At 41.6% G+C, this 72,089-nt stretch overlaps 1 pseudogene across 1 annotated transcript; it reads left to right on the forward strand.

Annotated features, from left to right (window-relative positions):
- The first annotated feature begins 8,020 nt into the window (after positions 1-8,020).
- LOC308101464 (lactosylceramide 1,3-N-acetyl-beta-D-glucosaminyltransferase A-like) lies at positions 8,021-46,189 on the forward strand (annotated as a pseudogene). The gene is made up of 2 exons: positions 8,021-9,052; positions 46,152-46,189. The product of its transcript is annotated as a lactosylceramide 1,3-N-acetyl-beta-D-glucosaminyltransferase A-like (transcript).
- The last annotated feature ends 25,900 nt before the right edge of the window (positions 46,190-72,089 follow it).

The raw sequence follows: 72,089 nt of genomic DNA on the forward strand, positions 1-72,089 counted from the left end.
TTTTTTATCAAAAGGGGGTCAAAAGTATGCCCAATAAAAGCCTATTATTGGGCAATGGGGATCCTTGGAGACGCTGCTGTGGTGCTGTGCTGCTGTGCCAGAAGCGCTCCCCTTAAAACGCCATAAAAATAAGGGCAGGAGGATAATAATAATAGTAATATAGTAGTAGGATGGCATTAAAACAATGCCCCCCCTAAAAATAAAATAAAAAAAAAAACACTTTTTTTATTTTATTTTTTACATTTTTTTTTAATGTTTATTTCGACTAGTCGACTAGTCGACTACTAATTGGTCAAAACAGTCGACTCACACAAATCATTAGTTGTGAATGCCCTAGCATACGCTAATTAATATGACATGTGCCATGAATGTCTTAAAATGATGAAGTGATGACCATTTTGTATCCAAAGGTCAAAGGTTAACTTCACCGGGACTTCATGATGTTCTGTAAAACATTTCTGGACATTATTTAATGACATGACTTAAAGGAACAGGAGGGGAGACTGTGAAGATATTTCACACTAGAGGTTCAGGCATGCTGATATGCCCATATATGGAGATCTCCAGTTCTCCACGTGGTGATCTGCAGTGGTGTGAAGTAACTAAGTACATTTACTGAAGTACTGTACTTAAACACAATTTGGAGGTATTGTTTTACTTTACTGGAGTATTTCCAATTTTCAGTACTTTTTCTTCAGCTCCACTAATATCTCAGAAGCAAATATTGTACTTTTACTCCACTACAACTATTTCAAAACTTTAGTTACTTGTTACTTTGCACACATAAATTATGACATTATAAAACATACTGTACACTAACCACTTTAGCCCTATCTTATACCTAGGCTATTTGAAAATAGCCCATCTACAAGCTCACAACGCGTCGCGATGCGACGCGTTGTGAGCTTGTAGATCTGCTATTTTCAAAATGTTGGTACTTTAAAGGGCAAGACCACTTTGGTAGAGGTTTCGGTTGTGTAGTTACCTTGCCATGATGTAACTCCAAAGGTGGACAAGAAATCAAAAATAATTGCTCCATTGATTAGAAATTGATAATTCAAAATTTGCTCCTCATTAACTTACATTGTACGGTAAAACAGCTCTCAAAGTCACTCTTTAAGCACGTAAACGAACACGAACAAAGCTGATTCAGACAATATAGAACATCACCAAACCCAGTACTGTTTGTTTTTTTAATAAAAATGTTAACTTCCTGCTGATTTTACTATTTGAAGATCCGGATCCGGATCCGCGAATCCAGTCCAGGTTTTCTTCTTAATAAAATAGCAAAATCAACAGGAAGTTAACATTTTTATTTAAAAAAAAAACAGTACTGGGTTTGGTGATGTTCTATATTGTCTGAATCAACTTTGTTTGTGTTCATTTGTGCGCTAAAAGAGTGACTTTGAGAGCTGTTTTACCGTACAATGAGTCAATGAGGAGCATATTTTGAATTATCAATTTCTAATCAATGGAGCAATTATTTTTGATTTCTTGTCCATCTTTGAAGTTACATCATGGCAAGGTAACTACACGACCCAAACCTCTACCAAAGTGGTCTTGCCCTTTAAGTACATTTTGTTACCAATACTTTTGAATTCCGGACTACTTCTTCTACATTGCAGTATTGATACTTTTACATTTGGGTACTTTTTCCACCACTGGTGATGACAGTATCTGTCAGTCCTTGTCCCGCACCCGCCCGCCGGCCGGTCCTCCCTTAAGCCAATTTTAATATAGGAAGGATTTGGCTGTATTGATCTGGTGGCACTAATCTCAGGTGCCCACCTTGAAATTGTGGTGATAGATCTTCTGTGCTGCCGGGTTGAAGATGTGTAGCGTCACTATAGAGCCATTTGGAGCGCTGTTGGTGGCCAGTGGAGGTCTTCGTTGCCATGTCTGCTTATTATAAGCGACTTTGGGCTTGTTTTTTCTGTAAAGTTGCTTGTAAATATTGGTGGTTGCGTTTTTTTTTAGGGCTTGTTTGTTTTAGGCCCCCCTACAAGATTTGTGTTATAATATTTGAAAAAAGTGTCACTGTGTGAGCTTGTGAGCAGATCTACAAGCTCACAACGCGTTGTGAGCTCGTAGATCGGCAGGATCGGTAGGATTTTAAGTGCTCATGTGGCCTATATAGTTGCTTCATTTGGCTTGTTTTCTTAGAGCTGGTTGCTTATTTCTCTCACAAAATCTGGCAACACCAGTGCAGATGCAGAGACAACCGCTCTCCAGTTGCCAGTTCACAGCATGAGTTCATTCCTCTGACTGTGTGGGGAATTAAAGGACCTTACTGGCATCAATACATGTCATTGTCTATTCACTGCTTCAACCATATAATGAATCATTGAGTCAGTGTTGGGCTGGCTCAACGTCATCGCAGGGTTAATAAGTCATGGACATTGGAATTTAGAACATTTTCTCCAGGGACTATTTTCGGCTAGACTGTTAGGAATCAATCCATGCTTTAAAATGCATTCATACATAACCATTAAGTTATATTCAACTTGTTGGATGACTTACAGTCTCTCAAGCAAGTTTCACTCCAAAGCTAAGTTGATTTTTCATTTTATAATGAAAATGAATGGAATCCAATGACTCTGAAATCAAACATGAAATGCTTTGGAAAGTGGTCGGCAGCACTGTCAAGTTTACCGTGTGTCATCATGCCAGACCTCCTCCTTTGAGCAAGGATCCAGCAGGCACACTGTAAAACCAGCACACTTCTCCTGAAGGATGGGACATGACAACAGCTATCAACAGGACTATAAGGCAGATCACAAGCAATATACTGTATGCTTGCCCCAGGGGGAACACTTAACACTTAAGGCCTATTTTATTTCGTCTACAAGCAGATCTGCTATTTCAAACAATTTTGACAAATATTGACAAATCCTCTCTGATGGGGGTTCTTGGCACAAAACCTTTTCAAATGGGGGTCCGTGGGCCAAACACATATCAATTTGGGCAACTATAGGCCTGGCTTTACACAGGCTCATCTCACGCTCTCATACACGGACGTACTGTATATGGATGACACAAAACAACAGACGTTCCACAAAACCCCATTCCCAATAACAACGGTAATTCAGTTAAATCATAATACAACGACACACAAAGCCCCCCACCTGAGGGGGTTCCACTCTCCTCATCTCTCTACTGGGTTTCCCACTCCCCCAACAACACAAAGTCCCGGAAGTGCTGATGTAATTGTCTTTTTCCCCCCACTCCTGCCCCCCAGGGGGCTTCCTGGTATCTCCTGGGGGAGAGACAGATCTGGTTTGGAGGGGGCTTTCCTCCTCTCCACCTGGTTTCCCCTTCAGCCTCAGCGAGGAGAGGCTGCTAAGGTGCCAGTCGGTCCCAGTGGAGGAACCCCCCCCTGCGACCCCCCCACCACCAGCTGCACCCAGTAGACCATGATCAACAGTTTGTCCGGTACAGTGCACGACCCACTCCACTGGCTGCAAAGCGTAGAAGGGGGCAACCCCCATTTTCCCGGGAGGGGGGGGGGGGGGGGGGGGGGGGGGCAAATACCCAAAACGTCTGGGCCCCTGGAGCAAAGTCCCTTCCCCACACATATGGGAATTATAAGCCCCGCTTTTCTACCGGCCGGGAGCCCCCATGCCTCCGCAAAGTGCTCACCCGGATCAGCTTGTGTGTCACCATGCAACTTCTCTCGTTAATCCCACTGGGGGGGGGGGGGTACGCTGTGCTCCAGTAGGACTACAAGACCATAGGGACATGGTAGAGGGTCCCAGTCCTTCTGCCAGGCACTCGGTTAGGATGGCGAGCTGTGTGTATAGCACAGGGTCGCGGTTATGGTTCACTCAACCAGCTGGTCAGCTCTGGGGATGCATAGGGCAGTGGTTCTCAAAACTTTTTCATGTCAAAGACCCCCAAATTGATATGTGTTTGGCCACGGAGCCCCATCTGAAAATATTTTGTGCCAGGGACGCGTCGCACCGCGACGCATTGTAGATCTGCTATTTTCAAATAGCAATTTTTTTTATATAGGGCTGAAGTGGTTAACACATTCCATGCCAGAGTTTAATCTCATAATGTACTCACCAGTGCCAGCGTTTTATTGTTGTTTTTTTGTTTTTTTCATGTCGCCACAGACCTCGCTAAATAAGTTAAAAGTGCGCGTTCATTTGGTTCTAAACACACAGCGGATCTGTGAGAAACGGCCAGCGAAAACAGTTTCCAAATGCGAGCCGCCATCTTGAAGATACAGCCGATCAACGCTAAACAGTGATCAGCGAGGAGAAAAACAACAACCGAGAAAATCGAGTTTTAAACAGGATCCCAGACAGGAAGCGGATACGATCGAAAAAAACGGAACCCGAATAATTCTGTTTCCGACCGGAAACCGGAAACGGAAATGGATCAAAAAAATTCGGAAAGTGCACCTGGGGCAATTTCAATGGGAATCGGCGGTTCGCGTAGATCTACGCGACTGGCACGCTGCGGCTTTAAATAGGTTCGCGTAGATCTACGCGACTGGCATGCAATGTGTTAATGTATGTTTTGTAATTATAATCGAAATAGTAATAACTAAAGTTTTCGAATAACTGCAGTGGAGTAAAAAGTACAACATTTAACTCTAAAATGTTGTGGAGTAAAAGTTAAAGTATAACAAATTGGAAACACTCGAGTAAAGTAAAATACCTCAAAACTGTACTTAAAGGAGGAGTTCACCCAAAAAATGATTTATTTTCTATCAATTGCACACCCCATGAAGCCTTGAATACATGGATTTATTTTGGTTTTTGTAGCATTCCTAAGCCAATAATTTGATGCCCGGTTGTATTTCCGGTAGGAGACACAAAGAATCTACTTTGTGTCTTCTACCGGATACTTTAGCCGGTAGGAGACAGGAATCAAATTATTAGCTTAGGAATGCGACAAAAACACAAATAAATCCATGGATTCAAGGCTTCATGGGGTGTGCAATTGATAGAAAATAAGTAATTTTTGGGTGAACTACTCCTTTAACTACAGTACTTAAGCAAATGTACTTAGTTACTCTCCGCACACACACACACACACACACACACACACACACACACACACACACACACACACACACACACACACACACACACACACACACACACACACACACACACACACACACACAGTTTGATACTGTTGCAGCAGATTATGTGAGCATTGGGTATAGGGCCAGAGCCTTGTATTAGAGAGTTCCATCACCTCGGGGGCAGAAAACAGTGACGGTCACGCGGTTCATGTAAACTCAAAATGGTGACAAACGCTCATAAACGCCCCAGTGCATTCCGTAAACCTCCGGTTCAGGGCTTTATCACTATTCGCCAGTAAGAAGGCTCTGTAGAAGACTGGCCCGATGAAGTGAAACGGGAGTTGACGCAACTCTGCTTCCATGGCTCTGGGTAGGGCCTTTCCTGGGGGGTGTTGTGCACAGGTCACATCTGTGAACGTACAACTCCACATTCAGCCCGCACTTTGGCCAGTAGAACGTACTGTAAGATCTCAGAGACTCTGCAGATTGATGGGTTCAGGTGCGGCAGGATTTGTCGCTGCATGCTCTCGTCCGCGGTTCCGCTGGCATCGGCCAGGAATAGCTATTAACGGCGCCGGCGGTGGGTGCTCCGTTCCCTCTAGCTCGCTGACAATTATGACAGGGTTGTCGTGACAAGGCCGTCAGCGTTGCTGTGAAGTCTGCCTTGCTTGATGGCCTCGCCTCAAAGTTGTCTTCACCGCTGGAGTGTCACTATGAGTGTTGAAAGTGGAGGAGCCTACATGGTCGGAGATGCATGGAGGTCTGCTCGCTCGGTTTTCCCACATAGACTGCAAGCCTGGTGACGCGAGGTTACAAATGTGGACGAAAGTGCTTAAGCATTCGCCACCACCCCCAACAGCATGCTGGGATGTCTGCCCTATAGCCATTAAAGGGACACTTCACCTCAAAAAAACTTTGTTTCAATGGATTAGTCGACAGCGGTTCCGGTAGGAGACACAACGAGTCGTTGTGTCTCCTACCGAAACCGCTGCCGGTCATCACATTATTGTCAGGAATGAGACAAAAAACTAAAAAAAAATATCCATGAATTCAAGTCTCCATGGGGTGACTAACCCATTGAAACAAAGTTTTTTTTGGGTGAAGTGTCCCTTTAAGAGCCCAGGAGCCAGTTGCACCACCTCACACTACTACAAACTACAAACTTAGCCTATAGTTATAGCTTAAATGGCTTTCTAAAAGCCATTTAAGACCAAACATTAGCCTTACAAACTAGACCAAACAAACAAGGACACTACCAAACATTAGCCTTACTACATAGGGTGAAATGTTTCCTTTCTTTGGAGTTATTGCTTTCCACCTTCTGCGGTCAATTGCTCTGACGTGGCAAAAAAATAAATAGGAGAACAACTTTAACACAATCGAATAGGCACTGCATGCCATTATGAAGATCGATCAGACAGTCATAAGAGCAACTTCTATGGCCATAGTGGAGCAAAACAAATGCTTGTACTTGTACTTACACTGCTTTACTGCCAATAAGGCTCACATTTAGGGAAGACTCAAGTGGCAGGGGGGGAGGCGGGAGAGGAAATAAAAGGGGTAGTGGTGTAAAGTAACTAAGTACATTTACTCAAGTACTGTACTTACTGTAGAAGTACTCCGTTACAAGTAAAAGTCCAAAAGTATTGGTATCAAAATGTACTTAAAGTACCAAAAGTAAAAGTACTAAAATGTTTGAAAATAGCAGATCTACAAGCTCACAGATCGTCTTTTTTCAAATAGCATAGGTATAAAATAGGGCTTAAGTGGTTAATGTATGTTTTTTATGTAATAATGTATGTCTGCAAAGTAACTAGTAACTAAAGTACTGCAAATTGGAAATACTCCAGTTAAGTAAAAGTACCTCAGAATTGTACTTAAGTACAGTACTTGAGTAAATGTATTTAGTTACTTTACACCAGTGGCACTAAGGCACAATGAAGCAGCAGTGTTAGGAGAGTAGAGTTAGGCAGAAATGTCAATTTGACAAAAACATACTTTAACTCATAGCAATTATGCTGAGACTAACAATATCAAAGATAATGCAAGATGGTCATTGGTCAATGATCAAGCTCTGTCTGCCTTACAAAGCTGAGTCTTTAATTGCCTACATCAGTGGTTCTCAAAGTGGGGTCCAGGGACCCCCAGAGGCCTTGAGGGGGTTCCAGGGGGCCTGAGAGCGTGTGGCGGGTTTGATTCCTGAGCCTGGCGGTGGAATATTATTAGTCAGAATAATGAAAGAAAAATAATGAAACGAAAAGAATGAAAACCTGTGGCACATCGTCTAGCTGTTTTCTATGTTTGTGGGCCACACACACACACACACACACACACACACACACACACACACACACACACACACACACACACACACACACACACACACACACACACACACACACACACCCCAAATTTGGAGTCATATGTTGTCTACTGACATCAAAGATGAGTGACATCACACGCTTGGCCTATAGAGCGTCGCAGTTCCCGCCCACTTTTTTTTTTTTGGTGCCGGAAGAAAAAACTCAATGCATTTTTCCATTGACATTTCCAAAAATATTTATATCTATTAATTTAAGCCTCGAATCAAGCCATCATGAGATGACATGAATCATGACCATAAAACGTTTTTTTCTGTGATTTTTAAAAATTTTATATTTAATTATATGATATACTATATTTAATAAATACCCTTTGTTTTGCCGTTTTCAAAAAAAATATATCACAGAATCAAACGTTTTATGGTCATGATTCATGTCATGTCATGATGGCTTGATTCGAGGCTTAAATTAATAGATATAAATATTTTTGGAAATGTCAATGGAAAAATGCATTGAGTTTTTTCTTCCGGCACCAAAAAAAACAGGAAGTGGGCGGGAACTGCGACGCTCTATAAAAGGTGAGAGAACGGTCCATTTAGCTGCCTAACGCACAGACAGTCAGACACATAGCATCTCCACTGAGAGGACCAGAGGTGAGATTATGTTCAGGATTTCAAGAAAAATCAAGCACCGTGCAATCAGCAGCAGTGCGCTGCTGATCGCCACGGCGATGCTGTTGGGTTTGATTTGGTTGGCTTTGGCTGTTAATCGAGAAGTCCCTGTTTTGGAAGTCCCTGTTTTGGATGTGGCTGATGATCCGGACCCCTTCTCCTTCCTCAAAAAGGCCTTCACCGTCACACGCCAGGAGGCTAAGCGGTTCACTAACTTCACGTACCTGCTGGACCACCCAAGACAAGTGTTCTGGAGAAGACGTCCATCTTCTCCTCTTCATCAAAAGTGCACCAGAAAACGCGGACCGGCGGCAGACCATCAGGTCCACTTGGGGCAACGAAGCGTACATTCGGCGCTCCAAGGGGGTCACGGTCAAGGTTCCGTTCGCCTTGGGAGCGCCAAGCGCCGGCAGCGTGCAGGAGGATCTGGAGCATGAGGACCGCCTCCACGGTGACCTGATCCAGCAGGATTTCACAGACTCCTTCCGCAACCTGACCCTGAAGGTGATCATGCAGTTTCCGCTGGGCACGCCAACGGTGCGCCCATGCGAGCTTCGTCATGACGGCCGACGACGACACTTTCGTTCACACTCCTAACTTGGTCGACCACCTGCAGGACGTGGCCCAGAGGAACGTCACCGACCTGTGGCTCGGCCATGTGTGGCGCGGGGTGAGGCCCTACCGAGACGGCCATGTGTGGCGCGGGGTGAGGCCCTCCCGAGACGGGAACAGCAAGTACTACTTGCCCTGCGAAATGTACCCGTGGTCGACCTTCCCCGACTACACGTCAGGGAATGGGTACGTGGTTTCCAGGGACGTAGTGGAGAAGATCTACCAAGCCACGCTGACACTCGATGGTTCTATCCACATGGATGACGTGGTCATGGGTATCTGTGCCAACATCGTGGGCGTCACGCCACAGCATCACGACTTCTTTACAGGGGGGTTCAAGGCGCCCTACCACCCGTGCATTTACAGGCAGATGATGAACTCGCACGGTCATCACGGCCAGGACATGTACAGTAAGTACACTTTTGAGGAATTCTTACTTAACTGTAGTGTTTCCAATTGTCAATGCTTTAACTACTATTGCTTTTTAGTACCCCACTACATCTCAGAGGCAGATATCGTACTTTTTACTCCACGACAATTATTTGACAACTTTAGTTATACTATTCACCTCAGCCCTATACTTAGGCTATTTGAAAATAGCCAATCAACAAGCTCACATTCTGCACAACGAGTACTTTTACTTTCAGTACTTAAGTATGTTTTAATGTGAATACTTTTGTACTTTTACTCAAGTAAATTTTGAATACCAGACTTTCACTTGTAACAGAGTATTTCTACATCGCGGTATTGGTACGTTTACTTAGTTACAAAATGTGAGTACTTCTTCCACCACTGACAAAGGAAAGCAAGGAAAGAAAGGAGAGAGAGAGAGAGAGAGAGAGAGAGAGAGAGAGAGAGAGAGAGAGAGAGAGAGAGAGAGCGACGGATGGACAGTCATGACTGGCACTTGAAGAGATTGATCACAGTTTCATGTGGATGGGGGGTCGGGGCATCTTGCCATCGCCCCGCTTTGTGAGGAATGTGTCCATTATATCTAATGAGTCGATCACCGAAAGCTCCAGCAAACGCTGTGGACCCGGGTTGACATTTAGAGAGGATGAACATGCCAACGGGCATGGCAGGAATATATGCTTCTCTCTCTCTCAACACCGGCAAGAGAGAGAGACGGAGTGGTCCTGCCTGACACCTCATTACTCCAAACAATTAGTATTGATTGAGAGAAATCTTTTTTTTTTTCCCTCCTTTTTTTTTGCGGTTAGAGATATTTTTCGGGAATTTTCACCGACAGATTAATCATTAGGGAGGGGACATATTGTTGAAGTTATCCCTGATTGGTCGTATAATAAAAAAGTGCGGTTCGGCTGTCATTTCACAACCCTGATAATCATTTCTCTCTCCAACCTGCTGTCACTAATTTGCAGTGGTGGAAAGTAACTAAGTACATTTACTTAAGTAATGTACTTAAGTACAATTTTGAGGTATTTGTACTTTACTTGAGTATTTCCAATTTCCAATAATTTTACTTCTACTCCACATCTCAGAAGGAAATATTGTACTTTTACTCCACTACAATTATTTGGAAACTTTAGTTACTAGTTACTTTTCAGATATAAATTATGATATAATGAAACATACATTAACCACTTTATCCCTATTTTATACATATGGCTATTTGAAAATAGCAGATCTACAAGCTCACATCGCGACGCGTTGTGAGCTTGTAGATCTGCTATTTTCAAAGATTTAGTACTTTTGGTACTTTTGGTACTTTTTGTACTTTTACTCAAGTACATTTTTAATTCTGGACGTTTACTTGTAACAGAGTATTTTCATATTGCAGTATTGGTACTTTTACTTAAGTAAAGAATTTGAGTACTTTTTCCACCACTGCTAATTTGGGATGTAATGATGGTGGGCAGTGAAGACTGGAGGATGGGGGGGGGGGGGGGTGTTTAGTAGCCTGGTATCCAGCCTGCTTCGCTACGTTCGGCGGACTTTATTTTCTCTCTTCGCTTCTCAGTCTGGAAAGCCTCCTATCTCCAAGGGAGGCGGGACATGGCATAAGGTAGGAATCGAGCCGTGGCTTCTGATTGGTCTGTGGTGCGGGGCGGGACAAAAAAAACAGTGTGATCGTTGTGATTCGTCATTCGTTTGAACAACATCTAATCAGCAACGACGTTGCCCAACGTAACATATGTAGTTCCAGTGTAGTTCTGCAAAACGAGTCAATAGGGTGCTCTCCAGACTGAGAAGCGAAGAGAGAAAAAAAAGTCTGCCGAACGTAGCGAAGCAGGCTGGATCCCAGGCTAGGTGTTTAGACCACCGGTCACATTACTGTACTGTCTGAAAACTGACAACCGCGGTACAACAATTGACCAATCCCTACAACCTCATTAACCCATTTAGACCGAGGAAAGCATCCGTGTCATTTTTAAGATTTCTCTGGCTATTAAAAAAAATATAACAGATATACAAGCTCATAGCGCGGCACAGAGTGCCACATTATGAGCTTGTAGATCTTGCTATTTGTTTATTTTTATCGTGGAAAATGTGTGCATATCTTATATACATATGTTTTAAAGCAATTTTTTTTTTACATTTTTGGGAGTCCTTGACATGGAAAAGTTGGAGCACCATTGATATAGCAACGATAGTTTTTCAGAAAAATTAAGACATTTGTTGAGCCATTTGATACAAATGTTTGCTTATTAAAAAAATATATATTTTCAAAGATTTGCACAAATTTTCATGATTTAAAAAAAAATAGCCAAATCAATCTCAAAATGACACACAGACGCGTTCCCGGTCTTAATGGCTTAAAACATCCCCTTGTTTAGTCAGTATAGACCAAGATGAGAACACCGGTTGTGAAGCAATTGTTTCACTGCAGAGAAAAAAAAATGAGAAGAAAAAAATAAAATAATGTGAAGAGTGCTGGCATGGGTGTTTTTTCTTCTTCTTCCTTTTGGGTGGTGGGGGGTGGGTGGGGGTTGGGGGGGGAGGTGGTCTCATCTGGGATATATAGGGAGTTGGGCTCATTAGTGCAGCTTGTGGCTGGTGTGTGTTGCAACGGCCCAGGAGTCCTGGGCTGAGGCTGGGGGGGGGGGGGGGGGGGGAGTGCTGACTTGTAGAAACACCTCTACCCGCACCCCCCCTCCTTACCTTTTTTTCCCTCCCCCCGCCCCGTCTCTCCCTCCTCTCGGCATCCAAGCCCCCGTTTAGTGCCGCCATGGAATCTCCAAGAGAGCGATTGACCCCATCTGTTCACTCGCTTGACCGTTTGAGGTCATTTTCCTCCTCGCAATGGGATAAATAATTGGTTTCTTTTGCTTTCCTGTCTCTGCACAATGGTATTATCATGGCTTTATAAATAAATGTGTTTTAGAGGGATAAGGCACAGGGGACTATTGTTTAGTTTTTTTTGTAGATATTCAGCAAATATTATTGCCTCATGCAATAAACACTCTCGCTTTATTTGCATGGGATAATAAGGGGGTCACATTTTTCATGCCGCCGTGCTGGGAGAGTGGGGGTTGGCAGAGCGCGCGCGTACACACACACACACACACACACACACGCACACACACGCACACACACACACACAGTAGCCTCGCGTGGCCAGACAATATCACACAACGTGGATATTAGTCTGGTCCCTATCAACGATAGATTTTTTTCCAAGGGGCGGTTACAAAAAGATCCAAACGGACTCTATTGGTTAGACCTAAACCAATCAGAGCAGTGCTTCCTTGTTCACGAACTAATCAGAGCAGTGCTTCCTTGTACGTCATTGCTCCAAATAAGGTGATAAGCCCGTCCACATTTGGATACTGGGCCCTGGTTGGCTCCACACCACTGCGGAGGGAGAGAAGTGGAATCTCTATGGAGGGGGGCCAGACCTAATCTGCCGAGGGCTAAAGTGCGATGCGATTTTGCAAAGGCAGATTCGGCTGGAACCAGGCTAGACATGCAGTGCAGTATAGAGCAGTGGTTCTGAAACTTATTTTCATGTCAAGGACCCCCAAAATGATATGTATTTGGCTGTGTGATCTACAAGCTCATAGCGTACGCTATGAGCTTGTAGATCTGCTAATTTTGAGTAGTATAAGATATGGTTAAAGTGGTTAAAATGATTGTGACGCTATATTAACACATTTTGCTGGGGACCCCTTGGTACCCCCCAAGGACCCCTGGCAGTCCCCGGACCCCACTTTGAGAACCAATAGTATAGAGCAGTGGTTCTGAAACTTGTCATATGAAGTATCCCCAAATGAATATGTACAGTATTTGGCCGCAGATTCCATCCGAAAATATTTTGTGCCAGGGACCCCCCATACAAGATTTGTGTGGTTAAAATGTTAAGAACATTCAAGATGTTCTCATTTTTGTTGTTGTTGATGTTTTGAATATAGCAGATTTACAAGCTCACATGTTGCATTGCGACGCTTTGTGAGCTTGTAGATCTGCTATTTTCACATGGTCGATGTATATAGGTTTAAGGTGGTCAAACCGATTTTGGAACCTCCTCAAGGACCTTGAGGAGGTTCTCGGACAGGTTCTCGGACCTGACTTTGAGAACCACTGGTGTAAAAAAGAAGTAACAAAGTAGCCTATACGCAGCTAAATCCTCTCATTTGCTGATTACATTTGTGCACTCTTCAGCGTTAACTTACTTCTAAGGATGCAAGTATAGTGAACGTTCAGTTCCAAACATTTCTAATCGCGTACAGTACTGTATGTGCAACCTGAAAGAATGGTACTGGGACAATGATCCAGTCTTCACTTCACATTTTTTAAATCACATTTAACAGTGTGAAGTGTGACGAGAAACACTTTTTTTTTGTATTATGAAAAGAACTAAGAGCTTTTCTTATGGGTGACTTTGACTGGATTCACTTTCAAGCAAGATATTGTTACTTTTGCTTTAAGCAGGCATTCAACCACTGCTCTCACACACACACACACACACACACACACACACACACACACACACACACACACACACACACACACACACACACACACACACACACACACACACACACACACACACACACACACACACACACACACACACACACACTTAAAGCCATTGTGGCGAGCCTATATTACCATTACACTGTACTTTGGAAGAGAAGGCACACTGTGTACCAATGAACTGTAGCCGGTGTGTGTGTGTGTGTGTGTGTGTGTGTGTGTGTGTGTGTGTGTGTATGTGTAGGTGTGTGTGTGTGTGGTTTGTCCCTCACCTCGATAAAAAAAAAGAACTGAAGGTACCTCTTAAGGGCCTCCCGACAATGCTTGTTTGAGTCATTTAGCGAGAATCCCTTTAGCAATAAAGCTACATTTTCATTTGGCTCACGCTGCGGCATGTGCCTTAAAGGGCTGGGGGTACTGATGATCCATAATTCACTCTCATTAGGACACATTAAATTCAGGACCCAGATCTTGATTTCCGCTGACAGCACAGAACAGGGGAAAGTCTTCATCAGCAGCTTGTTGGGATTATATCCTTTAAATGGAGCTAATTTGCCCAGCCACGCGGCCCAGCAGGGGTGGGCCAATGCACAGACAGGAAGACCTTAACCCGTTAAGGCCTGAGGGTTCCGAATCTAAAAAAAATGTCTTCTAAATCCTAAAAAGTTTTCTGAAAAACCTATGTTGCTATATCAGTGGTTCTCAAACTTTTTCATGTCAAGGACCCCCAAAATTATATGTATTTGGCTGCCGACCCCCATCTCAAAATATATTGTTCCAGGACCTCCCAGAAGCAGAGATTTGAGTTACAAATGTTCGCTTAAAAAATATATGTATTCAAAGATTTGCACAAATTCAAAAATCTACAAGCTTTTTCAAAAATCGACAAGCTCATAGATGGAGCTTGTAGATCTGCTAATTTTGAATAGCCAAAGTATAAAATAATGGTTTAAGTGGTTACACAGATGCGTTCCCGGTCTTAAAGGGTTAAGTGGTAGTCATCGCTTATGAACATAAAGGCTGGTCTCGTCATAGGAGAGTACTCCTATTTGGTTATGCTGTGTGTGTGTGAATAAATGGGTCACTGTTGGATTCATTGAGGCGGCTTTGTGTTAATTACAGTGGTGGAAAAACTACTCGCGTTTCTTAAGTAAAAGTATCAATACTGCAATGTAGAAATACTCTGTTACAAGGAAAAAAGTCCTTTATGCAAAATGTACTTGAGTAAAAGTATTGGCATCAAAATGTATTTAAAGTACCAAAAGTAAAAGTACTCATTATGTGTAAAGTCCCATTTCACAAGTGTTCAAAATGTATACAAATCTTTTTGAAAATAGCAGATCTACAAAGCTCACAAGCAACGTGTTGTGAGCTTGTAGGGGTAGCAGGGGTAGAGTGGCGAGTAGAGCGGCCGGATGGAAGCCGCGAGGTTTCCAGTTCGATCCCGGGCTCCCCCAGAACAGTTTGTGTCGAAGTGTCCTTGAGCAAGACCCTGAACCCCTAATTGCTCCCGATGAGCAGCTTGGTGCCTTGCATGGTTTTTACTTGTAGATTGGCTATTTTAAAATAGCCAAAGTATATAGGGATGAATTGGTTAATGCATGTTTTGTAACGATAATAAAGATCTACAAAGTAGCTAGTAACTAAATAATAACTAATAATAGTGGAGTAAAAAAATACAATATTTGCCTCTAAGATGTAGTGGAGTTAACAGAGATGTAGTGACTCTGTCCATGTTCCGAAAAGAGAGCGCCCTACGTTAGATGTAGTGACTCTTAGTCCATGAGCCAGAGCCCCAAAATTGAGCAATGATTATCGAAAGAGTGGGCAAAACCAAACATATATTAAATTGTTCATAGGGTCAATACGAGTAAATAAATATATGATAACCTTTCCACAGGAGCAGCTTTTTCATGGTTATCACACATTTTGTTATTTTCCCCATACGTACATGACAGGTGAAAAAATGACAAAATTTAAAAAAGAGTTATCATAATGAAACTTCCTGAGTTGATTACTTACATGAAGACAATGATTTATCGTATTACAAGTTTTCTGAAATTGTATATTTAAATATACAAATTAGGCATTAGGAAAATATGCCCAAATGTGCATAACTTTCCAGAATCAACATTGGACAAAGCCAGAGTCAACATACTTATTTCATTTTGTTAAGATGTTGGAGTCAAAGGTTTTTAACGAGGGAATATTCAATATCTGGCTCAATTTTGGGGCTCTGGCTCATGGACTAAATGCCTAATTTGCATATTTAAATATACAATTTCAGAAAACTTGTAATACGATAAAACATTGTCTTCATGTAAGTAATCAACTCAGGAAGTTTCATTATGATAACTCTTTTTAAAATGTTGTCATTTTTTCACCTGTCATGTACGTATGGGGAAAATAACAAAATGTGTGATAACCATGAAAAAGCTGCTCCTGTGGAGAGGTTATCATATATTTATTTACTCGTATTGACCCTATGAACAATTTAATATAGGTTTGGTTTTGCCCACTCTTTCGATAATGAAATCTTGTCTGGCTCATGGACTATCTGTCCATGGTTCTGAACATACAGCTCTATGTTAGATGTAGTGACTCTGTCCATGGTTCTGAACACACAGCTCTATGTTAGATGTAGTCACTACATCTACATAGGGAGCTGTCAGTTCAGAACCATGGACAGAGTCACTACATTGTAGTGACTCTGTCCATGGTCCTGAATAGAGAGCGCCCTATGTTAGATGTAGTGACTCTGTCCATGGTCCTGAATAGAGAGCTCCCTATGTTTGATGTAGTGACTCTGTCCATGGTCCTGAATAGAGAGCTCCCTATGTTAGATGTAGTGACTCTGTCCATGGTTCCGAACAGCTGCAATAGCCAGCCAGCATCCTGACAGCTCCACAGCAGCTGCTTTTTTTCCCTTTTCTTTTTTGCATATTCACAAAAGCATCGGCTGACCCCTCGGAAGGGTCAGCAGGTTGAGAACCACTCGCGTAGGTGAGCATCACAAAGACACTGTGGTTGTAGCCATGGCAGGCTTGGTTCTTGGGCTTGTGGGAAACCGTATGCCTCCCGTAATGCTCCAAATGTGCATGTTACTTCAGACAGAATACATATTGATGAATGCCAAGTAACAGTTATTATTATCGTTATTTGTTATAAGGCTTGATATTTGAATTAAATATGCCCCCATCGGTACGGCGAATAATCATACAAAGCTACAGCTTTTAGAATTGAGACAACGCCTGCCTATTTTAAAATTAATTTACATGTAAAGTAGAATGAGCTGTGACAAACCGGTGTGCAAATACAGATCATGCATTTAGATGTTCAGTAAAGCTCATAATACAAAAAAACTATTAACACATTTGTCTATCACCGTTCAGGCATTGTGAAGGGACATGAAAACAATCATTTGCACCTGTGTTTACAGTGGCTGCTAGCTAATAGGAAAAAAACGATAGCCTAATAAGTACTCCTTCTGTTTTGGGTCAAATTGGCATAGCACATTTTCTGCCACTTTGTGAAAAACAAATTGTATTTCTGTTGCTGTCGTGCAGAATTCCTTGCAGAATCAACACTACCTTTTCTTCTAGAACACTTGTTATTAATCAAAAAATATTTGCACCATATTGTGGCATCCTGCAGTGTGCAACATCCCGGGGCACATACATGTTTAGTGTGATGTGCGTGACTGCCACAAAACAAAACAGTATTTCTATGAGACAAGTTGCCGGCGTGCTTGAATTCCATGTAGTTTGTAAAGTAGTTCATTGAGGAACCAGACAAAAAAAGGTAGGCTACTTTAGAAAAATGGTTCTCAACCTTTTCAGGCCGTGACCCCCCCAACATAATCATATTTGAACTGGGGACCCCCCACCCTGATGAGCACTTGGAATGTAGGAGTTGAGGCATTCAATTTAGTTTGGCTCGGTTCCACAGACAAATATTGTCCTTGCGTTGCGAGGTGTTTTGAGCTTATAGATCAGCTATTTTCAAAATGTTTGCCTCTTTCTTATATCATTTGATAATTTGGCCAAAGTTTGACCAGTGTTTATAGTTTATTGATTACTTTTTTTGAAGTGTTAAAAGGTCTTAAAAGTCCATAAATTGTCACTTCAATGTCATCTGGGGACCCCCCAAACAGGCTAAGAACCACTGCTCTGGAACTATATGGGGAACATGAACGATTCACTGAATAAAAAAGGTTAATTAGAAACCCTTTGGAACCCTTTTTCTGTGTGTAGTGTGTACCATACGGATTGGTTCAAATACTATGTAAAATAAGTCCTGGATTGTGGCTTAAAGCTGGCTCGATGGTGCTTCTGTGGTGAGAGTTGAAGGATGAACACTTTAACCCACGCAGTAGACTGCCTGCTCCATGTTTGATAGCTGTCAGTTTCACATCAATCAGTGGAGTACTGGGTGGGAGGGGTCATGCCAGCACGCTCTCTCATAACATGCTCGCACACACACACACCAGTGTTGCCATGTCTGCTTATTATAAGCGACTTTGGGCTAGTTTTTGGGTAAATATTGGTAGTTGCGGGTTGCGTTGTTTTGGGCTTAAGTAAGTGTAGTTACTTATTTGGGCTTGTTTCCTAATGTTGTTTATAAACCAGTGGCACTTTGAATTCCCCCCCCCCCCCCAAGATCTTTATCAGATTTGTTTTTGAAAATAGCCGATCTTCAAGCTCACAAGCGTTGTGAGCTTGTCGATCGGCTATTTTCACATCGCCGTAGCCTAGTCGCTTCTTTTGGGCTTGTTTTCATTGACCCGGTTGCTCATTTCTCTCGCAAACTCTGGCAACACACACACACAAACACACACACACACACACACACACACACACACACACACACACACACACGCCTAGCAGACAGACACTCAAGAGACCTTTTCTACCCCTGATTATTTATACAGTTATGTAGCTTCGAGTTAGTTTTTTTTCTTCGAATATGAAATCATTACAGAGGTCAGGTCCTGGGTGATCTCATTGCTGGCTATGGCCATGTCTCTACTGTCTTCCTCCCTCTCTCTCTCTCTCTCTCTCTCTCTCTCTCTCATACATAGCTTTCTCCATAACCCATTAAAACCAGGAAAGCATCTGTGTCAATTTAGATTTTAACCATATTTTACAGATAGACAAGCTTCGTGCCACACTATGAGGTTGTAAATCTGCTATTTATTTTTTATCATAAAAATTTGAGCAAATCTTATATATATATTGTTTAAAAGCAAAACATTTTTTAACTCAAATATTTGCTTCTGGGGGTCCCTGGAACAAAATATTTTGAGATGGGGGGTCCACGGCCAAATACAAAATAACTTTGACATGGAAAAGTTTTGAGCACCACTGATCTAGCAATATAAAAAAACTGTTAGAAGGCATTTTTTGAATCGGCCTCAGGTCTTAATGGGTTAATCTCCACCAGGAGACTCCCCTGTCCCTCCGGCCAATGGGACGTAGTGCACTAGCTGGTTCCCAACCGGTGGGGCTGGGACCCACTGGTGGGCCACGAGGATATTGCAAGTGGGCTCTCTAAAGTATTTCTACATTGCAGTATTGATACTTTTACTTAATCTCAGTGCCACGCCCCGAGATATCCCGAGTTTTTCCCGAGTACCCTCCCTGCCAGCACGAGAAATCCCGAGTTTTTACTTTTGACTGTGGTCGCGCTATTCTGTTTATTTTTCATGATCACTTTCGCTTCCTGACTCCTTCAGACTCATTGGGTTCCGGTTTCATGACGCAGATTCCGTTTCCGGTTCTCATTTTTTTCCCGCGGTCATTTTCGGCCAGAATAGGGAAAGTCACGGTTTTTCACACGGTATAAAAAACGAACGGAGAGGTCCACGTCTACTCTCTTTGGTCTGGGTGACGATCAGTCATCGTAGTCGTGTATCACATCGTAATTTAGCCCGATCAACGATTGTCGAAAATGTCAACATCCGGTTATGACCGGATGTGACGTAAGTCTGTTTGGGAGGGGGCGAGTGAGCCAGCGAGGTCATCAATGTGTCGATTTGTTGCTCTCTACTGGTAGAACTGTATTATGGGTTTAAAAACCCAATCAGATAATTTATTTGAATGAAAAATTACAACAAAAAAAAAACAAAAAAAAACGCAAATTGCTGGCACTGGGGGAGTACTTTATGAAAATACTCTTGGCAGTGAAAGAGTTAAGTAACAAATGAGAGTACTTTTTCCACCACCGGTATTACTTTCTCTCTGACTACAGTATTCCGAACCTTAAGCAATTAGCAATCAGCGTCTCTTGTCATAGTCCTTCACCCCCTTCTAGGGCTGCACAATTATGACTAAGAGGAGAATCCCCATCATTTAGCTGAATGTTGCAGTCATGGTTATTGACAGTGGTGGAAGAAGTACTCAGATATTTTACTTAAGTAAAAGTAGCAATACCACAATATAAAAAATACCCTGTTACGTAAAAGTAGTAAGTAGTAAGTAAAAGGCCTGTATTCAAAATGTTACTTGAGTAAAAGTGCAAAAGTATTGGCATCACAATACTTAAAGTACCAAAAGTAAAAGTACTAAAATGTTTGAAAATAGCTGATCTACAAGCTCACAACACGTCGTGAACTTGTGCATCTGCTATTTTCAAAACATATATGCATAAAATAGGTCTGAAGTGGTTAATGTGTGTTTTATAATATAATAATTTATATTTGCAAGTAAGTAGTAACTAAAGTTTTCAAATAATTGTAGAGGAGTAAAAAAAACAATATTTGCCTCTGAAATGTAGTGGAGTAGAAGAAAAAGTATTGCAAATTGGAAATACTCCAGTAAAGTAAAAATACCCAAACAATTAGAAACCCAAGTACAGTACTTGAGTAAATGTACTTAGTTACTTTACACCACTGGTTATTGATAAGGATTTAAAAAAAATATGGTTGTATATACTTTTTATGTCTTAATAGTGCGTCTCTGTGTCATATCTTAATTACTTTGCCTTTTGAAACGCCACATTGTCTTTGGATCCTAAAATAGATTTAAAAGACTTGAACGTGACAGACTGCAATCTGTATAAGCTACAGTAATAAGCCTCCTTTCTCATCATACAAGTATATAGTTGACTTCATTGCTTTCAAAGATTTTACAGACATGGGAAATGGACCCCTCAAGAGACTTAGATTTACATACAGGGCCCGGAAAATTGGTGTGTAACCATGCTGATGACTTGGGCAGAAGAGGTACTCAATAGATTCCCCCAAGTCAAGCCTTCTCCACTTCACTGATTTCTTGCATATTTGCATATTTACAAGAAAAACACACACACAAAAAAACACGACTCTCATTAACCCATTAAAACCGGGAAAGCATCTGTGTAATTTTTTTTATTTTAACCACTCTAACCATTATTTTATACTTGGCTATTCAAAAATAGCAGATCTACAAGCTCATAGCGCGGCACCGAGTGCCGCGCTACGAGCTTGTAGATCTGCTATTTTTGAAAAATCTGTGAAAAATTTGGGACAAATCTTTTAACATTTTTAACTCAAATCTTTGCTTCTGGGGGGGTCCCTGGTACAAACAATATTTAGCGATGCGGATCCGCGGCCAAATAAATATATTTTCTTTGCCGCTTCTACAAATGTCTTCTAAATCCCAAAAGTTTTACAAAAAACCTATGTTTCTAAATCAGTGGTGCTCAAACTTTTCCATGTCAAGGACCCCCAAAATAATATGTGTTTGGCCGCGGAGTGGACCCCCCCATCTCAAAATATTTAGTTCCAAGGGACCCCCCCAGAAGCAAAGATTTGAGTTAGAAATGTTCGCTTTAAAAACAATGTATTCAAAGATTTGCACACATTTTCACGATTTTTTCAAAAATAGCCAAACGTGTAAAATAATGCTTTTTTAGCTCAAATAAAAAAAAAAAATGACACAGATGCGTTCTAGGTCTTAAGGGGTTAAAGTAGCCGACCAAAGTTCTTGGCCCGGGTCATGTCGGGGCCGATATGCCCCACTGAACCATCTCCATCTGCCCTTGGCTCTCCTGGAGAGAGGCGGCGTGGCAGAGAATCTCCATATTTGCGCTTGTTCTTGTCAACCGATTGGGCTCTATACCTTTCAACCAGCTTTTACATTTGCATCATAATTATGTGCACACGTGCATTAAAGCGCTTTTCTTATTTTTTCCAGCGAGTATGAAATAGGCCAAGCAGACAAACATAAATATAGTGTGTGTGTGGGTGAATGGGCTTTGACGTGTGTGTGTGCGCATGCATGTGTGTGTGTGTACGCACGCAAACTTGTATTACCATACTTGTGAGGGCCAAATGTCCCCAGATGATTAGTAGACTTTGAGAAATAGACATTTTGAGGACAATTTTCCTGGCCCTCACAAGATAAATGGTTGTTTTATGGTATAAAAAAAAAAGAAGGAAAAAATGAGAAAAAAACTAACTCACGTGCATGGCAGTATAAATGGCAAATACAATGGTGAACGATATAGTTGTTATAGTTATAGTGCTCAGTGTGAAAGGCCCTTTAGGCTTACAATTAACCCATTTAATCCTGCGGGAACACAACTGTGTCATTAAAAATGTCTTTGGCTATTCAAAAATAGCAGATCTACAAGCTCATAGCGCGGCACCGAGTGCCGCGCTATGAGCTATTTTTAAAAAATCTTGAAAATGTGTGCAAATCTTTGAATATATATTTAAAGCGAACATTTGTAAAAACTCAAATATTTGCTTCTGGGGGGTTCCTGGACCAAAATATTTTGAGATGGGGGTCCACGGCCAAATATATTGCTTTTTTAACAAATTTTCAAATAAATAGCAGATCTACAAGCTCATAGAGCGAGTGCCGCTCTATGAGCTTGTATGTCTGCTATTTTTGAATAGCCAAAGACATCGCAAAATGACAAGGTGCGTTCCCAGTCTTAATGGGTTAAGAAAACATTCAGGTTAGGATTAAAGGTTACAGGGGTTAGGGGTTGGGTTACTGGTGCTGGTGTCAGGCACTGGAAAAAAAAACCCAGATGTACAAGCTCACAGCGCATTGCAGCATGATGCATTGTGAGCTCGTAGGTCAGCTGTTTTCACTGCGACGCGTTGTGGGCTTTTAGATCTGCTATTTTCAGGCAAAAACGCATGTCCTCTCAAGTATGGTTATATAAGCGTGTGTGTGCACGCAAGTGTGTGTGTGTGTGTGTGTGTGTTTGATTTTGTGCTTTGTATGCAAATCCACTGTCTGAGTTAGTTACCGCTCATCCACTGTGCATGTTCATGTGCTTGCTGGAGGTCCTCCAATGGGCCTTACACACGTAGTTTCATATTCAGTATTGCCTTAGTCATTCTTCAGTATTTGTTTTACTTAAATGTTTTGGGGGAGCTGTGTTGTGTGCTGTATGAATGCATTTGTGTGTGTGTGTGTGTGTGCGCGCCGTCATTTGCTCCGGGGGAAAGATGTCAGCGACAGCAGCAGAGGCTTGTTAACTTCTTAACTACACAAAAGAAAAAAAAACATCCCCCAAATGAAGCATGACAACCTGTGTACATAACATGGATGGCACAATGCAGCCATGTAAAAAAAGTCTTGAGCTTGTTCCCCTCACTTAAATTAGGCTTTGTTGTGAAACTGCGGTGGCAGATGCTGTATACCTTTTGCAGGGCTGGGCAATTAACCGAACGTAATATCGAAACGGATATTGTTGCTGTCGGGCAGAAACCATCTCCGTATTTGAACTTTTTGTGTCTTTTCGTAAATTAACGCCATAATCGATCATACTACAGCAACACATAAAAGTAGCATATCTGCAAGCTTGAAACGCTGTGCAAAACGACGCGTTTTGAGCTTGTCAATCTGTTACTTTTGCCATTTTTTAATTTGAATCCTGCTGAATATTGCTGTCACGGTTATTGACATTAGTTGAAGAAGTACTCAGGTATTTTACTTAAGTAAAAGTAGCAATACCACAATATAAAAATACCCTGTTACAAGTAAAAGGCCTGTGTTCAGTACTAAAATGTTTGAAAATAGCAGATCTACAAGCTCACAACGCGTCGCATCGCGACACGTTGTGAGCTTGTAGATCGGCTATTTTCAAACATTTTAAAATGAAACATTTAAAAAAATGTCCTGGACATAATGAGGTTTGAGACGATATTTAGAACCGACTTTATTTATATATATATATATATATATATATATATATATATATATATATATATATATAATCAATTAAATTGATTATTCTGTTTAACTACTTAACCCCTTATCGCTACGGCATGTCATACAAAAAGAGTGAAAATAGCCGATCGATCTACAAGCTCACAACACATCGTATCGGGACGCGTTGTGTGCTTGTAGATCTGCTATTTTCACCATTTAAAACAAAATTGTTCATTAAATCGTTAATCGAGGCAAAAGTTATAAATATTCGAGATTGTCAGGAAAGTACAGAGAACCCAAAAGCAGGGCTCCGGGCAGGCAGGATAAACTCAAAGTATTTCGGAAACGGGTAAATACAAGAAGGCAAGTTTAGGCTAACTGCCAAACAAAGACTCTCTCCAAACATGGTCAACGGACCAACAAGAACACAATAAAACACAGGGCTAAAAGAGACACAGGGATTAACAGGACACAGGTGAACTCAAAATACAATCAAGAGACGATTGGCAGAGGGACTAACAGGACACAGGTGGAGATAACTAATTATCACAGGGAGGTGAGACCAGAGCCGTATAAGAGAGTCACGACACTATAGCGTTAGGCTGCACTAGCCTTCCTGTTTTTGTGTATAGAGGGGCAGGTTTAAAATCAGCGCGGAGAGAATGCGCCTGATCCCATTGGTTCACCGATCTGTCCGTCAACCCCCGCCCCGTCAACACAACATTACGAGCAACATTACGAGCTGCACTCTGGTTGGTTGGGGAAATGAAACACTTCCTATACCAGGTACACCGACGCGCTCCTCCAGGCATTTATTTTTTAGCAAAACTAAACAATAAAAGCCTGGAGATCGAGGCTACTATATCGTTGACTCCCATGGTAAGAATGGAATGCGGAAGTGCTCTGTCTATCTCAATGAGATAGTTCCAATGTTTGGAACTATATTCCATAGTGTTCCAAGTTTGACGTTACTCTCTCTTCTACACTCTGGTAAACAGTAACTAGGCAGACAGGAAACACTATAGGAACAATACTACACAATAAGATGCAGAACACCAAGGCATAAAAGGCAACAACAGAGTAACAGAAATACGAGACAAATACAGAACATACTGAACAACAGAACCATGGGCCTAAAAAGAGTCCAAAAACTAAACAATACAGTCAAAGTCCAAAAGGGCAGAGGAGCGGAGCGGACCGTGACAGAGATATTGATTTGAAGTCACATCACCCCAGCTCTAACCCTTTGTCCTTCAGAAGAAGAATACAAGTCCAATCACCCCCCCCCCCCTCCATTTCAGTGTGTAAACACATTTTGGTCCAGTTGACCTTGTGCAGCAGAGTAGCCTTAGCAGAAGCCTAATACATCTCCCTTGGCAAGGGGAGACTCACCTTTTGGCTAAAGCGGTAGAAGTTTGGTTTCCTGGAGCCATGGTCAACACCTGGTTTTGTGCAGCGCAGGTCAAGCTGGATCCGTTTATCAAATCATTACCAGCTGGCCCCGCACACTGACTTAACCCATTCAATCCAGGGAACGCGTCGTCTCAGTCATTTTAGATTTCTTTGGGCTATTCAAAAATAGCAGATATACAAGCTCATAGCGCGGCACCGAGTGCCGCGCTATGAGCTTGTAGATCTGCTATTTTTGAAAAATCATGAAAATGTGGCGCAAATCTTTGAATACATACATATATTTTAAAGCGAACATTTGTAACTCAAATCTTTGCTTCTGGGGATGGCGATTTTTCAAAAATAGCAGATCTACATGCTCATGAGCTATGAGCTTGTATATCTGCTATTTTTGAGTAGCCAAAGAAATCGAAAATGACAGAGATGGGTTCCCGGAATTAATGGCTTAACCCTGAGGCAATTAACCCAAAATATATCCAGCCATCACAGACGATATTTGCAGCTGACTTAATCTTGCTCATTCGGTTTTAATCGAATAATCGAGAAGCAGTTATTTTTTGTATATAGTATTCTTATATATCAATAAATCAAAACATAAGATATATCGAAAAACAACTTTTTATAATAAACAAATTTGATTAGTCTGAATAACAACTTTTATTGACTTTGTTGTACAATGGTGGCATACAAAAATAGTGAAAACAGCCAATCTACGAGCTTGTAGATCTGCTATTTTCACACACCAAAAAAGTTCATTAATAACAATCAAGGCAAAAGTTTGAAATAATCGTGATATTAATTTGAAGTTGTATCGCCTATTAGCCCTATACCCCATAGGATCGTTCCAAAAATCGCCTGCTTTTAGTTTGTTTGACACAGACACATTCCGCTGTTCAGTTTGTGTGATTTGACTTGCTGCAATATGAGGCCACATTTTCCTATAACTGGCAAAAGGTGGATATTAATGTGTGGATGCTTTACCCCGAGGGGCTGTAAGAGAACAAAGCAACTCTCACTTAACCCATTGAGACCGGGAACGCATCTGTGTCATTTTAAGATTTATTTGGCTATTCAAAAATAGCAGATCTACAAGCTCATAGCGCGGCACCGAGTGCCGCGCTATGAGCTTGTAGATCTGCATTTTTTTTTTTATTGTGGAAAATGTGTCCAAATCTTTGAATATATATATTTTTAAAGCAAGCATTTTTATCTCAAATCTTTGCTTCTGGGGATTCTACAAATGTTTTCTAAATCCTAACAGGTTTTTGAAAAATATTTTGTTGCTATAATATCAGTGGTTCTCGAACTTTTTTCATGTCAAGGACCCCCAAAATGATATATATTTGCCCACGGAAACCCATCTCAAAATGTTTTGTTCCAGGGACCCCCAGAAGATCCTCAAAGATTTGATAACTCAAGATAACTCAAAGATTTGAGTTACAAATGCTCGCTTAAAAATATATATATATATTCAAAGAATTGCACACATTTTCAAGATTTTTCAGAAAATAGCAGATCTACAAGGTCATAGCGTGGCACTCGGTGCCGCGCTATGAGCTTGTATATCTGCTATTTTTGAATAGCCCAAAGAAATCTAAAGTGACACAGATGCGATCCCGGTTCGAATGGGTTAATTTAAGTGCCGGCGTCATTAATACCGTTTCTAAAGGCACAGTTAATTACATTTTTTGTGAGTATTGTGGTGATTAGCACTTCATGTTTTTTTGCCCCTTGTAATTACAGTTAGTCAAACCTTGGAGAAGAAAAAAACTCGACAGGGTTTAATAACGGTGTGCAGGCTCCTGTGTGGATTTCGGCCTTCATGTGGCCAAAGGGGTCTAAAGCTTCTGGTGATTATTCTGTCATTGCAAGTCTTTTGTTTTCTTTATGTATCAAATTTTCTGTGCTAATGCGTTATCGGATTTTGTATCGAGCGATTCTATTCGACGCACTAGACCAGGTGTCTTCAACCGGGGGTCCTCAGAGTTACTACAGGGGGGCTGCCAAATCTTTGTGTGATAGGAACTTTTATTTGTTTTCTTTTTTACGTTTAAAACTTAGCAACATAGCATCTCTATTCTGAGAGGAACATTAGCCCTGAAAATAGAAGATCTACAAGCTCACAACGCCTCGCGCTGTGAGCTCGGCTATTTTCAGCAAAGAGGTTGGTGTAGAAGGAAAAAGGACCAAACCAAGTACAGAGCCAAAGGTCAAGTTTACTTCGTATTAAGGGTTTCAGTGGTTAAATGTCTGGGAAAAAAAGGAAAAAAAACATTGATTTACACAACGCTGATGATAGTCAACAAAGCTATCTATGAAAAAAGATGAATCTGCAACACAATTGTATACAATGTAGTGGGGGGGTCCCTGCGTCATCTCTCTCTCTCTCTCTGCTAAGGGGGTCCTTGGCCTGAAAAACATTGAAGACCCCTGCACGATAGACTGCTTGGGTGGAGCACCAAACCTATACCATCAGTCCCCCAGTATAGGCTATACCTACCGCACGTCTCACCAAGTCGTGCTATACTCATACATTGGGTTGGCGGTGAGTGCCCATGATGGAACCCATGAAACCCCCCCCCCCCCCACACACACACACACATGTGCGCGGTCTGTGCCGTCTCCCAGACAGTTAGCTGACGCTGTCATTGTTTGCTGCGGTGAAATGCAGGGAATTCTCAGCAAAAATTAAACGCATAGTTCACTCCCAAAATGACCTTTTTTCCTATCGATTAGTCACCCCATGGAGACTTGAATTCATGGATATGTTTTTGTTTTTGTCGCCTTCCGGTCCGCTGGTCATCAAACTATTGGCTTAGGAATGCGACAAAAAAAATAATATATACAGTATATCCATGAATTGAAGTCTCCATGGAGTGACTAATCGATAGGAAAAAATATATGTTTTGGGTGAACTATCCCTTTTAGACAGGGTGTGATAATGACGTTTCTGTGAACCTGACGCCAGTCTGGCCCAAATATGGAGAGAGATGGTGGATCTGAGATCACAAAATGTGAAGAATATTCAGGGGACTTCCTTGGCCTCCCATGTGGCCGTGCACACGGTGCAATTGTGACGCCGATCGGTTCTAGTGGTTTGCAAGGTTATCTGCAGACAGACGGGCGGATTTTTACAGACACAACGAGGACAAATTATAATTCCATACGTCTCTCTCCCCCCTAGGCGCCGCACTGTAAAAACATTATACACCCCGAACAAAGAGTGTGATGAATTAATTATTATGAGGCTGCAGCTATAGCGCTTTTGTGCGGCACCTTTTGTTCAGGTAGATCTCTGTTGTGATGCTTAACTCGTTAAAACCGGGTAAGCAGCTGTGCCATTTTAAATTTGAATTATATAGCACATCGTTAGTTGGCTATTCAAAAATAGCAGATCTACGACACGAAGTGACGTGCTATGATCTTGTAGATCTGCTATTTTTGAAAATGTGTTTAAAATAAAATTTAAAAAAATTGTGACAAATCTTATTTTTTTAACACTTTCAACTAACATTTTTGCTTCTGGGGTCCCTGGAACAAAATATTTTGAAATGGGGGGTTGGCGGTCAAATACATATAAGTTTGGGGGTCCTTGACATGAAAACGTTTGAGCACCGCTGATACAGCAACATGAGTTTTTTTCAGAAAACAATTAGGATTTAGAAGAAATCTTTTAAAAATCGATCAGGCCTTAATGGGTTAACTCATTATAGGCATTCCAAACAATGCGGCAGGGGTCCCATGTAACGTGTGCACCTCTCAGTATTTATCGGGATAATTGGTGGACAAACAGAGCGCCGGCTTTCCATTTAGCCAGCGGCGAGGCCGCGGCGGTAATTAACATCCAAACAGCCAATGCTCCCCGCGATAGTTTTTTAACACATTTAGACCGGGAAAGCATCTGACTGTGTCATTTTCAGATGTCTTTGGCTATTCAGCAATAGCAGATATACAAGCTCATAGCGCATCACCGAGTGCTTGTAGATCTGCTATTTTTGGAAAAATCGTGAAAATCTGCAAATCGTGCAAAACTTTGAATATATATATATTTTCAAGCGAACATTTGCAACTCAAATCTTTGCTTCTGGGGATCCCTGGAACAAAATATTTAACAAATGTAAAAAAGAAATATATATATTCAAAGATTTGCACATATTTTCAAAATACCAGATCTACAAGCTCATAGTGCGGCACTCGGTGCCGTGCTATGAGCTTGTATATCTGCTATTTTTTGAATAGCCAAAGAAATCTTAAAATGACAGAAGATACGTTCCCGGATTGACTGGGTTAAACAATTGGCTCTGCAGCGATGTCTTCTTCCCCCACAGCACTTATGTCATTAATGTGACAACACGGTGTTCAAAGGGACGACAAGCGACAGGGCGATGGCCCCGTTCACTGGAGAACGCCAAGACAGAAGAGTCGGCTCAACTTCAGAGAGAGAGAGAGAGAGAGAGAGGGACGTGTCAGGGACCGCTGGATCTACCAGACTGACGTTATGTTATTAGTATAATTTGTTTATTAGACCTTTTATTTTTTACCCATTTAAGACCTGAGGCAGATTCTACAAAAACAGTTTTCTGAAAAAAACCTATGTTGCTGTATCAGTGGCGCTCAAACGTTTTCATGTCAAGGACCCCCAAAATTATATGTATTTGGCCGCTGACCCTCATCTCAAAATATGTTGTTCCAGGGACCCCCCCAGAAGCAAAGTTTTGGATAAAAAAAATATTTCGTGCAAATCTTTGAATACAAAGCGAAAATCTTTTACTCAAATCTTTGCTTCCGGGGGTCGCTGGTACAAAATATTTTGAGATGGGGGTCGGCGGCCATATACATATCATTTTGGGGGTCCTTGACATGAAAAACCTTTGAGCACCACTGATATATATAGCAACATACGTTTTTCAGAACACTGTTAGGATTTAGAAGATTTTTTTTTTTAATCTGTCTGATGAAATAGCTTGAAGCCCATTGAAGAATTCATTGAACATTCACATTCATCACCTCACCAAAAAGAGAGACCTTGAGGAAGAACCTTGAGGAAGGTCCTGTGTGACCCGAAACATCGATCTTTAAAAATCTGTTCAATGCAGAGGTGATCCGGTGTGTATGGGCATTCAGCATTATTATTATTTTTTGCCTGCACTGTACTTTTTGGGGGATTTGGATTCCCTGCACCACAGAAGACAGATAGCAGTTTGGTGTGTGCAGAGGTGGAAAGTAACTTTACTAAGTAAATGTACTTGTACCTTACTGGAGTATTTCCAATTTTGTTATACTTTTACTTTTACTCTACTACATCTCAGAGTCAAATATTGTACTTTTTATAACACAATGTAAATTATTAGATAACTTTAGTTACAAGTTTCTTTGTAGATTTGGATTATTATTACAAAACATACATTAACCACTTCAGCCCCATTTAAACTTCGGCTATTTGAAAATAGCCGAGCTTGTGGATCTGCTATTTTCAAAAGATTTTGAACTTGTGAAATGGGACATTCTGCATATTGAGTACTTTTACTTTTGGTACTTTCAAGTATATTTTGATGCCAATACTTTTGTACTTTTACATTTTGAATAACGGACGTTCACTTGTAACATAGTATTTCTACATTGCAGTATTGATACTGAGTAAAACAAGTGAGTACTTTTTTCCACCGCTGGTTGTTTTCAACAAACCTCACCCCAACACTTCAAACACTAGCTATACATATCCTTCAGTGTCAACAGCAACAACTCGAGGACATCAAATGTACCTTTATAGCGTTATGGATTTGTCTTCCCGGGATAACTCAGACACTAACGTGTCTGTTTCTCTTCCACGGTGTAGGGAGGGAGACACTTGTGGCTGAGACGATGATTACCTCAGAAAACACAGCTTTCTCATTGTCTTGCACCACATACCCTCTTCTCAATCACCTGGAGTTGAGATGAACAACAATGCAGTGGGGGATTCGTTTTATCCTCTCACGGTCCGTGATGCTTGGCCAGATCCCAGAGTGGTGTTTTTGCAGTGATTGAGAAGCCAAACAAACAGTACTACTGGCCCATTTACTCAAGTACTGTACTTAAGTACAATGTTGACGTATTTTTACTTTACTGGAGTATTTCCAACTTTTACTTCTACTCCAGTACATCTCAAAGGAAAATGTTGTACTTTTACGCCACTATAAGTATTTGAAAACTTTAGTTACTAGTTACTTTGTAGATTTTGATTATTATTACAAAACATACGTTAACCACTTCAGCCCTATATACATTTCGGCCATTTGAAAATAGCCGATCTACAAGCTCACGATGCATTGTGAGCTTGTACATCTGCTATTTTCAATATATTCTTATACATTTTATACATTTGAAAACTTGTGAAAGGGGCGTTCTGCATAATGAGTAATTTGATACCAATACTTTTGTACTTTTGTACTTTTACTCAAGTACATTTTTAATTCCTGACTTTTCAGAGTGTTTCTACATTGCAGTATTGATACTTTTACTTAAGTACAACATTTGAGTACTTTTTCCACCACTGACAACACACTGCAGCAGTTGCAGCCTCAGAATCAGACAGGGGAACATGTGGAGAAGGCTTCAGCCAGCAGCAATTAAACAGATAAATGATGCGTGAAATGGCAGGAAAGAGAATGGAGGGGGAGGGGTGCATGGTTAAAAGAAAGTGAAAGAGCAAACAGGGTTAAGAAGGGAAGTCTAGAACATAGGGAGTCGGTAAGAAAAAGTCGAGGTGAGACGGGAGAGAGGCTACAGTGTTTTGAGAGTTGAAAGCCATCTCCAAAGTTGAGAATAAGCAGACAGCTGGAGGCAAAGCAAGGGAAGATTGAGGCTTTTGCAAAAACAGCCAAGTTGATGTGCAGGAGTCAGTCAAACGTACAGAAAGCCCATTGTGTATGTATACTGTATATCTGTGTGTGTGACAAAACTTTGGTCCAAATGTATTTCAAGTTGCGGGAGATAGAAGTCATATAATATCTGAAGTCTAGCTATCATCCAAGAACTTATGGTGGAATGGGAAATTCAGAGATATGCAACTGCCAATGTTTTTTGAGATTTTGTTCTCCGAGAACAAAACCGCTTCAATAACACTTCAAGTACAAACTTATTTTCACTATTATGCATTATTTACTCTGAAACATATTCACCTACGGTGAATGCTCTGGCAGCACTGTAAACCAAATACACCCACCTTTTGTTGACTGGGGGGGAAAAGAGGAAAAAGAGGGTTTTCATTGAAACATCACAGGGTAATTGCCTATCACTTCTAATCGTCTTTGTCGGCTACATTAAATGATGGCCAGGCCGCTTGATCAATAGCATTGTAGTGATATCCAATGATCTTCCACAACCTTTATGTATGATCTTTCATCCTGTCCTGTCCGTCTACCATGAGTCTGTTGACACCTGTCCGACTCCATAGCTCCTCTCTCTGACATGTGGACACATGAATGTCAGTCCATCTTCCTCCATCTCTGTTGGAGCACAGACAGAGCCAGGGAAGTGATTTAACAGACCTGTACAGGACAGAGGCCTGAAGAGAAGCTATACCATGTTGCAGGCTGCATTGATAGGTTATACATTTTGTACCTTGTTCTATTTTGATGTTATTTCTTTCTGCATTTGGTTTTATTACTGGATAATTAAAGGATTGAAAACGCAATGTAAATCTAGACCATGGTCTAGACCCCTTTAGACCACATGTATTGACATAAGAAAATGTTTGTATCTTGCCTCTTTTTTGTACTACTTTCTCCTTACAGTACGTACTACCTACTGTATGACATGTAGCGTCACAATCACAAAAGAGAAGGGATTTATAGATATAATCTAAATCCCTTCATTATAGCTGACTAGCCCATTAGACAACATGTGTCTGGTCAACATGACATCTTGTGAGCTTGTAGATCGTCCACTTTCAGGAAAAAAGTAGGTGGACCAAGTAAACCCCTGAAGGACGCCGGTCAACTTAAGTGGTTAATAAAAGCCCTTCATTCTCCTGTAGCTGCAAGCAAAGGTCCCAATAGGTTCTTATAGCTGGAGTCCCAGGTATTCAGAATTGGTGGCATACATCAGTGGTTCTCAAAGTGTTCAGGCCGCGACCCCCCGAAACAATCATATTTGAACTGGGGACCCCCCAAAAGAATCATATTTGAACTGGGGACCCCCCAAAATAATCATATTTGAACTGGGGACCCCCCAAAAATTGTGTTAAATAGCTCTATATTCTGATAGTACTAATTGCTATAGAGTGTTTGTTCAGTAAAAGGAGTCTCCTTGTCTCTCCAGCTCTTTATAAAACAGAAAATGCTTTTTCGTTTCAGTTTCAGTTTCATTTCCAATTTTATCCAATCAGGATAGAGAACTCAATCAGGATATAGATTAAACAAGTGAAATTGGAAGTGATGACACTAAGAAATGAGCAGGCAAAATTGGAACTGGAACACTATAAAAATGAAGCTTAGTAATGGGTACTTTCTCCTGATTGGCTGAGATTTTGACACCTACCGAAAAATGTATTTTCTGTTTATTAAAGAGCTGGAGAGACATGGAGACTCCTGTTACTGAACAAACACTCTATAGCAATGATTACTATCAGAATATAGTGCTTTAACCTTTTAACAAAATACTTTTTGTTTTAACCAACAAATATCACTTACCCTACCTTTAAGGCATTAGATTTAATTTGAACTGGCATATTATGAAAATAGCCAATCTCCAAGCTTTTTTGGGGGGTTATTAAAAAAGGCTTACATTGTCACTTCACGGTCATCTGGGGACCCCCCAAAAATAATTTGGGGACCCCACCGGGGATCCCGACCCACAGGCTGAGAACCACTGGCATACCAAACAGGAAATAGGTATGCGACCCTATTGAAAACCTGCGACTACAGTTTTGCTAAGAAGAGCCTATTCCAGGCCTCACTAGCAAGCAGCAGTCTCCACTCAGTGTATACACAGTATTCTCTCTGGAGAGACGTTGTCTGACGACGGTAAGCTCTGGCTGCCAAAACCCATTTGAAGAGATCATAACTCAATGTAACATTTTGCCGCTCCTTTCAGAAATGTCATCATTTCGGGGGTGACCACTCATTCTCTACTGCGGTTAAAAAAAAGAAAAAGTCTTCCAGCGGCCCGTTTGCTCCGATTTTTGTCATTGTCAAGGTTGAGTGCTGAGTTCATGTTGTCAATTTCCATTTGGGTGCCTGCGGTAGAAATAAATATGTAAGGGAGAGACACAATACGAAAAAGTGGGAGAGGAGTCAGTGTGCCAGCTGGGTTTGTTCTAGATTCATCTGAGCCTCTATCAGCACCCTTGAAGGAACTCCCCTGACCCTTATGTTATGAAGCAGCACAGGCTGAGTTTCAGAGATTTGGGGGATTTAAAAAAAAAGTGTTGAGTCGAGACCTCTGCAGAACAAGCCAAAATATCTGTATCCAGACGGGTGTGTTAGGGCAGTGGTTCTCAACGTGTGCCCACATGATTTTCTTTTTTTGGGGAGACTTTTAAGACCTTTTTAATACCTAAAAAACTAAAGAAAAAAGACCATTACTGCATCAAAAGTAATCGACAAACTATACTATAAAAAACGGGTCAAACATTGGCCAAAATTGTCAAATAATAGGAGGCATAAATTGTGAAAATAGCAGATCTACAAGCTCACAACGCCTCGCAAAGCAAGGCGTTGAGAGCTTGTAGATCTGCTATTTTCACAATATTTTGTGGAACTAAGTCAAACAAAATTGAATGCCTCAACTGCTACAATTCCAAGTGCTTATCAGGGTGGGGGTGTCCCCAGTTCAAATATGATTTTTTGGGGGGGGGGGTCACGGACTGAAAATGTTGAGAACCACTGTGTTAGGGCAGTGGTTCTCAAACTTGAAAAAAAAAAAATCAACGGAACCTTCCATTTGATTCCAGTGAATTCGCTCTCCGAGTTACAGACCCATAACTCCTCATAAAGGACCCCAGGGGGTCCCCAGACCCTACTTTGAGAACCACTGTGTTTTTAAGTTAGCGCGACCCAGTGGAAGGTGTTGTATGGCGGGAGCCCACAGTGTGGAGAATCATCCCAGGATTGAATTGGATGACATTTTTCAAAATGTTATACACGAGTGAGAGGTACGGCTTTAGTGGCAAATTGACTTCACACTTTCATCCACAAAGCTACAGAATACAGTATATATCGCCAACTGTTCAGCTGCAATGTGTGGGAGAGGACTGAAGGTCTCTGTGCATGTACACATGCATGAGTACACACTACAGCATTGGTTCTCAAAGTGGGGTCCGGGGACCCCCAGGGGTCCTTGGGGGGGGGGTTCCAGGGGGTCCCCAGGGGTCCTTGGGGGGGAGGGGGGGTTCCAGGGGGTCCCCAGCAAAAGTAGTTAACATCGTGTCACAATCCTTTCAACCAATTTATCCATTTATATGTTGGCTATTCCAAAAGAGCAGATCTACAAGCTCACAGCGAGTCACTTTGTGTGAGCTTGTAGATCTGCTATTTTGGAAAATCTTGGATTTTTTAAATATATATATAAATTTTCTCTTCTGGGGGTCCCTGGCATAAAACATTTTCAGATGGGGGTCCGTGGCCACATACTGTATATATCTATTTGTGGGTCCTTGACATGGAAAAGTTGGAGAACCACTGCACCACACACACACACACACACACACACACACGTCATGTTTGGTCTTTAAATTACCGTTGGATTCCCTGCATGTGTAATCGTCTTATCATCGATGGGCAGAAAAAGAACCCACCATGTAATGATATCACTGGATCTAATGGCTGAAATGGAGATGTGTGTGAAATACAGTAGATCTATTACCTCTGCGTGCAGGAACTATATCCAACTGCACCACCAACCCAATGAACCCCTACCCCCCCCCCCCCCCGCCCACATCCAATCCTGCCAGAGGAGTTTCATTTACTGCCAAGAGTTCCCCTCGCACAATTTCTTTAACCCATTGAGACCGGGAACGCATCTGTGTCGTTTTAAGATGTCTCTGGCTATTCAAAATAGCAGATCTACAAGCTCATAGAGCTTGTAGATCTGCTATTTTTTTTAAGAAAAAAAAACGTGAATTGCAAATCTTTGAAAATATTATTTATTATAATAAACATTTTTAACTAAAATCTTTGCTTCTGGGGGTCCATGGAACCAAATATTTTCAGATGGGGGTCCGCGGCCAAATACATAATTTTGGGAGGTCCTTGACATGAAAACATTTGAGCACCAGTACAGCAACATACGTTTTTTTTTTCTCAAAAAACTGTTAGAATTTAGAAGACATTTGTAGAATCCCCAGAAGCAATAAGATTTGAGATACAAATGTTCGCATTAAAAATATATATATATAAATTCAAAGATGTTCGAGAATTTTCACAATTAAAAAACAAAATAGCATATCTACAAGCTCATAGCGCGCTATGAGCTTGTAGATCTGCTATTTTTGAATAGCCCAAAGAAATCAAAAAAATGACACACAGATGCGTTCTGAATGGGTTAAAAGTACATTTTATGAGACCGCAATTCCATTTCATAGGCGCCCATGTACAGTAAATCCTATTTGCAGCGCGTCATACCCGAGCCACATTAACATGACAAAAGTGCCAGCCTGCACTACGGCGCTTCGCTCTCGTCGGTATTATCACCTGCTGAAGCGTTTTATAAGACAGCAGAGTACCACCTCTTGTCCATCAGCATGGAGCTGCAATGCCCAGGCCGCTCCAACGCAGAGCCGCTGACCGAATGGGAGATAAAAAAAAGCGGATCGGGAGGACAAACACCAGTAAACATGTAATGGGAATCGATGGCAGCTAGTATAGCAGAGTTCTCTTTTTTAGAGAACGTGCCGCACAATCTTAAATGTTGTGCGGAATAAAGTTCAATGGGATCAGGGATCAAGTACTCGAACATTGTGACGAAGTGCTTTCATAGTGGTCTAAAACCTTTGTGTGATAGGAACTTTTTTTTAAATGTTATATGATCCCTATAGTATCCCGATTCTGGGGGGGAACATTCACCGAAAATAGCCGATCTACAAGCGTTCCCTATGAATGTGTTATATTGTTAAATATCAAAAATCAACAAAATACAAAAAAGTTGTTACTTGGATTAGTAACTGTAATGTAAGATTGTTTTGGCAATTGTAATCCCTTGTAACTAGTTGTTACTGGGGAAAATAATATTACAGTAAAAGTGCGTATTACTTAGTAATAAGTTACTGCCCAACATTGCTGACCTATTCATTATGCCATGTACCAATTTCATATCATGTGACAAAAGAGACAATCAATTACTCCTACTAGTCCATACCCGGGGATGTGTGCATTCAAAGTAGTGCTGTACAGCAATAGTCCCACACCTTTTTGGCCCCAAGGAGGACCCCTTCCTCCCATAGCTTGGGGGGCTGTAAGCATGCCGACAATAACTCCCATAGCCCAAATACTTGTACATAAAAACACTGATAAACAGCTTACATTTTGGGAAAGTGAAAAACGGGAGTCACTGTTCCGTGCACATCCTAATGGTCAATGTCCGTGTGCAAATTCAGATCAATTGCTCCAGGAGAACCGGGCAGAACAGGTTTTGTTGACAGGTTTTGGTTTGTGGAATTATAGGAGGATATCAGCAGTGCAAATAGACGCATAATATGCATTACAGCACAAATCAATCTCATCCACTTTTTCAAATATCATATAAACAATCCCAACAAAAGCCCACATCGTGCTATATTTGACTAGCGCATGACTCAGACACAGATTCCAAGTGTGTGACAGTGCAACACAAACAAACCAATCGTAAAACACCATCATAAAAGGAGGCCGTAAAAAAACAAAGGCATAAAGAGCAGGGACTAATGGTAAAAGGCCTCTCTGTGCAGCCGTCCGTCTGCCTGCAGGTTTCAAGCTGTGAGTAGCAGGCCTGGGCTGAACCGCAGGGAGAGAGGCCATATGGTCCAGTGACAGCGGGCCTCCATCGCGGTGGCCCGGTGCTTGTCATTAATGAGCTGTGATTGATTAGAGCATCAGCGCTGGCGGGTCTGTGTACCGGGATACCTGACAGGATGCTAAACACAGGCTCTTTAGTGCAGTGGTTCCCAAAAAAAAACGTTGTGCCAAGGACCCACAAAATGGATATAAATTTGGCCGCGGACCCCCCCATCTGAAAAGGTTTTGTGCCAGGGACCCCCAGAAGAGAAGATTTGTGTTGTGTAAAAAATGTTTTGTATGTATGGGGAAAACTGGCCAAGTGGAAAAGTACAAAACATAGGAAAAAATAGGGGGAACATTAGAAATAAAGTGTGTTAGGCTCAGCCTCTGAGATGTTTTAGAATATTTACATGGCCAAAAAAACAGCAGCTAAATTACATTTATTGGTCATTCATCTCTAGACACAAATGTAATCAATGTCACATACAGCAGATTTTGAAGAGCCTTAGATGCCTTAAATGACTGATTGAATCCTGACCAAATTCAATCATGGAAGTTGACCCAGTAGTCATCGAGTCCATGATGACTCAAAGATTCCCTCCATCTATCCATCATCTTCTATACATACAATACCACCCGCTGAATAAAACACGCCTATAGAGTAGCATTCCTGCATTGCATTATTTAGCACACATCCAACCGTTGAGTTTCTGATTTAATAGAGAGAAGAGAAAACAAAAAAATAGAACAGCAAACATGGCACCCATAAGCCAGACAATCAAAAAGTTCAAAAACTGCTGTCAGTGCAGGTTTACAAATGCTACCACCCCTCCTGCATCGGTGGTGCGACACTATTTACATAAAGGATTCAGGGCTTGGTTTGGAATATTAATTATTGATGTGAATGGTAATGAATGATTTATAACCAAAAGCCAATCAAAAAGCTTTGCTTGTCTCCTGGCACCACCTGAGGGGTATTTCTTATTTATAACTCAAGGACATGCTGTCATTGTTTAGACCTACCTACCCGCTCCTGGGTTACAGCGGAGCAAAGCTTTTGTTTCCCCCCTCTCTCTCCATTGTACTTTGCCTTCAAAGATGCTCTCGACTATTGACTGCTCAGCAGAAAATGCGCTCGGGAGATAACTTGTGGCCTGCTTTCAAGTGTATGCTCTTGCGGGGGTGCATACATATAATACACAATGGTGTCGACCGTCTTTTCGCGGGAAAGACACTCTCTCTCGCGCTCCCTCGAGCGGAAAGTCCCTTTTTATACCCGACAAACAAATATATAGGCGGTATTCCTGTCCCAGTGCAAACACACAACAGGGCCTAGGAATAGAATGGCAAAAACGCAAAAATCTAAAATGAGCTAGGTTGGGTCTAAAATGGGTTAATAATAGTAACTGTATGTTCTTTAAAAAATAAAGACATCTAGAGAGATGACCTTTGCTTCTGTGTTGAGTGATTAGCATTTTAAAATTGTTCTCTGTAGAATTGTGCTGTAAAAAAAAGAAGAAGCTTTCTATTCATTGGATAACAATAAGAAAAGAAGAAAAAGAACGAAAACTCAAGGTTGCAGACAGTTGCTGCGGCTCATGCGATAATAACGGACCATAATCTATTCCGAGCAGGAATTTTGGTACATAATATTCAACATATCAAGGATAAAGCCTGGTGCACGCGGACGACGTCAACATAAACCAAAAGAGAAAGAGAGAAAGGAAAAACAGCCTGAGGTATCATTTATATTCCAGCTGTTCGCATTTATCTCAATGGGAACCATTCATGTCCGGACGGACGTCCACATTTTGAGCAACGACAGTAGCATATTCAAAAGGCGTAATAACAATATGCAAAATAGATGAATGGGTTCCATTAACTGCACACTACAGTGAGACATGGTAATGTGTTGATGAGAGCCGACTGGAGGTACATTCTAACGGGGTAACTATGGGCCTGTGGGATCGCTGCGGGATGATTGGGCCAAATTGATCATCCAGCTGAGTTAACTTCACCTTGATTGGCGCTATTGTAAGTGGAGGTCAGGCGGGTCAACTGTAATACAGGCCCAACAATTGATCATTAGGAGCCTTTCATTCTACACAGAGTAAATCACTGCCTCTGAATGGACACCAACAGGGCACGAGTAGGTTGTTTACCACGAGAGGAGAAGGAAATTAAGGATCCAGGCCCAGATCCAATAACCGTTTAATGTGTATCTGGGACTTCATGTGGCCAGTGTATGACGCCAGCTGTCCAGGATGTATTTATGAGTGACGAATGACTCCATATTTGGGCAAGGTTATAACAGTACCGTTCGCCGTTCACTTCCTTAGAGCCAGTGATGGAAGAAGTATTCAAACTCTTTACTTACTCAAAGTAAAAGTATCAATACTGCAATGTAGAAACCCTCCGTTACAAGTACAAGTCTGGTATTCAAGATGTACTTGCGTAAAAGTGCAAAAAGTATTGGCATCGAAATATTCTTTTTTTTTTTTTAAATTTTATCCCGCGATTTTGTAACCGTATTTTTTACACCCAGTGCCAATTGTCTATGTAATCCTGGGCACTACCTTCCCTCTGCCAACCTAGGGAGGCCAGGGCCGAGCTCATGCCTCCTTCAATGCATGAGAGCCAACTGACCTTCTTATCACCTCACAGGGGAGAGTTTCCCTGGTTGGACATAGCGCGTGGAAGGAACACGTTATTCCAACCAGTTCCCTTCCCCTCCATCAGGCACCCCGGCTGGCCAGGGGGAGGCAGTATAGTGACCAGGATTACTGCATGTTTTTGTGAGGGTACCTACCCTAGGAGACACGGGGAGAACATGCAAACTCCACACAGAGAGGCCCTTTCGCCAACCCCACCTAGAGTATGGGCACTGATGACGCGGAGGAGAGAACACGCCCCCAGCGCCCACAGCGTCCCCTGCGGGAATCGAACCCAGGACCTTCTAGCTGTGAGGCGACAGCACTACCGACTGTGCCACCGTGCCCCATGCATCGAAATATTCTTAAAGCACCAAAAGTAAAAGTACTTATTATGCAGAAGGTCCCATTTCACAAGTTTTCAAATGTATACAAATCCTTTGAAAATAGCTGATCTACAAGCTCACAACGCGTCACTTTATCTGCAATTTTCAAATTGCCAAAATTGTACTGAAGTACAATACTTGAGTAAATGTACCTGAATAGAATAGCTGAATAAAAATGTAATGGATAAAATAACCGCTAAGAAGATATCCGATAGTTTCGGGCCCTATAGTCCCTATATAGTCGGGAAGGAATTCCCTCAATTACTCGACAACCTTGCATTTCCTGTGAGGGTCTAATTCCCGCATGGTCCTCAACAAAAGGGCAGCGCGCCGCCTCATGCACACACGGTGATAAATCCATGGTGTAATAATGTATGCCGTGAAAGCTGCCCAGGTCTTTTTTTTGGCTATTGAACAAAGGGCCCTGCTCATACAGGCTTTGGCCTGTGTACTGTATTCTCCTCCCACTCGCTGACACGCTCTCATGAGGCTGTCTATTATGTCGGTTGCAGTATTTCTCTCCTCTGTGACGGTATACAACGTTTGACGAAAGTTGGGAAGAGCTATCGGACAGCTCCGGAGATGAGTGGTGTAACTGTCTCCCCTTTTTCCCATGCTTGTTTATTGTGTTTTTTCCCCCTCTGTGCACAGACCGTGCTTCACTACACAGGGCTGCACTGTATAGAATTCTTATGCTGCATCCTTTTTTTCCCTTTTTTTAAGCCATTGTAAACCCTATCGTTGCTGTCGAGGCAGAAACCCTGTATCTCCATATTAACTTTTTGATGTTGTTTGGTAAATGAATGCCCTACTTTGACATACCACAGTGTCACACAAAAGTGGCACAAATAGACAATCTACAAGCTCACCCCTTGTCACATCGCAACGCGTTGTGAGCTTGTAAATCTGATATATATACACACACACACACACACACACACACACACACACACACACACACACACACACACACACACACACACACACACACACACACACACACACACACACACACACACACACACGTATATATGAAAGTGGGTTTTATATATATTGAATATTGAACCAATGAAAGAAAAGTATTAAAGGATGACTTCACCCATTTTCAACCTATCTTCATATACAGTAATAGATCCTCACTAATGCTCCTGATAAAATTATATATTTTTCCTACTCAGTCTGTGTCTCATAGGAGGGCTGTGGACACTTCAGAAACCCGCCTACCAGTGACATCATCATTAGGAAGGCTGTTTTTTGTTCTTCAATATATATTATTTTAAAGTTTGATTTTTATTAGCGCGAGGACAATGGCTTCCATTATAGCATGCTAACTTTCCAGGAATAGAAAGCCTGTAGTATCTATTAGCTTAGATTCCCCATCGATGATGTCACTGGTAGGCGGGGGTTTCTGAACTGTCCACAGCCGTCCTCTGAGACACAGACTGAGCATACAAAAAATGGTGCCATATTATCATGAGCGTTAATGAGGACCAATTATATTGAAGACAAGTTGAAAATGGGTGAAGTCGTCCTTTAACAAGAGCTTGTGACTAAATAATAACTACAGCATTGGATCCATTTAAACACAGGTTCTTTGTTTTCCCATTTTCTGAAAAGCAACAGTTATGGACATACACGGTTTCTACCAAGACAGCCATGCTACGCTACACGGATGTAGGAGGTAATGAGAAGAAAGCAAGAAGCTCCCGACAAGACAAGCAAGCACGCTCGAGACTTCAAAACCATCCATCTCTTTCCGAGGGGTTTCCCTCCATTCATAAATCAATACACATATCCCTCTCCTCTGTAGTCAAAGGGAACTGCAACCTTGCAGGATTTTTCAGCAGCACACACGGCGGAGTTCAAAGGCTTTGCATATTCATGAGAATTATCCCATTAAGACCTGGAACGCAGCTGTGTCATTTTTTTTATTTGAGCTAAAAAAAAAAGCATTGTTGTACACTTTGGCTATTCAAAAATAGCAGATATACAAGCTCATAGCGCGGCACCGAGTGCCGCGCTACGAGCTTGTAGATCAGCTATTTTTGAAAAAATCGTGAAAATGTGTGCAAATCTTTGAATATTTATATTATTTTTATTTTTATTTATAACATTTTTAACTAAAACCTTTGCTTCGGGGGGTCCCTGGAACTAAACATTTTGAGATGGGGGTCGGCGGCCAAATACATATAATTTTGGGGGTCCTTTGAAAACCACCGATATAGAAACATACGTTTTTTTCAGAATACTGTTGGGATTTAGAAGACATTTGTAGAATCGGCTTCATTAATGAAGTCTTAATGGGTTATGCCAGCCAGTCCCCCCCTCTCTCTCATGGCTAAGCCCGAGTCTCACGGTGGCACTCGAACCTATTCCACAGGATACCGTCTGAAGTGTGGAGGCCTTTTGAAGTGAGGCTCCGGCGCAGTCACTGCAGGGACCCAGGTATCAGTGGTGGGAAAAGTACTCAAATTCTTTACTTAAGTAAAAGTATCAATACCGCGACGTAGAAAAGTCCGGAATAAAAAATGGACTCGAGTAAAAGTACAAAAGTATTGGTATCAAGATGTACTCAAAGTACCAAAAGTAAAAGTACTCCTTATGCAAAATATCCCATTTTAAGTTCTCAATATAAAAATACCTTGAAAATAGTAGATCTACAAGCTCACAATGTGTCGCGATGCGATGCATTGTGAGCTTGTAGATCTACTATTTTGTAGTAGTATCTTGTAGATCGGCGATTTTCAAATGGCCGAAATGTATATAGGGCTGAAGTGGTTAATGCATGTTTTGTAATAATAATCAAAATCTACAAAGTAACTAAAGTTTTCAAATAATTGTAGTGGAGTAAAAGTACAATATTTGGATCCGAGATGTAGTGGAGTAGAAGTAAAAGTATTGGAAATTGGAATTACTCAAGTAAAGTACAAATAACTCAAAATTGTACTTAAAGGGATACTTCACTCTCGGGCCGGGGACACATTTAAAAAAAATATTAAAAATAAATGAAAACAGTTATGGAAAATTCATGGCCCCCTCACACATTAGTAGGACACTGCGTGTCGTGAGGGGGCCATGAATTTTCCATAACTTTTTTCATTTATTTTTAATATTTTTTTTAAATGTGTCCCCGGCCCGAGAGTGAAGTATCCCTTTAAGTACAGTACTTAAGTAAATTTACTTAGTTACTTTACACCACTGCTCATTACGCTAGGTACTGTAGGCGGGATCCGCTGTGGAGAAGCTGGCCAGTGGCTAATTGCCTCTCTCTCTCTGTTTGTTTGGTCATGCTGTGGACATGCGTCTCATCCCGGTAGCCAAGCCGGCATCTGTGCTTTTATGTGTGGCAGAGAGACAACCCATTAAATTGGACACAGCACCAGATGTGTGAATTGCACATAAAAAATTGAAAGAAATGACACACACGCACACACCACTTTTCGTGCAGAGTTCTGGATTTATATGGAGAGAAAAAAAACTTGACGTGACAATGTGCTTACTGCCGCACAAACTATACAACATGTGCACAGCGCTAATGATGCGTGTTATATGGGATAATAATGGAACTAGGGACGACGATGAGTAGGATCATGATTAGGTCCATATGGTGAGAGCAAAGACAAAGATAATGCACGAAAAGGTTAGCGATAACGATGTTCATAGTGATGAAGGTGGGATACAGTAATTACAGCATGCCAATTATAGTGTAAGTGATATTTTCTGGGTTAAAATAAGTGTTAAATAGCTTTATATTCGTGTAGTACTCATTGCTATAGAGTGTTTGTTCAGTGACAGGAGCCTCCACGTCTCTCCAGCTCTTTATTAAACAGGAAATGCATTTTCAGGTCTGTGTACCAATTGTATAAACACCATAGCAATGATTACTGTCAGAATATTAGAGCTTTAACATTTTAACAAAAAAGCTTTAGTTTTAACCCAAAAATATCACTTACCCTACCTTTAACCAAAGGAACCCTAGCATCCCTATTCTGGACATATAAACATAGGCAACCATTCGGCAAATGTAAGTGAACATTCTGCAAAAAGAGAAGATCTACAAGCACACAGCGTCGTGTCGCAACGTGTTGTGAGCTTGTATCTGCTATTTCCATCAAAGAGATTTGTAAGTGGGGAAAGAAGAAGGGGGGCCAAGTATTGACCCTTGGGGGACGCCGGTCAACTAAGTATATAGGGTTCAAGTGGGTAAGTCTCAAGATCATCACTCTTTGACGAGTGGCCGTTGAACACTGAAAAGGCCGGACTAACCTGAACACAGATTTAAACGGTACATCACAAAAACGTTATCTGCACAGCTGAAAGGTTTATGCATATCATCAGAGTTAATGTAGTTGTCTTTGCCAAACTATAACTATGCAGACCAAATCTCTGGTCAAAGGCAATTTCAAAGATTCACCCAATTATCCCAATTCTTTTGATTATAATTTTAAAATGATTAGGCCACAATCCCCTATAGAGCAATATTTAGCTTCTGACAGAATACTGTACCGCAACATCAGAGGAGTCTGAAAAATCAGCTTGGTGTTGCTAACACACAGGGCTCCATGCAAAATACATGATTGTGCTCTTCAAAGGGCTCTTTGTGATTAGCCACATTGTTAACTATATGAGCCATCACTTTACCTTGCAGTGGATACACGGGTACACAGACACTCTACAAGAGCCGTTACTGAAGCACACACGCGGTCTGATTTAACAAAAAATCTCCTCACTTCCAACACCTTTGATATCACTCAATTGAAGCACATGGCTGCATCATTACATTCTGCACTGGCCTTCCTTCATAGAGAACATTGTTGTGATTATCTCTGGGTTTTTACAAAGCCACTGTGTCTGCCCCCCCCCCCCTGCCCCCCCCCCCCCCTGCCCCCTTTTTTCCCTGGCATCCGTTATCTACAGTCACAGCTGCATGGCACCAACAAGAGAAGATCCCTCCATTTGCCCATCCAGTCATGTACTCCCTCCATTTCCCCCTCTCTCTCTCCCCCTCTCATGCTCCAAGTCCCACCTGACAAACCCGCCGTGGAGGGGCCCGCCTAACCTGCTACGAAACATGGGGCTGCTCTGCCGGGCGCTGGCAAGGGGAACCACGGCGCTTTCTGCATGGGCCCCGGATGAGGAACGCTGCTGTATCTACCCGGACGTGCCATGCAAGCTGCTTGGGCTGGCTTGGGGCTGGTTTCTCGCTCGGCGCCAGACTCACAGTTTGCCAACGTGACTGGTCCCCTATTGGAGCGGCTTTAGATAGAGTGCCAGTGTTCCCGCCATCCTTTTTTTTTTAATGGCTGCGACAAGACCGTTTTTGCCAAGGTCGTTTTTTTTTTTTTTGTTGTTGGCCGCTTTAGGATAACGTGCCAGCGGGTTGTTCTATTGTTGAGGCTGACATTTTTTTTTATGCCGCTGACTGCGCCACATTTTTTACAACTATACTGTATGTTACATTGGCTGATTGGTTTTAACCCATTAAGACCGGGAACGCATCTGTGTCATTTTAAGATTTCTTTGGCTATTCAAAAATAGCTGATATACAAAGCTCATAGCGCAGCACAGAGTGCAGCGCTATGAGCTTGTAGATCTGCTATTTTTTTTTAAATCCTGAAAATGTGTGCACCCATTTTCACACCCATTTTCAGGGCCCCAGAGGTGTTGAAATTTAGAAATCTTGCCAGGGCATTTTCTATACTTTGGGGATTCTGGTTCAACAAGTTCAAAATGATCACATCTTCTTCAAATATTGTCCAATTTAAATGAATGATACATCATATGAAAGCTTGCACTCTGTACTTTCATAATATGTAAAAACCTGAAAAATTGCCATGGCCCCGTTGTGTCTCAAACCACTGTAAGCGGTCACATATTTGATTTTTTTTTTTTTAAGCAGACATTTGTAACTCAAATCTTTGCTTCTGGGGGTCCCTGGAACTAAATATTTTACAAATGTTCGCTTTAAAAAAAAAACGATTTTTCAAAAATAGCAGATCTACAAGCTCATGGCGCGGCACTCGGTGCCGCGCTATGAGCTTGTATATCTGCCATTTTTGAATAGCCAAAGGAATCTTAAAAATGACACAAATGATGCTTTCCCGGTCTTAATGGCTTAATATCTGCTACTCGCTTCTGTCCGAGTGGCTCTGCCATGTTCTCGGCCACGGTGCGAACACACGAGATGAGTCGCAAAGTCCAACAGACGGACGCACAGCAACGAGCTGGGACTTACAGTATCATGATGCTCGAACTATAGACTGGTGCCACTTGTTCTGAAACTAATAATGTCGTAGTAACAAAAAAGGGGTTTCAAAGAAGTACTGCTTGATTCCAAAAAGGTGTGAACTGCAGACTTGCAAAGAAAATAATTCCAAGGCACTCCGTCTTTAGTGAAAAAAACATGTTTATATAGATTTATTTAGAGCAAGACAACACGTTATGACCAAGGCGTATCGACCTGGAAGGTCTTCATCAGGGTCTGTCTAACATTTTGGCTAATCAGTCACACTTAAATACTGTTAGGATAATTCCTTTTAACAGGACGTTCATGAAAGTCCTTGCGGGCTTGTTTCCAATGAGGGCCTGTGAGCAATTAGGGGTTAAGAGTCTTGCTCAGGGACAAATTTCATTTCATCGACACATATGCTGGCGTGGCCTGGAATCGTACCTGGGGCAACCAGGGCCTCTGGCTCCCTAGGCGGGCTCACTAACCACTCCACACCGCCCCTGTTCAAGTGAGCACAAATGCCCAAATAAATAAAGATACATAAAAAAAGGAAACAAGGAAACACCCAGAGTGACCAACACCAAATAAACAATTAAAATTTAGCATACTGGGAAAACAAGAATAATAATAATGTCGTGGTGTTTGTGCCATGATTTCGGAAAGAATAATGCAAAATCAATTGTAGTTGCTATTTGTGTGAGGCTTTGATCATGAAGGGACCATAATATAGCACAATAACAAAACACTGATTAGCCAGGCCGGTATTACGCTTTAGCACAGCTATTTACCTTTGTTGAATCATTCTGAATTGAAAAAATAAACTGTTGTGACTAACTTTCAGCATGTAATTACCATTAGTTAACACTCGAAGTGATAATAGACATGTCCTGTTTGAGACTTTTTACTGGATTAAAAATGAAGTGTACTGCAACATATTACAACATAATAAGACAAAAGGGCTACCACTGGTATCTGTGCTTGATTTTAACGACGCCGTTTTCCCAGAAAATGAATTCACAGCGTAGACAAAAAAAAAAACTTTCACCACTTATCAAAGTTGAAGGAGAACACAGGGGACTTATGACAACACGAGCAGCACACTCATTGTGTTTCCTCCCTGATTAATCAAGGCACTGCATCGAGAGAAACCGGCGAACACATTGTTCTTCCTCAGCATTGTTTAACAGGGAAGCCGTGTGGCGGGATGGGGTTCCACACAGGGGGCAATGGCAGCGGAAGATGAGTGAGGAAGAAAAGACTGAAACAGTGATGGAGAGAGAATGAGTATACAGAGCTCTGATCGAGGCAGCAGAGGAGAGAGAGAAAACAGCAACACAGAAAAGACAGAACAGGCCCGAAAGGGAAAAACAAAGGCAGAACGGTGGAGGAGGGGTGGAGGGGGGGAATTGGAGCTCTATCTGGAGAGGAGACGGAGAGTTTAAGGCAAGGAGAAGGAGGGTCCTGGGTGACTGCAAAAAAGGAGCAGGGGCCTCTGGGATCCGTGTGTACAAGGCAGCAATTAGACTTGATGAAGTACCTCCCCCCCATGCCCCCCCCCCCCCCCCACACACACACACACACACAACAGTCATTTCCCCCAGCGTGCAGCACAGAGCAGCATATATCTTCTCTTCCTGCTGCCACAAAAAAAGAGAGAGAGAGAGATCTCATTAAGGGCCAGCGGATGGGACGTCACTTATCTTTATCAAACACATGCATGAGTGCAAGTCTCTGATTCCTCTTCTCTTTGCTCTCTCTCTCTCTCTCTCTCTATCTCTTTCTCTCTCTCTCTCTCTCGCTCTGAATCCCCTTCTCCGTCTGTCTCCTCCAGTCAGTATGGTGGAAAGTAACTAAGTACATGTACTCAAGTACTGTGCTTAAGTACTGTGCTTAAATACAATTTTGAGTTACTGTAGTATTTGCAGTTTCCAATACTTAACTTCTACTCCATTACATCTCAGAGGCAAATATTGTGCCGTTTACTCCACTCCAATTATTTGAAAACTTATTATTTTGTAGATTTTGATTATTATTACAAAACATATTAATTACTTCAGCCCTATGAAAAAAAGCCGATCTGCAAGCTCACAACGCGTCGCAAAGCGGCACATTGTGAGCTTGTAGATCTGCTATTTGCAAAGCATTTTTATACAATTAGAAACTTGTGAAATGGGACATTCTGCATAATGAGTACTTTTAATTTCAATACTTAAAGTAAAATGTAATGCGAATACTTTTGTACTTTTACTCGAGCAAATTTTTATTGCCGGACTTTTACTTGTAACAGAGTGTTTCTAAATTGCAGTATTGATACTTTTACTTGAGTAAAACAATTTAGTACTTCTTCCACCACTGGTCCTCTGATGCATTGTCTCCGAGGGGATTCAGACTCATTTAGCATAAAGGCAGACAGGCCTGCTGAAATGGAACACTTTCTTCATTACCAACGTCTTAACGTAATTAGAAAAAGAAGATAAAAGAGTAAATGTATTATTATTTGACTCTCTTAATGCTTTATTTCTCACTGTACATTTTTATTTGATGCATGTTTTATTATTCTGATGCGGAATTTTATTCGATCTCTTCGGTTTTATGTAAAGCACTTTGAAACCTTGCTTTGGTAAGTGCTTAAAAAATGTTATTATTATTAATATGATTCAGTAAATTGAACACCTTTCTATTCTATTGCTATGGGAAAGGGTTGGGGGGGATCAGCTCCTTTTAAAGCATACAGCATACGTAGAACTATAGAGCCACGAGAAAATGGGAATGAATGTACATTTTTGTGTCGCAGATCATTCCTTGAATCTTATTCCTATTACACATTCCAACACACCCCTTTGAGTAGGTTAAGTGGAGAGATTGGATTTCCTGATGATGACGGTAGAGCAACGTGTGATAGTGAGGCAAATAACTGTCTGAAGCTGTGGATGAAGGGACTGAAAAGGTCGGGTCTCCCTCTGCTACACCTTTTCAAAATAATCACAACAGAACTGGGGACACCCACCCTGATAAGCACACTTGGAATGTAGGAGTTGAGGCATTACATTTAGTTTGACTGGGTTCCACAGATAAATATTGTGAAAAATGCCTCGCGTTGCAAGGCGTTGTTGAAGCTTGTAGATCGGCTATTTTCAAAATGATTTTAAGATAGAGACATATCGACAGATAGGAAGTCAAGTGGTCTTTCATGTGGCAACATGACCTTTTACCTAGACCAAAAGGTCAAAGTCAAGGTCACTGTTTTTCCAAAAGTGGATCAATGCCCAATATGTGTGTACAGTATGTGGATTTGTTATCTTTACAGGCAGTACAGGGGATAGGGGTTTGTTGTGCCTGGCCCCACTTGTTAATACAGCAGTCATGCGGCAGACTTGGCAATGTGAGTGAGAGAGAAACGGTGAAAAAAATCATAAATTATTCCCAGAAAAATCTGTGCCTGTGGACAACCCCTCCAATATCCCCCCACAAGCCAACAAATTAATATGCAAACTGAGATTTGACCTGCTTAGATTCGATTTACATCTTCAAAAAAAAGATCCACATCATTACGAAAAGATTATTCAGCGAGTTTGGAACTGTAATGAATGTAAGCCAAGAGGGAAATATCAGCCCTGGCCAGGAAGCAAGTTGTAAAGTGAATATCGGGGTGAGGGCCAGAAAGGTCCGTCTCCACCATTCAGGCTTTTACCCCTCATGCGATGCAGTACACATTCTAATAGAGAATCTATACTGTACTATGTACCAGTGGTGGAAAAAGTACTCACATTTTTTACTTAAGTAAAAGTGTCAATACTGCAATGCAGAAATACTCCGTTACAAGTAAAAGTCTGGAATAAAAAATGTTGTAAAAGTACAAAAGTATTGGTATCAAAATGTACTTTAAATACCAAAAGTAGTCATTATGCAGAATGTCCCATTTCAATGTATAACACTCTTTTGAAAATAGCTTGTAGATCTGCTATTTTCAAATGGCCGATATGTATATAGGGCTGAAGTGGTTAATGTATGTTTTGTAATAATAATCTTAATCTATAGTAACTAAAGTTTTCAAATAATTGCAGTGGAGTAAAAGTATAATATGTGCCTCTGAGATGTAGTGGAGTAGAAGTAAAAGTATTGGAAATTAGAAATACTCAAATGAAGTACAAACACAGAAGTACAGACGTGTTTTTGAAAAAATAATAATTAAAAAAAAAAGAAGATTTGCAGCTCCATCCACTCCTTGTTTAACGTATAACTGAAAAAGGCTGTATCTCGCTTCCTAAGCACTTTTTACTTTGAAAAAAACTCTGGCACTGGGACAACATATTTCTATATAATTCTGGCAGTTCTGGCACTCAATGAGTTAATTAAGTACAGTACTTGAGTACATGTACTTAGTTACTTTCCACCACTGCTATGCACTGTACAGTACCTATGTGGGATGAAGACAATCGCCCACAGGTCTTTCCTTAATACTTGTTTCTAAACAGGACACACGATCAGTTACTCCCGGAAGCTTGCATATCTCATATCTGGCAACGAGTCAGGGGCGGATTAACTCCTGCACGGCAATTTTGTATTTATTTTTTTTGGCAAAAACGTCAAACACACATACTGTACACACGTCATACACACCATGATGATATATGATATGAAATCCTTAATCATATTCCATCATATATGGGAGGACCCCAAGAGCCCTTGGAGGGTCCCAGGAGCCCTCGTCAGGGCCTCAAACCCAGCGAGAACCACTGCTGTAACTCCAGAGGAGGGGCCCACACATTAGATATTTGATTAACCTATACATTTCATTTTTGTAAATTGTCGATGGCCGCACGGCCCAGTTCCCCCGAAGGGCCCCTGAGAGCCAAGGGCCCCTAGACCACGGCGGCCCAATGGCTAATACAGCCCTGCATCCAGTGCATAATAACACACACAGATGCCCCACACTCCTGTTCTTTTTGCCAGCATAGTGGTCTTAACCGTGACACATTTTTGCTTGACGTTTCTAAAACAGGATAACACACACGAGTCACATTCTAAAGCTTGGCAGAGATGTTGAGAGTTCAGAAGGGACCAATAACTATAAAAGAAAACCGCTATATTGGTTATAAATGGTCTTTTTTTACCCCCAGGAAGATGGACTATATGCGGTGAGAGAGTTGACACTCTCTGGTGACCTTGCAGGTTAACAGAGCGACACACAAGACTGGAATGAGGACATGGACCAAAGCCAGAACTGTCCCACTCCCTATACACTCCATTTTATATGTTATATACGATAATAACACAGTCCACTCCATATTTTGTATCCCCGGACTCCTGTTCCAAGGACACTGCGCTATACTTTTAACCCATTGAGACCGGGAACGCATCTGTGTGTCATTTTTTTGATTTCTTTGGCTATTCAAAAATAGCAGATACAAGCTCATAGAGTTTGTATATCTGCTATTTTTGAAAATGTGTGCAAATCTTTGCTTCTGGGAGGGGGGGGGGGTCCCTGGAACAAAATATTTTGAGATGGGGGTCCGCGATCAAATGTTGGGTGGTCCTTGACATGGAAAAAGTGTGAGAACCACTGATAATAGCAGATATGAGCTTGTAGATCTGCTTTTTTTTTTTTAAGAAATCGTGAAAATGTGTGCAAATATATATACACTTTTAAGTTTTGACTCAAATCTTTGCTTCAGTGGGGGGAAGAAAATATTTTGAGTTGGGGGGGTTTATGTTAGATGACATTCGTAGAATCCCCCAGAAGCAAAGATTTGAGTTACAAATGTTCGCTTTAAAAATATATATATTCAAAGATTTGCACACATTTTCATGATTTCTCAAAAATAGCAGATTTACAAGGTCATAGCGCGGCACCGAGTGCCGTGCTATGACCTTGCAGATCTGCTATTTTTGAATTGCCAAATAAATCTTAAAATGACACAGATGCGTTGCCGGTCTCAATGGATTAACCCTTGTTCCGGAGAAAAAAACAGGCAAATTATGTTTTCCCCCAGAACCAGCATAACAGACTCTACCATTCCCTGAGCACAGCCGCGCTAGAAACCACCATCGATTCCAATCTCTCTTTCCCTCTCTCTCTCTCTCCCTCCTATTTCCATTCTACCCGTCTCTCCCCCACACCATGCCTTGTCACTCACACGCTCCTACACTACAAAAAGGTGCCCAGATGCCTCCAAATCTCCTTTGCTGATCTCCTCCAGCGAAAAAGGGGGTTTGACCCATGTGGGATCTGCCTCGCTAATCACTGCCCGGAACCACTCTGGGCTCACAGGCCGAGAGATAAAGAGAGCCCCTGGCTTTTCTCAGCTTTGCTGGGCCTCAGCGGCTCTCTCCTGCCAGGGACTGACAAGAAAGACTCCTTTAGAGGTAGCTGTGTGTGTGTGCGTGTGTGTGTGTGTGTGTGTGTGTGTGTGTGTGTGTGTGTGTGTGTGTGTGTGTGTGTGTGTGTGTGTGTGTGTATTACTGTACTTGTGAGGGCCCAAAGTCCCCAAAGTATAGTATAATTTGAATCCTTTATATTGTGAGGACTCATAGTTAAAAAAAATGTATAGGTACACTTTCAGGTTGAGGTTAGGATGAGGCGTTTAGAGGTTAGGTTTAGCGTTATGCCTGCAACGTGACGTGAGCTTGTCGAGTGGCTATTTGTCTGCTACTTTCTAAAGTGCCGATGTCCTCAAAAGTATAGCATTACAAACGTGTGTGTGTGTGTGTGTGTGTGTGTGTGTGTGTGTGTGTGTGTCTGTGTGTGTGTGTGTGTGCGTGCGCACGATAAAATAATAAATAAAATAGCATCGCCGCCAGTCAGCTTACTGAAAACTAACCTTCAATCTCACAGGCCGAAAAGTTCCAGTGCAAAAAAAAACGTGATGGCTGCAGGACAGAATGCTAAGGAATGTCACCCCTGGACCGCTGCGAATCACAGCGGAGCACGGCAGTCTACTTACTGTACCCCCACGTGTTCTGCATGTGCATAGCAGTTGTTTAATTATTTTTAATTTTAAGCTTTTTTTAATCCATTAAGACCAGGGACGCATCTGTGTCATTTTTTAGATTTCCTTCATTTCTTTTTTTGAAAAATCGTGAAAATATGTGCAAATCTTTGCGAATATTTTTTACTCAGATCTTTGCTTCTGAGGGGTCCCTGGAACAACACATTTTGATATGGGGGTCCGTGGCAAAATTCATATCATTTTGGGGGTCCTTGCCATGAAAAAGTTTGAGAACCACTGATATTATAGCAACATACGTTTTTTTTTTTTTAAACTGTTAAGATTTAGAAGACATTTGTAGAATCTCCAGAAGCAAAGATTTGAGTAAAAAAAATCTTTAAAGATTTGCACACATTTTCACAATCTTTCAAAAATAGCAGATCTACAAGCTAAATAGCCCAAAGAAATAAAAAAATGACACAGGTGCGTTCCCGGTCTTAATGGGTTAATATCGCATTTTTTTTTTCTTCTCCCTGTCAAAAAAAACTCCCAAAAGGAGTTTGTGCTGCTGGTAAACGATGAACAGCAAAAAGCCCAGAGAGGGGAGTTTTCGCATGGCTGCCCCGAATCCACAATTAGCCATTTCATTAGCATCCATTAACATTTCATTGAATTGTGTGTGTATGGGAGAAGGAAGGCAGTGGAGGTGGCGAGGGCAGATGCTGCGTTTTCCCAGTGACCCGTGAACATGCGTTGCTAATAGCATCTCCTCTGTTTGTGCATGCATACCATTACTGAACATAACTAAAACTCTTGCTGTTGTTAACGTGTCTTTAGATAGGCACTATAGTCTTATAGATACTAGGTGTGTTGTGTATACCGCTAGACCAGTGGTTCTCAAACTTTTTCGTGTCATAAGGAGCCCCAAATTGATATGTATTAGGCTGCGGACCCCCATCTGAAAATATGTGCCAGGGACCCCCAGAAGCAAAGATTTGTGTTAAAAATGTTTTTTGCATGTTCTCCCCGTGTCTCCTAGGGTAGTTAATGCCCTCACAAAAACATGCAGTAATCCTGGTCACTATACTGCCTCCCCCTGGTCAGCCAGGGCGCCTGATGGAGGGGAAAGGAACTGGTTGGAATAACGTGTTCCTTCCACGCGCTACGTCTAACCAGGGAAACTCCCCCATGTCGGGTGATAAGAAGCGGCCTGCTTGTTCCTCATGCATTGAAGGAGGCATGAGTTTCAGCTTGGGCTCTCCCCAGGATTACATAGGCAATTGGCACTGGGTGAAAAAATATGGGTTACAAAATCGTGGGATAAAAATTATAGGGAAAAATGTTCGACTTTAAAAAAAATAAAGATTTAAAGATTTGTGCACATTTTCGAGATTGTTCAAAAATAGCAGATCTACAAGATCATGATCTTATATATCTACTATTTTTTAAATGGCCTAAGTATAAAAGATGGATAAAGTGGTTAAAATGATTGTGAGAACCAATGCACTAGACAGATGCTAAATATATGCATTAGTTACAGTACTCTGTGAAATACTTGTTTTGTCAGCACTGTTTTCACTTTCTGTCGCACCTGGGGACTGGAAAAATGTTGGTCTTTGTGTTTGAATATGCGTCAAGGTTGTTTTTAGTCCAATTTTGTGTAGTACAATATCCCTGTGGTTATTCCAGGGCCCTCAGTGTTCCTTGGGGGGTTCCAAATGGACCCTTATACAATTCTGTAACTCTGTGAGTGTACATATACATTCTGTATACCCACAAAGTTATGGCGGTCCTTGAAATAAGGCAAACACAAGGGAGGAGGGAGCGCACACCAGTGTTGACGAGGTGCTGACCACGGCAGGTAATAATGTTGAGAAAGGATGAAAACCAACGTTTCGACAATAGTCTTCCTCAGCGTTCCTGAGGAAGACTATTGTCAAAACGTTGGTTTTATGTACCTTATAAATATTTTTTTTGCATCGTGACTAAGAGTTGTGCGGCCTGCAGCACGTAAAATAAAAAAGTTTGAGAACCACTGCGATAGTGAATTTATTGTGTTACTATCACATGGTGTGTGTGCTGATGGAAATGAGCAGGATAAGTGTATGATGGGAGCCTAGCGGCCTTCCCAGAGGCAGAAGACTCAGCACTTCATGGTGGTATCTTTTCATCTCCCCTTATCCTGCCAGACATAGACTTTACCCCCACCCCACCCTTCCACCCACCCCACCCGCTCATGAGCCCACAGAAATAAAGCATGCATCAAACTGTTGTCATAGAACGTTTAACTGAATCTTACACTGATAGGAAGTGAGCAGTGATGGAAAAAGTACTCGCATGTTTTGCTTAAGTAAAAGTATCAATAGTGCAATGTAGATATACTCTGTTATAAGTAGAAGTCCCGTATTCAAAATGTACTTGAGTAAAAGTACAAAGGTATCCGCATCAAAATAGACTTAACATAACAAAAGTAAAAGTAGCCATTGTGCAGAATGTATAAAACATATTTTGAAAATACCCGATCTACAAGCTCACAATGTGTCGCGATGCGACACATTGTGAACTTGTAGATCTGCTATTTTCAAATGGACGAAATATATATTACGGCTGAAGTGGTTATAGTGTGTTTTGTAATAATCAAAATCTACAAAGTAACTAGTAACTAAAGTAGCGGAGTAAAAGTATTTTCCTCTGAGATGTAAGAAGTAAAATATTAAGTAAATACTGAAGAAAGGGAAAAATACCTCAACATTGTACTTGAGTACACGCACTTAGTTACTTTACACCACTGGAAGTGAGTGTGCTTAAAAGGGACGTGCATGCGTGCGCACGTGCACGATTGTGCCTGCTTATACGTTCTCCAGCTCCGGTCGTTTTGAAGACACATTGACGAGCTTGAGGACCTATTAATTTCAGAGGCAGCTAGCCTATTACAGGCAGCTAGCCTATTACAGGCAGCTAGCCTATTACAGGCAGCTAGCCTATTACAGGCAGCTAGCCTATTACACAGAGCTAAACGGTGACATTTGATGCAGGGTGTTATTTTGACTGACTGCCCCATTCAAAGGTGTAATGCAGGCATGGCAAACATATACTTCAAGCCTCGGTGCCTCCGCGATGTATAGAGGGACGAGGAGGGGGACAACTCATCCTACCGGGGCTTTATTTAGAAAGGTCATTCGGGACATTAGAAGAAGCCATGTGATTGCCACACACACACACACACACACACACACACACACACACACACACACACACACACACACACACACACACACACACACACACACACACACACACACACACACACACACACACACACACACACACACACACACACACACACACACACAAATAGATGAAACCACACATCAGCAAACTCTTTCCCTCTGAAAAGGCAAGTGGCGCTAATAGCTTGTCTCCATTTACAGTATACTGGCCCTGTTTATCCCATTAAGACCAGGAACGCATCTGTGTCATTTTCTGATTTCTTTGGCTATTCAAAAATAGCAGATCTACAAGCTCATAGCACCGAGTGCCGTGCTATGAGCTTGTAGATTTGCTATTTGTGAAAGATCGTGAAAATGTGTGCAAATCTTTGAATATATATTTATATATTTTTAAAGCGAAAATTTGTAACTCAAATCTTTGCTTCTGGGGGAGCAGTTTTTTGTGGTTGAAAAAAAACGTTTTCATGTCAAGGACCCCCCAAAATGATATGTATTTGGCCGCGGACCCTCATCTCAAAATATGTTGTTCCAGGGACCCCCAGGAGCAAAGATTTGAGTTACAAATGTTCGCTTAAAAAAATATTTATTCAAAGATTTGCACACATTTTCAGGATAAAAAAAATAAATAGCAGATCTACAACCTCATAGCGCCGCACTATGAGCTTGTATATCTGCATATTTTTTGAATAGCCAAAGATCTTAAAATGACACAGATGCGTTCCCGGTCTAAAAGGGTTATAGAAGATGGGAATTATAAATCCAATGTTATCCCACTGCCCCCGCACGCGCGCGCCTTTTTACTCATGTGAAAACAGCTGCGGTCACAGCTTCTGATCAGTGCTTCATTTGGGGGGGTTAACCCATTGATACCTGGAACGCTTCTGTGTCACTTTAGATGCCTTTGGCTATTCAAAAATAGCAGATATACAAGCTCATATCGCGGCACCGAGTGCCGCGATATGAACTTGTAGATCTGCTATTTTTGAAAAATCGAGGAAAAAAAATGTGGGTTTTTCTTTCAAATTTTGTTTAGGATTTAGAAGACATTTCTAGAATCTTCTCAGGTCTTAATGGGTTAAGGGGGGGCTCTGACAGCTTCTCCGGGAATGACTCTCTAGAACACTGAGGCATAAAATTCAAAACATTTGGAATTGTAAATCGTCCCTTTTTCAATAGACATGTCACATCACGCTGGCTCAGAAACAGAGAGAGAGAGAGAACTACAGTATTATTTCATACAGACACATTTACTGGCTCGTGACACCCCCCCGATAATACCAATCAGCTCCTCGGCTGAGATGATGCACTCCTCGGGTTGGTGCACTTTGAAAGATTAGGGCCCCACACAGCGAAGGGATTACCAACAAATAATTGGGGCCCGTCTCTTTTGTGACGCGCCAGCCGCTTGTCGTTTTAGAGACGGGGGCGTCCACTGTGGTTCAGTGGCCCACATTTTGATTAACCCGTTAAGACCCGGGAACGCGTCCGTGTGTCGTTTTTTGATTTCTTTGGCTATTCGAAAAAATTGCAGATATACAAGCTCATGGCGCGGCACTCAAGCTTGTAGATCTGCTACTTTTTTGAAAAATCTTGAAAATGTGTGCAAATCTTTGAATATATACTTTTTAAAGCGATCATTTGTAACTCAAATCTTTGCTTCCGGGGGGACCCTGGAACAAAATATTTCACAAAATGTTCGCTTTAAAAAATCTAATAAAATCTAAGATTTGCACAAAGTTTCACAACTTCTCAAAAATAGCAGATCTACAAGCTCATGGCGCGGCACTCGGTGCCGCGCTATGAGCTTGTATATCTGCTATTTTTGAATAGCCCCCCAAAAAATCTTCAAACGACACAAACGATGCTTTCCCGGTCTTAAAGGGTTAACCTGCCAGTCAAAAGACTGGACTCCGTAAGTCTTTTCATGTTTAATCCGCAGTTTTTTTCTGGGTCAAACTTCCCCCGGTCCTCTCTCTCTCATGTGTCTCTGCTGTATATCCTGTCAGGCGGTATAAACCGGTATATAAACGCCCATTGCCGACGGCAGCGGGAAACCTCCCTATACCTTTCCTTATAGCACGCACCGTCTCGTAATCCGGGACAGTAACCCCCCCATCCCACCATTTACGGCCCTGTTCTTATATCGGGTGGTCGTCGGGTCACGGAGGCCCTCCTCATAAAGCTCCCCCGTTTGGGATAAATGGGGGTACTTTTTTTTATGGGTATAATTGGAAATTGGCAGAGCGGGCATGTGGTGCTGGCTGGCTGGCTGGCTGGTGGAGGAGGGGGTGGTGGTGGGGGGGGGATTAGACCGCTGGCTCAGTTGGCTGGCTCCTATGTTGGAACAGAAAGAAGAAGATGAAGAAGAGGAGCAGCGCTGCGGCAATCCTGAGTGCCGGTTTCACCCGGGCAGAGCAGTGCGTGGAAGCATAGGACCCGCGCGGGTCCTATGCTTCCATGCACTGCTCTGCCCGGGTGAAATGGGCACTGAGGATTTTTCGGGGCAGCCGGTGCTGTGGACTCAATACAGATGCCTAACCCCCCCCCCCCACACACACACACCCACACACACCCAGGAGAGAAAGAGATGGTGTGTGTGTGTGTGCGCCACGCGCACGAGACATAGAGGGGGGGCAGTGAGGTATAGGAGGGGAGGCTCCATTCCTGCTCCAAAGCGATTTGTCTCGGCCAAAAGGTTCCCTTGTCCTTCACAGATGGCTGGGCATGCTGCCCCCCCCATCCCCCCGTCCACCCCCCCCACCCCCCCCCCCCCTCTCCCATTAGTGTTCTGTGAAAGAGCAGAAACGCGGCACTGAGAGGCGGAGGAGACACCTGTGTGTGCCTGCTTAACTAACAAACGGGGGCCCGGTCTTTGCCCGTTTGCGTCATCGTGCACGCGGGCAGGATTTGTTTTATGCGGCGTGTAAAATCAGCCTAGCTGCTCAATCACACACTGCGGAGCGAAAAGAAGTGATACGCCGCGCTGTGGAACGCGTCCAGAACCGCGGCGTCGGCAGACGGAACTCACCGAGGCGAGCAGAGAGTCCAGGACCCCCCCCTTTGGGGAGGAATTAGCATCTCGCCCATGGGGGGTTATTAAGAGCCTCTCAGCGTCCCTGTATTCTGGGGGCAGGAACATTCAGCAGAAATTGCGACGTGTTGTGAGCCTCTAGATCGGCCGTTTTCAGCCAAGTTATTTGGTGCAGAGCTAGCAGAGGGACAAGGTGGAGGCTTAGTACAGACCCCCATGGGCAGTGATGGGAAAAGAACTCAAATGTTTTACTTAAGTAAAATACTGCAATGTAGAAGTACTCTGTTACAAGTTAAAGTCCGGAATTCTAAATTTACTTGAGTAAAAGTACAAAAGTATTGGTATCAAAATGTACTTAGAGAACCGCGACGCGTTGTGAGCTTGTAGATCGGATATTTTCAAATAGCCTATAGGTATAAAATAGGGCTAAAGTGGTTAATGTATGTTTTATAATGTAATACATTTAAATCTGCAAAGTAACTAGTGACTAAAGTTTTTAAATAATTGTAGTGGAGTAAAAGTACAATATTCGCCTCTGAGATGTAGTGGAGTATAGAAGTAATAGTATAGACGATTGAAAATACTCCGGTTAAGTAAAAGTACCTACAAATTGTACTTATAAGTACAGTACTTGAGTAAATGTACTTAGTTACTTTCCACCAACTGCCCCTGGGGGACACAAGGCGAGAGTAAAGTAAACAGGTAAATGAGAAGCTGGAGAGAGATAGTGGTGGAGGAGTCATAAAAACAATAAGAAAAAATAAAAAGCGTTGTGGGCTTTTCCATGGCCTACTACTACTCTGGTTTCTCAAGGTCCTTCCCCCACAAAGTTCAATGTTACAGAAGGTTACGGACGCCATGAAAATCAATTCAGCTCAAAGATAAAAGAAAATGAAAGGTATTTTGCTCTTGATCAAAGCGCTTTGTTCTTTTTTCTCTCTCTCTCTCTCTCTTTTTTTTTGGGTTGTTTTTTCCTCGCCTCTCATCCATTCTTCTCGCGGTCGCTCCTCATGGTCGGAGAGGAGCTGAAGCATGGCAGCTTGGAGAAGTTGTTTTATTTATGGGGTGTGTGTATGGGGGGGGCAGGGGGGCATGTGGAAGGAGTTCTGCGCCTGCGATGGGGGATCCATCGCTGCCGGCAATTTCATTCACATCTCACCTCTCTAGCTCTCTCTCTCTCACATTTATATCTGAGTGCCCTCCACTCTCTCTCTCTCTACCTGTGATGGAAGAAGTGCTTTTTACTTTTTTACTCCATTTTTACTTAAGTAAAAGTGTCAATACCACAATGTAGACATACTTCTCTTCTCTTATTAGAAGTCCTGTATCCAAAATTGTATTGAATAAAAGTACAAAAGTATTGGCATCGAAATATACTTAAATTAAAGTAGAAGTAGTCATTTTGCAAAATGTTGTGATTTAAATCTACAAAGTAACTAGTAACTAGTTATAGTAAATAATTGTAGTGCAGTAAAAGTCTAATATTTGCCTCTGAGATGTAGTGGAGTAAAAGTACATTGAACATTGGAAATACGTAGCATTTAGTATATAGTATAAGTAAACTAAAAATACCTCAACATTATACTTAAGTACAGTACTTGAGTACATGTACCTAGTTACTTTCCACCACTGCTACTGTGCAGCTGCAGAACCGCCACTTCAGCATGGGGGGGGGGGGGGGGGTGAGGGCATATAGTGAATGGAGGTGCAGGCCAGTAACGGCAAGGTCACCTGTTCGATCCCCCCGGAGCACCGTCCTGTACCACGGAGAGAGCCATGGGGGAAGCGGCTAATGAGAAACGCTGTGATGTCCATCAGCTGACTTTGTGAATGTCGCCCCTGGCCACAATCTGCTCTTTAATAAGTGGACCCTAGTAATGTACAGTCAGTGTACTGTACACAGACATGAGTGTCTGCAGAGTAATTCATCCTTACACTGTGATGCAGGTGCTTTTATCTGTGGTGGAAGAAGTACGCACATTTTGTTTACTTAACCCTTTAAAACCAGGAAAGCATCTGTCATTTTTTTATTTTAGCGTTGGCGATTCAAACATAGCAGATATACAAGCTGCACAGCGTATCACTTTGTGCCAAAGTCTTGAAGGTGTGAGAATTACTGATTTAGAAGGCATTAATCGGCCTTGGCTCTTAATGGGTTAAGGGAAAGCATGTGAGCTTGTAGATCGGCTATTTTCTAAATATTTTTTTTACATGTTGAACTTGTGAAATGGGACATTCTGCACACTGACTACTTTTACTTTTGGTACTTTAAGAATATTTTGATGCCGATACCTTTGTGCTTTTACTCAAGTACACTTGGAAATACTTGAAAACACTAAAGTAAAATGTGCCTCAAAGTACAGTACTTGAGTAAATGTACTCCGTTCCTCTTGCTTTACGGCAAAAACAAGCGTATATTCAAAAGGCCACAGCTGTGCAATGGATTACGGCGAGCAGATCATTTTCCCCCTATACCACAACACCCCCATGGGTGTAATGAGCCGATCTCCGCGAGGACGGAGGTCACAGAGAATATTCATGATTTTTCAAAGGTACTGTAAAATCGCTCGTTTTTGCTGACAAGGGGACCATAGACGATGTTCATTTATTTATTTAATCTGGCAGTGAAAGAGTTAAAATACTTTCGTCTCGTCGCAAATCTTTGGTATCAACAAGGCTTAAAACAGCAGCTGCCCTTCCAACAAATCTCCAGTAGTGAATAAAAGAGCTATAATTCGGACTCTTGCGGGGGGATCAATAGGTTCTTACGGTTATGTGATTGTGTATTGTCTTTTCCATGATTCGACTGCATAATACAGTGTTACAGAGATGTGTCCCGGGGTCTCTGGAGCGTGTGTAGACATCACACTTTCACAGCCTGCTAATAACTTTGCCGTAATGAAAATCAATGTTTTGCAGGGCAGCCAGAACCAAGTGGAAAATCCTCTGATGTCATCATGGGCACATTTTGTGTAAGTTTTGGGATGCAATCACGAAAGCAAAAACTAAAACGTGTCATTCCTAGACAATCAGTGGTGTGTTATGTTGGCTTTCATGGTCACTTGGCTGGTTGAGACATGAGAATAGGGGTGCAACAGTTAATGGAACTAAAAAAAATAAAAAAAACTTAAATCATTGGTTCTCAAAGTGGGGTCCGGGGACCCCCAGGGGTCCTTGAGGGAGTTCCAGGGGGTCCCCAGCTAAATGATGGCTAGTTAGGAACAAAATGGACCCTTATGGGTCTGTAACTCAGAGAGTATACCAAATGACGGGTCCATTTGGTTCCATTTGTACACTCTTGAGTTAAATTAACATTGATTTTACAATATAAATTGGGGTCCCAGAGATAGAAATGCCATTAATTGGGGGTCCGTAGCCTAATCCATGTCAAACTGGGGGGTCCTTGAAATTAAAATGGTTGAGAATCACTGCTAGAGCCGTAAAAATCTTCTCTTGTGTGGGGGTCCCTGACATATCTTTTCAAATGGGGGCCCGTGGGCAAATAAGTGTCAATTTGGGGGTCCTTGACATGAAAACGTTTGAGAACCACTGACTTAGATAAAATAATACATTTTGGGGTCCACATTGTGGCTTATATACAGTACAGTAGGTGCAAAATGCAACCAGTAGGCATATGCCCACAGTGCACCAGATACTGTACAGAGAGAGTGCAGAATGTTTATATTGTTTGTCTGAGGACTTTTACTTTTCTCTGCAGTATGGATTATGGAACATTTAGAGGCAAGATTTCAGCGTTATCAAACTATCCCCGATGACTTTCACTAGAACATTTTATAAACGTATAAAACATGCTGTATGTGAGAAACTAATTGGGTGGAGTTACTTCTGTGGCCTACAGGCTATACAAGGTTTGGCGCTGATCAGTCCAGCTGTTTGCCAGACAGACAGACACAGCCGTAAAAAAATAAGCTTCTCGAATATTTTATTTATTAAAAAAGTAATTGATAGAAAAACCGCAAAGAAAATAATCAATACTTGCAGCCCTAGATGATTATGTTCTACTTTTAACCCATTACGACCTGAGGCAGATTCTACAAAACGCCTTCTAAATCAGCAGTTATCAAACTTTTTCGTGCCAAGGATTTGATATGTATTTTGGCCGCGGACCGTCACCCCCACCAGGGACCCCCCAAAAGACTTAATATTTTTCAAAACATGATTAAACATATAACTAAATTAAAGACGCTATACAGGACAAATAAAACAACTACCACCACATAATTACTAGATGAATTGATTAATTTATATTTATTATAATTTATTTTTCTTTTGAGTTTTGTAATTGTCTGTATGTTGCATGTTGTATGTTGGACCATGGGTGGTGGTGGGGGGGGGGTAGATGTAGGACACAAAAAAAAGAAATGTAGGCCTACTTATGCATGTACTTATGTCTACTTTTGACATCCTATGGCTATTGTTACCTTTGTACTCAAAATGACATAAATGTCTTACAAAACAAAACTCAAAATGACATCAATTTCTTACATACGGCTAAGAGTAAAGGTCCTTACACACCGGTGAATATGCGAATATACGCAAAATTCGGACTCGTTCCGAATAATTAAAAGACGCTTTTTCGCTTCGCGAAACTGATGTGGACGCTTGCATTGACTTTATAAGGTTTTAAAAAAAAACGTATTTATTCGCATGAAGAATTCGCCCCGGTGTGTAAGGACCTTAAGACATCAGCTGATTCCACTGCAACATTGTAATTCTTATGGTTCTGAACAAATAACACAACCGGCCACAGAATGAAAATATTCAAAACAAATATTCAAAAACATTCAAAAAATATTTTTCAAACATGTTCAAAAATAGCAGATGTAAAAGCTCGCAGCGCTGCACGAAGTGACGCGCTGTGAGCTTGTATATCTGTTATTTTCGAATAGCCAACGCTAAAATAAAAAATGACGGATGCTTTACCGGTTTTAATGGGTTAAAGAAGTGGAAATGATGTGGCACTGAATTAGAACAGACTGCAGTGCATAATGATCACCATGCTGACCAGGGTCATTTGAACTCTCTCTCTGAGACAGGTAGCCTTTCACAGTGTATTTCACAATGTGCTCCCCATGCATTATTATCTCCTGCATGGCCATTATAGCAAACGCTGGCCACCGTTTTTCTATTCGTCTCTCCAGGAGAGAGCTAATTCTAAAAATAAAACGCAAACACGTCAAACAATTACAGGAGATTATACACTCCATGATATCTGGAGAGAACATTCTGCATGCGTTCAAAACTTCCTCCACGTTTCAATTCCCTCCCAGAACCTACTGCACGGCAATAACAATAATAATATGGTAAAAATCAGAGGAGAGAGTGTGGTTTCGTAAACCACCTATTATATTTCATACGGCAAATAGCGAAAATAGACGCTCTACAAGCTCACAAGCTGGAAATGCTTGCATTTAACCCATTAAACTGGGAAAGCGTCAGTGCCATTTCAGATTTTCGTGTTGGCTATTCAAAAATAGCGGATCTACAAGCTGGCAGCTAACATTTTTTAAAGAATCTTGAAAGTGTTGGATTTTTTGACACAAATCTTCTCTTCTCTTCTCTGGTACAAATCATTTTCAGATGGGGGTCCGCGGCCAAATGTGTATATATATATATATATATATATATATATATATATATATATATATATATATATATATATATATATATATATCAATTTGGGGGTCCGCGGCACAAAAACATCTGAGAACTACTGATTTAGAAGGCATTTGTAGAATCTGCCTCAAGTCCGGGAAAGCAACCACTTTAACCATTATTTTATACTTTGGCTATTCAAAAATAGCAGATCTACAAGCTCACCGAGTGCCGTGCTTTGAGCTTGTAGATCTGCTATTTTTGAAAAATCGTGAAAATTTGTGCAAATCTTTGACTTTATATATTTTTAGAGCGAACATTTGTAACTCAAATCTTTGCTTCTGGGGGTCCCTGGAACAACATATTTTGAGATGGGGGTCCGTGGTCAAATACATATACAGGTTAGGGTTCTTGACATGAAAAAGTTTGAGAACCACTGATATAGTAATATAAGTTTTTTAGACATTTTGTAGAATCGGCCTTAATAGGTTAATGGGTTAACTCAGTCTGATCAGAAGCAGGGATAAAACCTACCTAGGGCCCCATCTTCGCCAATGCCTTACCCATTATCCCTAAACTTCTTTGCCATTTTTTAAATATTTTTAAAAACATTTTCAAATAGTTTCAAACTAGCCAATCTACATCGACACGTTGAGTTTTTAAAAATAGTAAAAAATGCCAAAGACGTTTAGGGATAATGGATGCTTGGTAGCTTGGTAGCTTTTGCATTTGCACGTCATACATATTTTTTTTTTTTTTTAATGTTTGTTAATGCTGTTTTTATGTTTGTTTATGCTGTTTTTAGTCTGGGTCTTTTATGTTTTTTTTAGATAGGCTTGATGTTTTATGTTACACTGCTAGTGACTGAGGGGGAACGATATTTCATTTTCTGTATGTATGCGAGTACATGGAGCAAGTGACAAATAAAGTGATTCTGAAGGCACTGGCGAAAATAGGGCCCACAGTGTATATCCCTATCCCAGCCATAAAAATGAATGGCCAGAGGGGATATCAAAAGCTCCCCCCCCCCCCCGAGCAAATCCAACCCATGTGCACAACACAGGAATATGAGTGAACGAACGGAAAACAAACCTACTCTCCCCCAAATACAAGACCATTCTTTTTTTTATAGAGTAAATGTAGGTAAAGTTAATGACAGGAACCGCGGGCAGTGATGGTCCTTAAGTAGGTGATAATCGAGAGTGCCCCGATGGGGGCTTTTAAAGCACCCAAGCATGGAGACCAATGATGTACAATAGCAACAACATGGCTGACAGCCTTCAACAGCACGGGTCAGGGGAGCTAAATGGACTTTTTTCTCTGAAAGCACAGCACTCAAATGGCAGGGTAAGGTTCCTCACTGACTCGCTATTTGGAACAATTTGACCCTTATGAGCGGGGCTCGCCAAAAACATGTTGTCCTGTATTAACCGGTCAAGTACAACAAAACACAGGACAAAAAAAATCAATCGTGTTCGCTGAGCTAAGTGGTGCCCCGAAAAAGAAAAGTAAATTTTAGCTTTTAACCTGTTAAAACCGGGAACGCATCTGTGTAACCACTCTTTTACCATTATTTTATATTTTAGCTATTCAAAAATAGCAGATATACAAGCTCATAGCCGCGCTATGAGCTTGTAGATCTGCTATATTTTTTTACTCGTGAAGATTTGTGAAAATCCTTGAATATATATATTTCAAAAGCAAACATTTTTAACTCAAACAAAATATTTTTAGATGAGGGGGGTCCGCAGCCAAATACATATTATTTTGGGGGTCCTTGACATGAAAAGGTTTGAGAACCACTGATATTATAGCAACATAAGTTTTTTTCAGAAAACTGTTAGGATTTAGAAGACATTTTGTAGAATCGGAACCTCAGGCCTTAATGGGTTAAAGAGGAAGTTCAAAGAGAAGGTGGAGTGTGTGTGTGCGCGTTTGTGTGTGGGAGGGGTTAAGGGCAAAACACGGGAGCTTTTAAAAGCCAATTGCGAAACCATTAGGCAGAATAGGCACCGACTAGGTGTGTGTGGGGGGGGGGGGGGGTGGAGGGTAGACTAGTGAGATGAAAGGTGGTGTGTACCTTTTATCCATAATAACTGTGCTTATCGCTGTGCCAGTCACTCAGCGCGCCGTATAGTCACAAAAGAAAAGGGCTAAACAGGTATGCCTGTTTGAGACTCTCAAAGCTGAATGCCCATTTCAGACGCAGTTTTTTTTCCTCCAAAGAATGGGAGTAATTACCTTCATCACTCACACACTGGAGGAGAACGGGATATTAAAAAAAAGAAAAACAATGCGATGTTGAACATATATTCATATAGGCTAGTAGTAGGCCTACAGGCATAATGTGGCCTATTTCATGATGAAACTTAGCTCTAGATAAGGCAATCAATCCACCGGACAAAGGTTTTCGAACAAGATATAGTACCCTCTTGTAGGCTGGCTGTCACATTATTCTAATAGGAGCTTTTGTGCCTCCATAAGCCTAAAAAAAGTTAACTTTGGCGGACTGGTTGGATAAAGAGAATAAAAAGGTGATTATTAGTTTATCATAGCCTTACTTATTCACATGGACAATGAGAAAATTAACAACTGAAACCGTATCCATGGCCCCTTCATCAAATTACTTTGGTGTGGAGGCCAATCTACAAGCTCACAACATTATGAGCTTGTAGACCGGTTTGTCTATGACATGCCCAGAATAGGGACGCTAGGGTTCAACCCCCATGAACCCTAGCGTCTCCATCCTGGGTGCGAACATTTGGCCAAAACAGAAGATCTCGCTATGAGAAGCATTTGGGAGCTTGAACATCGGCTATTTTGGGCGAAGAGATTTTGTGTAAAGGGAAAAGATTGAGTATCCAAGTATAGAGCCCTGGGGAACCCTGGGTAATATAGACAGGATAATCAATAAAAAATAACCAAAAACAAAAGTCAGTATAGAGTGCAGGTCAGGATCAAATGGTGAAATAGAAAAACATCAGCAGCCTGATTTGTCTGCCTCCAAACCTAATGGTACTAGTTCCCAGGCCCAAGATTTAAATCCATTTGCAACGTGTTCCGAGCTGAGGGAGCAGCATACATATAAAATACTTTTTTCCCCAAAAAATTCCGTGTGGGCTTTGGAGACAGTCATAGGAGTACTGTAAGTCCTGGGAGCATATAAACAATATCTAGAACTTTTCAAATAGATATACTTGGATAGGCAGGATGGAAGTAAGCCAATGATTTGCCTCATAAACATAGTACACTATACCAGTGGGTGGACAAAGCAGTCAAACCAACCCGGGCATACAGGGAGCAATGATGAGTAAGTGCCTTATAAGTTGTTAATGCTCCATGATCAGTGATGGAAAAAGGGGTGTTCAGATTGTTCAGACAGCCTCCTACTCCAAAGCACCATTGGTCCGACGGCCCAAACCCCAATAGTCCGAAAAATGTACCATTGGACTAAAATCCCATTAGACCAGTGATATCAAGGTCCATTATTTATTTGGCATCTGAGCCACGGACCACCGTTGTGTAGACGTAAATTAAGTAACGCAGATGTTTAACAATAATTTAACTCTCGAGAGCATAAAATGAAGAAAAAAATGGACCCATAAGGGTCCATTTGGTTCAATTGTACACGCTCTCAAGAGTTAAACATCTAATAAGGGTCCGTTTGGTTACAAACTCTCCATCATATAGCTGGGGACCACCTGGAACCCCCTCAAGGACCACTGGTGGTCCCCGCACCACTGGTTGAGAACCACTGCATTAGACCAACAAATTACCATTGTTCCGAAGATGTACCCTCTCCATGCTGCTGAATCGGGCTGAAATGCCACAATTATAAGTTTGCATGTCAGAATATCTAGTGTGTTCTGTACAAACGTATTTTGCGTGCCAAAAAATACAAAACATTTGCTTGTGAGGATGAAACTGTATATTTCCTAGGGGTTATACTGCAGCTAAGCAATCGGCATAGTTCAAATTGGAAAGGTAAGCTCTCTGTGTAGTGCATGGGTTTTCAACAGGGGTCCGGGACCCCTAGGGGGTCCCCAGACTTACTACAGGGGGGCCGCCAAATCTTTGTGTGATGTATATAGTGTGTAGCCCTCTGCTTTGGCCACGGAGCTCGGTAACATTAATAAACTCGGCCACAAAACATTGCTGCTTCGGATAGTGTGATAGAATTCTCAGCTTAGGAGACGCTTATCAGGGAGCAAAATGAACCAAAGCATAGAGTGGAAAACTACATTAAATTGCATTGATTTATATTTCTAATTATACTGTTCAGTAAGTAAGAAATTCATGGTTACATTTAATGCTGATTTATATATGCAATAAGCACTCTTCAGATGCTGTTTGTCTTTGTGAATACATAATGCTATGGGTACACATATTTCTACTGTTAAGTCCAAGTTGCGTCACGTCAGACCAGAGCTTGGTCAGCGAGAGAGAGAGAGAGAGAGAGGGAAGGGTAGAGGGAGGGATGTTGTGCAGGTGTACAACAATTAAGCGAACTAATCAAATTCATGCATTATAAAAAGTAATCCATAATCAATAATTTAAAAAAAAGTTAATCGATTACTTGATATTTAAAAAAAAACATGCTTCTCAACTATTCGATTAGTCAGAAAATATATCAATAGAATAATCACTAAGAAAATAATGGATAGTTGCATCCCTAATGTGTGTGACATGAGACCAGAGCTCACTCACAGAGCCATGGCTTCTGTTGTCACAAAAACGGCCATAACGCTAAAAGATGTCCTGTCCATATTTGTAATCATGTTATTCTCTACTTCTGCATGCAGAAATGTCTTCTGATTTGAAGACATTTACCCTAGAAAGCTTTTTTTTTTTACTTTCATGATTAGTAAACGCTCATGATAAAATCAACGGAACTAGCCGTGTGTGTGTGTGTGTGTGTGTGTGTGTGTGTGTGTGTGTGTGTGTGTGTGTGTGTGTGTGTGTGTGTGTGTGTGTGTGTGTGTGTGACTGTGTGTGACTGTGTGTGTGTGTGTGTGTGTGTGTGTGTGTGTGTGTTCTTCTTGTTGGCATCAATGGCTGCATGCACCATTTTTGTTCAGTTGAACCTGAACCCAAGCTTAACACATCAGTGCCAATAACCTGGAAGCTGCCCAACTGGTGGGAAAGGTTAGCACAAGAACAAATATCCCCCGAGCAGCGCTATGTCATGTGACCTCTCCCTGGTGGCATATCAGAAGAATCTGAATCAACCGCCTGCAAATAACTCAATGTAGGCAATGAGTCAAAGGTCAATAGCTGCCCGTGCCAGGAGTTTTTTTTCCTCTACTGTCTTTATTTATTTATACATATTTGCTGCTCTCAAGACTCGAAACCTCCGCTAAACAATTCTCACCATACTATTTTTAAGTCTAGTTGACAGCTGCTTTCTGTTTATCTGTCTTCTGCAAATTCACTTAATCTGAAAACAAATGATAAAATAAAAATAAAATCCATCTCCTCTCCTCAAGTGTTGGGTGGACAAAATCATAATAGTGTCATAAAATGCCTTATTGACATTCAACTAACTATATCATTTTCATTTAGCTTTGTGATTTCTCTTCTTTCCTTGGGCAGCCATTAGTTCCATAACTCGACCAATAACTAACTGTACAAAAGGCGGTCTTGCAGTAGCTCAAATTGGACTTGATACAAAAGGGCACTTTGTGTGTTAGCAGTGGTGTAAAGTAACTAAGTAGGCCTACATTTACTCAATGTCTGTACTCAAGCAAAATGTTGAGGTACTTTTACTTTACTGGAGTATTTCCAATTTTCTATACTTTTACTTCTACTCCACTACATCTCAGAGACAAATGTTGTACTTTTACTCCATTACAATTATTTGTAAACTTTAGTTACTAGTTACTTTGCAGATATAAATTATTACATTATGAAACATACATTAACC

The sequence above is a fragment of the Gymnoscopelus braueri genome, assembly GCF_963280865.1.
Source record: "Gymnoscopelus braueri genome assembly, chromosome: 15".
Lineage (NCBI taxonomy): Eukaryota > Metazoa > Chordata > Actinopteri > Myctophiformes > Myctophidae > Gymnoscopelus > Gymnoscopelus braueri.